At 46.6% G+C, this 71,016-nt stretch overlaps 1 protein-coding gene across 4 annotated transcripts; it reads left to right on the forward strand.

The window, feature by feature from the left end:
* Positions 1 to 8,825: 8,825 nt before the first annotated feature.
* Positions 8,826 to 58,696, forward strand: IL1RAP (interleukin 1 receptor accessory protein). Of its 4 annotated transcripts, none has more exons than XM_075031633.1 (11): positions 8,826 to 9,119; positions 26,129 to 26,196; positions 38,287 to 38,572; positions 39,328 to 39,520; positions 41,345 to 41,510; positions 42,456 to 42,527; positions 43,676 to 43,805; positions 44,774 to 44,922; positions 47,072 to 47,221; positions 48,179 to 48,322; positions 51,069 to 54,793. In XM_075031633.1, the coding sequence occupies exons 2-11, from the start codon at positions 26,130 to 26,132 to the stop codon at positions 51,512 to 51,514; spliced, it is 1,803 nt and encodes a 600-aa protein (XP_074887734.1). In that variant the 5' UTR covers positions 8,826 to 9,119; position 26,129; the 3' UTR covers positions 51,515 to 54,793. The 4 variants fall into 4 exon arrangements, with proteins under 4 accessions (XP_074887734.1, XP_074887735.1, XP_074887732.1 ...); XM_075031634.1 differs by lacking the exons at positions 8,826 to 9,119; positions 51,069 to 54,793 and adding exons at positions 9,231 to 9,403; positions 57,782 to 58,696; XM_075031631.1 differs by lacking the exon at positions 8,826 to 9,119 and adding an exon at positions 9,231 to 9,403.
* The last annotated feature ends 12,320 nt before the right edge of the window (positions 58,697 to 71,016 follow it).

Raw genomic sequence — 71,016 nt, forward strand, 5'->3', positions numbered from 1 at the left:
ACAGGTTCCCATCTGTAGACTAAGTGATGAAGTCCTAATGAGCAGAGAGTCTAATTATGATCATTCTGTAATTGAAATAATGGTGTGCCTCAGAATAAGGCTATTATGTTGCCAGATAATGGACTAATAAGCTCCAAAGAAGCACTAACAAAAGTCTGTAAAAGACTCTTGCAGTTCTTCCGAGGACATGCCTACTTGCGAACACCTCCATGTAGTAGATTCAAACATGTATAATGTAATATATAGTGTGACATGTCCAAAGATGTATATCAAGGTGTTGGTAATGGCTGAAGGTCAAAGGCATGCCAAAAGCAATGGAATTAATTATTAATGCAAGGTAGAAGAAAATAAGCCAGAGAAGGCTGCATGAAGTGATGTAAGAGACAGATTAAAAGTATAAAAAGGGAAGTCAGTGGGAGTCAACGCTGGGAAAACAATCAACATCTGCCACAATATTGGTCCCATCGGCTGAAACCGACTCCCTCCACACTCTGATTGATGAAATACACTTGGATCCGATATTTTTTCTTGCCTAAATGATCAGCTTTAATCACGAGCTCCACACATTGCCGCTTTCTTCATCGTTCAGCTGGTCAGGAAAGAAAAGATAATTACAGAATGTTTGTTTAGCAATTGTCTGGTTCTATTTTGGAGTTTGCTTCTGGTGCTAACAAATGCGACTCCATTATGTCATTTATCATGTGAACAGTCAGGTTGAGGAACATTTTAAATCAGGAACTATTTTGGTTTGCATGAGAAATAACCCCACAGAACAACTGACAGCATGTGTGAGCAGAAAAATTCCATGCCTGAAAATGATGGGTTAGGTGATTTCACTGGATAAAAAGCTTGAGGAAATCTCTTTTCACCAGCAGAGCAGAGCGTTCACTGGGAAGGGAAGAGTTGCAGCCCCATCATTCTCCTCACAAGGAAGTCCATATTACAAGTTATTTAACTGGCTTGCTAGGAGACATTTGTTTTCTGTTACCTTTTCTACTATCACCCATTGCAAGGGAGAACTTTTATTTAGAACTTGAATGTGTTAAAAATTATACTCTAAACCTGACTTAAGTACAGATGGCATAGATTGTAGTTATATCTCAGGTGGGGCAGGAGCAGGAAAGTGGAGCTAAAGGGAGGCACCAGCCAGATGTTATGCACAGATTCATCTGGAAAGTGATGGGGAGCCACAGCTCTTGCCCAAAGAGCTCCCTCCCCATAAACCCACGTTTGCATCAGAAACATGAAATTCCCCATGTTATACTGTAGCACCAGGTACACGACTTTTTCCTGCCTTAATATGGCCCAACACAATGCACTTGTCCATCAGGGGGGGATCTCACACGTATCCCCCATTCTATGGACAGGCGTCATTCTTGGCGAACCTGAAAGTGGTGATTTGGGCTCAGCTGAGATAAAGGTGGCTGGGAGCACACAACCATGTGAGAACAAACTAGAAATTTCCTCTGAGGGTATTTTCAACCTCAAAATAATTTGCTAACTGATTGCACAACTGTGGGTTGAGAAACCTGTTTGAAGTGACTGGTTCTGGAGACTGGAAGAAAAAACATCCATTTAATAGGGTGCCCTCCCAGTAATAGTGGAACAGAAGTTGTTTGACAATGCTTTGGGTAATATCTTGAAGACTGTAGGTGACTAATAATAGCAGTGCCTTTTTTCCAGAAATATGAAAGTCATAAAAATGATGGTTTAGAGGGACCAAAACTATTTATAAACTGAAGAAGAATTCAGTGAAGAGTTTTGACTAAAAAGGAGCGGAGGGGAGAATTTTAATGTGCTTGAAATAGAAGTAAAATCTTTTAAAAAAATGCAAATTTAAAGTATTTTAAACGGTTTTAAAAAAAGTTGAGTGGCTCAAACATGAAATGACACCTTTTGTTTCAGGTCAGATGAAGATTTGATGTTTACCAGAATGAGCAAACTTGCTTTGAAACATCCTCTAACTTCAGCCTTCTGAGAATGGGCAGAGGACTTCAGTTCAGTCAGGATCTTTCATCCATGCTATACAGAGAGAAATAATAATACAGAGAAATTTAACCAAAAAAACCCCAAGTTCCCAGGAGCATTGACTTCCATCATAGGGTTCATCGCTCATTTCCTTTTGGCCAATGACTCTCTTCAGAAGTTTCTCTGGCATATTATGAAGACTAAGTGTTAAACCTGGGAGGTCGTTTAACTTGCAGCCTGTCGAGCACATCTTTACATTGCTGGTTAAGGACTTGTGAACTTCATTGTCAGATGCTGCTTTGCGACTTTGCATCTCCCAGTTGATGGCTCTCTGCCATGAGCCGAGCAACTGCTGGGGTTCGAGGGTGCCTCTCGCCCCTGTGAAATTCAAGTTCATTCTTTTTCTGCTCCCCTCACTTTCTCCCTGCAAATTTATGACTTGCTAACAAATGCGTTGCTCTTGATTCCCTCCTCTTCAGTGATCTTTAAGATCTCTCATTTCATAAGGAAGAGGCAGGTGGGTGATCTGCTTCCAAAAAAAAAGAGTTTCCATAAGTGTGGCTTGTGTCTTAAGGCTGCCTATACATCTATCCAATTTCCGTTGACTTAACTCAGTCTTTTTTTGTCAAATTACATAGCAGTAATTAACTGCCCTAACCAAAGTGTTTTCCTCAAGGTGCCCACATTCCTGTGAGCTGTAGGTTGTTGTACCCACACATGCAGGCAGCATCCTTTCATCGTTCTTCATACAAACTGAATACTTCCTCTGCTGATCTTTACAGCTGTTCTCCGAATACCATCTGCAATTAATGAAATATTCCTGTGGCTCATCCATTCCTTCAAAAACCTTTGTCCAAGCTTGTTATGCCTTAGGAGGCTAATGACATTTATTGCACCTTTGCAAATTTTGGCTCAATCCCTCTTCCTGCCACAGGAAAGAAAATAGTCTTAAGGGCTTCTGATTTTCCCTTGAAGATAGATGTGGAAACCCAGGACTAGAAGTTACCAGGAGCATCCCTGAGTCCTGCCCTCTGCTTTCACAGAGCTCATGATGACATTTACAATCATACTGATTTCCATTTAAAAATCGATTGATCTGTTAGGCTATTTTACCCTTCCTGCATCTGCCAGGAGGCTGCTCCAGAAACTTTCCTCCCTGGTGCTTCAGGAGGTAATGATAAAGGGGTGGGTAGGGTGGGCCTTTAGCAGAAGCCACCCACGTCCAAGCAGCACCATCGTTGTGACACAGTGACAGCAAGGCCAGCTCATCCCCCTGCTCCTGCCACCGGAGCTGGTCCACTGCAGCTGCACGGGCTGCATTGCGCTGATCTGGCACCTGGGAAATCAATAGCAGTTGGGGTGGGAGGAATTACAGCACAGTTGCTAGTAACTGTGCAAATGCAAATGCATTACTCCAAAGTCTTCTCTAATGTAAATCCAGTGAGGTCAATGGAGTTAGAGCAAAACTGGCCATTCTGCTTCGTCTGTTATGTTCATTTTTATAATGATGGATAGCAGCTATCAAGAGAAAGGAACTTTCAAATGCCTGGAAATACACTAACCTGGGAAATGAGCCGCAAGGATGCCAGGAATCACTCTTTGTGCAGACGAGTTTTCTGCCTAACCACAGCCCTCAACATTGCCAAAAACCTCCACCAGCGTGAACTGGTACCGCTCCATCAGCGCAGCGCTGATTAACAGGAGCAGAGGGCCCTGCCCTTTGGTTAAAACACGACAGCCTTTTATGGAGGAATTCCCGATTTTGGCATGTAACAGCATCTCCCTACATCAAGGCCTTGCTAACCTGCAGCTGCCCTCTCCGGGGATTGTGTAAGGTTTTCTGCAGTTTCTTGAGTTTGCTCCTAAAATCTTCTGTTGCTTGTGTAACCTTTCTAAGAGTTACACAAAAGGATTGTTTTCCTTAAGAAATCCTTAACTTATGCACAGATAAACTGAGAGTCTAAAGGTTAATGTTGCTTCATCACTGCTGAAGTGAAATCAAAGATTTAAAAGGCCATTCTGCAGAATGATCTTGCATTTTTAGGGGAAAAAGTAAACTGTTATTGATTATAATAATAAGCTTGTGGAATGTGTTAATGGAATTTTTTTCATTCACCAGACACGATGCTCTCTTTTTTTCCATAACTGTTGCAATTAATCATCAGAGAGTTACTCAGAAAAGCTGGGTTTTGTTCAGAAAAAAAACCTATTGAAAAACTATTAAAGAATCAAAACATCTGTATAAACTTATGTCAAGATAGGAAGAGCTTTTACAATTAGGTAGGATACAAACATGACGTATGAAGGCTTTTCCTGCTTTCTTAAGATGTTTTAATTGGCTCCATTTAACCAGGAAAGACAGTGTGTTACTTCAGTGCCTTTTCCCTTTTGCAATGGTGTCAGAACCATCAGCCAGAGAAGCAAGGTGTCTAAAAACAACTCCAAATACTGCTCCGTGTAGAAATACCCAACAGTTTATACAAACTCAGTACGTTTGAATGTGTTGTGCAGAAGGATGTCCAGGCATCCTAAACACAAACTGTGTCCAACGTGTGTGTACTTGTGGGTCAGATACCTGCCAAAAGTTGAAGCCTTTAGCAGGATGAGAAGATATTCCTCTCCATCACTGATCTGAAATAGTTTTAGCTTGTATGAAACACAGAATCATAGGACTGGAAAATATCTCCGGCCTTAGGCTGTATCAAAACATTTGTGACAGAGATTTGAATGGACTTAGGTGCAAGTCATGTAAGGTCAAGTTTCCATTTGAGAACCATTTGCATTAGCAGTCCTACCGCCATGGTAATACAGAGGAAGAGACACTAACAATATTTAGCACATGAACATGGACAACAGCTATTTGCTACATCCTCAGGAATAAACGATGACCTCATAACGAAGCTGTGCTTCCAATCTCTCCTCCTTGTGCAGGGTTTTTATAGAGGTTCACACAACATGCCTCACCGGGGAGTGAGATGATTTGAGATCTAGTTTGGATATAGTCAATATGGCAAAGAATACACGATCTGTGTTAGTCAAGCTCACCTGACGCAGATAGAATTGCAGCTCCTCATGCATCTTAGTGAATGAGCAGTGCATACCTGTCTGAAAGCCATATGTGCCTGCACAGCCAGGCACAGGTTCCTCACTGGAAAATGGTCTCAGCAGAAAATATTCAGCCTTTACCCCCGTGTGTGGGTAACCTCAGCTTCTTGACAGAAGCAGATGGGAGGTTCATGTGCTGCTATGTTAGAAATGTCTGTCATTCTCCCGTTTCTTCTATGATGTCCTTTATCTTAGGTTATCAGGCGTGCTCTTCTCAATGCCAGTTAAAACGTAGGTGTAAAACACAGAAGGCACGTTCATTTATAACTACACAGACTATAATTATATGTAGTCTAGGGCTTGTTTCCTGAACTAGGAAAGAGGAAAAATGGGTTAGGTGGGTGTGAGTAAAGTAACAAGCAGGAACATGTCTTTTAGAGGTTATGAAACTACCTTGATCTCCCAGTATCAGAAATGCTGGCTAAGAACAAACAAATCAGAAAACTGCGTGCAGGCTGAGAGTTGGGACAAATACAAGAGAATTGGGAACTGACAAGGGAATAGTAACAAGTTTCTGATCCAGCCTGGGAACTTAGCATTGCAAGCAAAAATGGAGGGGAAGTATGAGGTCAGCACTACAGCTTATTTGCGGAAAGATAAATGCAATCTTGGGATTACCAGGTGAGGTATTTCAGTGAGAAATGGGGACTTTAATGTCATTGTATGAAGCATCAGTGAGACCTCCTCCCATTTAATAGTATAACTACTTTTGGTCATCCATATGCACTTTAAGATTAATTGAAATCAGAGCAGATGGAAGGAAGAGGTCTGAGGTGAATTGAGAGTCATTTAGGAAAGAAGATTGAAAAGCCAGTCCTGTGTAGCTCGGGGGAGGAAAGGAGACAAGAACCATCTCCATAAAATACTTAAGTAAGGAGTGATGAGCAGCTACTGAAATGAGAGCCAATGCTGGTGCCAGAATATGTGGGAATAAACTGGTGATGGAAATGACATGAAGGTTCCTGACCATCAGGGACATGGACAGTCTGGGAGAATCTCCCAGCAGCATTAACGAGCAGAAAACACAAACTTGTTTTAAGTTGGAGCATGGTCCTTTCATGAAAAGGACCATAAACAACATTGTGCCTGGCATGGCGGAGAACTGGGCTGTATGATCCAGGCTCCTCCTGTGCTTTTAGCTCTAAATTGCCTAACGGAAATAGAACAGCAGCAAATCAAGGCCTTTGGCCACTTGTTACTGGAGATTTGTGGAATATTTTTGCAGCAGTCGCAATGCCAGCAGCTCCAGTGTCCTGGCTAAACACCAACACATTCCTCTGCTATTTAATTTCCCTCCATGGTTTCACTTAGTAATGCTGCTCTTTGGTCCCTGCCCCAAAATTGTGGCACAATGCTGCTTTTTTGTGCTTAAAAAATGTTTTCTATTTACTGAATTGCTCTTCAAACTGTAGTATAATTCACTCTAGGGTGTAACTGTGTTGCATTTTAACCTGCACAGAAATAGCATGTGCAAGTGTGGAGAGAGGATGGGAGAAAAAATAGCAATACAAAAATAATCCTTATGACAGCACTGAGCCCAAGTGAGCAATATTACCCTTATTTTACAGTAGGGAATTGCTGATTCTTTTCATCTATAAGCAAAAAGAGTTTGAATCCTTTCCCATGAAAACACAATAAGCAGGTGTGGTTTGGGGCTTTGCTATCAGCTGTAGCTTTAAAACAACCTCTGGAAACATGGTCTTGAACCTTAATTCATGAGCCTTTCAATGAAATCTGAAGTCTAATTCTGGCTTTCTGTCAAAATCAGAGAAAATTAATGACAGTGGCCTAAAGACCCTAATTTGCACTGGCAGGCTAGGATTTTGGAACGGTATGAATATGCCAGGGTGTACATGTCGATGACTGTTAACCTGCATTACCAGTATTGCAACAGTGCCTGGATCCTCCCAAACAAGAATAATGACACGTCCTATCCCAGATCTGTATCTATGGATGGCAGATATTACGTAGAACAAGGTATTATTATTATTATTATTATTATTATTATTTAATTCTTGTAACAATCGCCGGAGAAGCTACGCTACTCCCACAGCTGCATTAAATATCACAACTAAAATATGCAATCCTTTTGTTATTTCATCTTCTATGAGAAAAGTGGACTGTCGTGTTTCAACAGAAGATTTTAAGCACGTATTTCTCTGTAAGTATGTTGGAAAATACAGCTCACCAAATGTGCCTTGCCATTCCATTTTTGCCTATATTCAGTAATGCAGCCGAGTGTACGGATACCTAAAGTAGCTGCAGACAAGCTATCTTGGATCCTGGAGCTGTGCAGGTAGCATGGAGCAAAACACAGACTAATCTGCCCTAAGAGTGGGGTAAATTAGTGTACACAGAGCTCTGCCTTAACAAGTTACTTTAATACTTGGATGGATTTGGGTTAGAGATGGCTTGAGTAGAGCTGACTCTAAGCACAAGCCAAGTAGGCAGATTTTCAAGGGCATTCACTGCCAGGAGAAGAAAGCTGCTGAGATAAGAAACTTTCTGCCTAATTTTGCTGTGCCAGAGCACTGGGAAGGGAAGGGGAGAGAGGTGCAGGAGGAAGAGCTATTCCTGCCGGAGCAGCGCCGGCCTCCCATATCAGCTCCTTCACACCCCGCGGCACAGCCAGGCCACAGCCGCTCCTCCTTGGGGTGGGGGGGAACTTCAGGTGTGCCCTTGATGAGCTGGGGTGGGCTGCCAGGACACGGACCTCCTTTTGCAGCGGCAGATGTGCGTGCAGCGGTACCTCACACAGCCTCGCGGAGAAGATTGGGGAGATAGATATGTGCTAGTGGTGGCTGTGAGAGGTTGCACCAGATGCAAGCGGCCCTGCTCTCCAGGACAGGTTTGTTGCAGAGGAGCTTCACAGGGTGCAGCGAAATTTGGTCTCCTAGATATCCTAGAGCCACCTCCTGGGGATAACGACCGGAATCTTGATCTCGGTCCAAGTGTTGTAGCCAATAGCGCGAAGAAGCGCTGCAGCACTTTCGACCGACGGGATTTTCCTTAGCACTAAAGGCTTTGTGTCCAGACATATCGCTTTGCTGTCGGGCTGCCAAGCGGTGGCAAAAGCACGACTAAGGCCAGGTCGCTCACGGCCAGGATGGAAGAGCCTCCTGGCCAACCTGAGAGGAGAGAGCGCGTTCCTCCCTGAGCGGGACAAGGCCAGTCCTGCACTAGGGGCTGCACCGATCATCACCGGCCACGTTCCCCAGGTGAAGGAGCCAGCCCAAATTTCTGCAGATTTTTCTTCCGCTCCTCAGCCTCCCTACCATTTCCCTTGGAGTCCGTTTCGGGCGTCCGCTCCTCACCCACCAACAAATTCGGGCTGCATCCGTGGCAGCGATACAGCAAAAAGGTGCCACTTCTCTGGGACGAGGTGGCATCGTAGCGCCCGGGGTGCCACGGCTCTCGCCAACAAGCCCTTCCTTCCCCACGGAGGGGAGGAGGGCAAACTTTGCCTCCCTGGGGGGGACAAGCGGCCCGCAGAGAGCGCAGGGGGCCGCAGCGCCATTAGGGCTGTGCACGCCAGCCCGCTTTACCGAACCGAGGCAGCGGGCTGGCTCCAAAAGTCTCTCGGCCGCCCTCAGGACGGGGCCCCTGACTTGAGGCAGCTTCAAAGCCGGCACGACAGCTCGGGCCAGGAGAGGGAGCCGTGGCCCGCGGCCGGCCGCCTAACCCGCCTCCTCACAGCAGGACCCCGCCAACTGCGAGAGGGACCCGGCGGCGGCAGCCTGCCGCCTCACAAACCCGCCTCACAAACCCGCCTCACAAACCCGCCTCACAAACCCGCCTCACAAACCCGCCTCACAAACCCGCCCCGCGCTCCCTCCCTCGCCGCGATTCCTCCCACCCCGGTGTGACACCACCACCACCCCCCCACACAACACACAGCCCTCCCCGGGGGCGTTAGGAGCGCGGCCGGCGGGGAAAGGGGCGGAGCGGGGACGAAGAGGAGGAGGAAGAGGAAGAAGAAGAGGTGGAGGAGGAGGAGGAGAGCGCGGGACACGGCTGCGCGCCCCCCCCCCCCCCCGCGTTCTCAGGTGAGCCGCGGGGGGGTGGTACACGCGTGTTTCTGTAGGCGTGGGCGGCGGGCGGGAGGCGCGGCCCCGGGGCCCGGGGGGATCCGGCCCGCCCCGGTCCTGAACTTCCCCGCACTCGGAGGGAAAGTTTCTGGAGAAGGCGGCGGTTTCCAGCCCCGGCGGTGCGCGGGGTGAGGCGGCAGCAGCAGCCCCCGCTCGTCGGGGAAAAAGGAGAAAGAAAGAAGAACCGCTCGGGAAAGCCCGAGGAGCCTTGGCGGCCCCCGGCCCGGCGACGCCTCTGCCCGGTGAGAGCGAAGGTGCGCGGCCGCGTCCAGCCCCGCCGGGCCGGGGTTAGCGGGAGCGGAGGGACGGAGGAGGCGAGCGGGCGCTGCGGAGCCTGTGCCGCTGCCGGAGCCGGGGGACACCCCGGCGCTGTCCCTCGGTAAAGGACGCAGGCGGGGGGAAGGCAAGCCCGAGGCGAGGTGCAGGACCGCAGCCGGGTGGCTCCGCCGCTTCTGCAGCCGCGCTGGCCGTGCCGCCGGTACCCGAAAGGCAGAGGGGTTTGCTTAAATTCCCTCCTTTGGGCCGGGGAAATTTGGATGTTCCTAGCTAGAGCGCTGCGTGCACTGGCAAATGCAACTTTAATTTTCATCCGCATTGCAAATGGGTTGAGCCTCTGATACCTGTTCTGTTCTGCTGTCAAACATCTTTGAAATGGAAGGGGGGGAGAGGAGGGGGTCAGACTTAAGCTGCAGCAGAAAAATGAAGTGGAAGAGACGTGTCCAAGAAAACAGCCTGAAAGTGATCAGATGCTGGCAGCAAGGTGCCTTTTGCTGTGTGTTTGTTGGGGACAGCTGCCCCCTTATCTGAAGCATTTTGGGGGGGTATCTGGATGGCAACTAGATGGTGGGAATGCTTTCCTGAAAAGGAAGCCATCGAGGCTCCAGTGCTTCAGGTGGCCCTTTTCTGTGCCAGTGTCACTTCCCTTCATTACAGTGGCAGTGCTTGTTCCTCAGCCTGGGCTGGCTTCTCGGAGTGTGGCTGTATGGTGCTTGGCACAACGGGATCCTGATCTCAGGGCCTTAGGATGTTACTGTAAACTGGATTATAAATACACTGTCACACACACACACACACTCCTTCTTTCCATCCTAGCCTCTGCTTTGTGAATAGCTGGTGGTAACGCTTGGATAAAATTCTGTTTTTCTTTATAGATCTTCTTTTCTTATAAAGTGATGGCTTTTGTTCCATGCAGTTAGTTTTGTTATCCTAGGAAAGGCTTTTTATTTCTGGATTTGGGAGATGGCAGCAAGCTCCTTATCTTTTTTTGAAAAATTATTTGCTATATAATTAAAAAGTACTATTTTCCTGACACTCCATTTTTAACTGTGGCCCCTCGTGGGTAAGCAGAACTGTCACTGAACTTATACCTCCATACACAGAAGGATTGTGGGGTGTTATTTATTAACTGTGCTGTGGAGAGTCCCTATCTCTATAACTTAGAGGGTCATTTATAACAGGTTGCTTTTGGCAGCTCTGGAAGATTTACTTGCTTTCTTATGTTCCTTGCAGGAAAAGCCTCTCCTGTTTGCATGGAGAGCATCGCTCCAGCCCGAGGGCTTTCTGGTGGGAGGGCTCGTTGCTGGGAAGGGTCCTGCTTTCTGCTCCCATTGCCTGCCTGGCTGTGGTGAGCAGGGAAGGACAGGTGGAGAGGATTAAGCTCTTGAAGTAGGTGCAGGGTTGTTCTTGTCAGCGGGAACACCTTCTCTGTAGGAGCAGTTAAGGATGTAGAATAACATGGAATGTGGAGAGTAAGGCTGTAAGGGCGTGGGGCGGTAGAAGTGTGCAGGGTGCTGAAATGTTCAGGTAACATTAAGCTGGGAAGGTGGGAGATGCTGCATGGAGGTGAAGCAGAGAGCTGTGGGGCGAGGGGTTAAGTTTCTAACACAGTACCTCTGTGCAAGGCAGAGGACGGGTTTGCACGCATGCAACCCTGTGACTTTCTTTCCATGTCTCTGGATGTAGCTTGAGTTCAAAGTGTCTATGTATTACATAGGAAGAGCTGTGCTTGCTCAAGTCTGCCCACGCATGATCCCTCCAGAGTCTGTGAAGGAAAGCTTGTGTCTGAACACCTCAGGGCTCTCTCCTTCCAGACCTCTGGAAGGGGCTCTGCTCAGGTATCCTGCATCTGAGCATTAGCTAGTGTGTGGTGGGGATGAGTACAGCACCGGTCCGGGCTTGAGCAGGCTCATACCCTGGGTCAGGTAGTGCTACCCCAAAGTGCCTCGCAGGAACACACGGGTAAGAGAGACTTTGGAGGGTTGGGAGAGCGGTGTGGCAGGAGGTTGGGTAGTGCCTGGATACGTGGAGGGATGGGGAATGCCTCCTTGATGGCCTTGGTGCTTTAATTTTATGCTCTGAAGTATGCATATAGGAAGGAGGAGGCAGAGAGAGCTTGTTCCAGCTTTATTCCTTCAATACCTGCATGTGCCAGATGCCAGCACCAGGGAAGAAGCATTTCATTCCTTCAGAACAAGAGGCCAGATCTGTTCTTTTATTCCTTCTCACTTATGTCAGGATTTTTATGTTGGTTATTTTGGCAGGCATATGATTCATATTCCTTTCCCCATCTGTCCTGGGTCTTCCAGTGTTGTCAAATGTCCTCCCGTTTCAGCAAGACTCTGACTTGCAAAAAATTGCCACAAACGTAACCCTTGGCTTGCAGCTGGCGGTGTGGGAGAGGAGGTGTCCCAGCTTGGTTCTCAGAGCATGGGTTGCCTTAGCAAGGTGGACAGTTTGGAAGATTATAATCAGCATGTGAATGCGTTCAGGTATCTGTGAGCATCCATGCTGTCCGGTCTTTCTTTTCATCATACTGTAATGGGGAATGCTTCAGGAGTAAAAATAGATATATGGAAAAGCCTATATAAGCTGAAATCTGTGAACAGCTCCACATTATCTGGGAACTGAAACACTTTTCTACAGTGGAGCTCACAGTTCAGACCTTGCCTGCTCTCCTCCTTCCTCCCCTGCCTTTCTCTTGACACAGCTCATGGATTTCTCTGCTCCCATAAGCAGAGCCAAGAGCCGTCTCCTCTGTGCTGCCAGGCTGATGCAGCCCAGCTGGTAGCATCTCCATACCTGGTGGGTGAGAGCTGGTGCTCCTTCGGCTGCGCGAGGTGGGCCAGATGCAGAGGCAGAAGGAAGGCAAAGCTGGCTGTCATGTTTGCCACGCTTGAGCTGACCCCCTCTCTTGCACCAGCTCTGCAGCCTGGGTGCAGCTCAGGGGCTCACGTGCAGGCAGGTTTCTTTCCCTCCAAGGTTTGTAACTGCTTTGTTCTGCTCTGCCATCAGCAAAATGTATGGCTGAGATTTGGTCACTGCTAAACTGGAACAAAACAGCTGCTTCTTTTGGGAGGTATTTTAGGATTTCTCCTCCCCACCCCAATGTTTTTGCAAAGCAGAAGGCTAATCTCGCGTTTCTCAGCCACAGTGTTTTTACGTGTAGGGCTTTGGCATGCAACGGAGCCACATGTATGCTCGGAGAGACTGCAAAAAGGAAACTGATTTGGGGAAATTAGTTCAAATGGTGCCTCTGCTTTTGGGAATTTAGATCTTAGCCAGCACACTTGCTACCTTCGACCTCGGAGGTCTCAGCGAGACATATGCACAGATCATGATATTCATAATTTCAGAGTCTTATTTGACAGAAAATAGAATATGGGAGCATGAATGTACAAGCATACATATTTTGTTATAGGGTTCCTTAAAAATAGTTTCTGGTAAAAGAGGATTTCTACTATGAGCAAAGAATCGTATCTTTAGTCAGTCCTTTGTTAATTTAGCTACTCTCAGTTTCATCAAATGGGGGCTATATCCCCAGGAATTCCTCTGACACAGGTTTCCCCTGAGTTGGCATGATTATCCAATTACAATTTTAAGAAAATTACAGCAAGGATAACTGGCTAAAGATAGACGTCTCTGAGAGTGTTAGGGAAAGAGAAGGAAAGAGTGTGAGAGAGTGAGAGCTTCACTTTGTCGTCTGAGTAAAATGAGGAGAATTATACCAGTCCTTAACTTTTTCAGTGAGTGGAGTCAAGGTCCCTGGCGTTGGGTCTGGACCTTCTTGCTTTCCTTCTTACTCTTCTAATTCTCTCTCTTTTGTTATGTGGCAACTCCATATTTATATGAAAAAGTTATGCTGATTCTTATGGAGTCTTTTCAGATTTACATGTGTTAACAAAAAGGGACCGTTAATTTAAAAGCTCTGTTTGGGGCAGAGAATAAGAGATTGCCATGAATCCTGGGCTGAATCGGGAGCGGTAGGTGGCTCCTCCTGGGAACACCGGGGAGGTGCCAGAGAGCCATTACCTTGGCAATCCCGCCCAGAGCCGGGTCATCAAGAGCTACCAGCTCTTCCCAGCTCTCTGTAGGTGTCCGCAGAAGAAGACCGTATTATCATGCCTGGAAGGAGAACTGGATGGTCATGCGCTCCCATCCCATGTCCATCATGGGTATTGGGATCCCTGAGCTGGCACAGGGGAGTGCCCAGTTGATTCAGAAGCATTTGAGACCGCCATCAAGGTGGTTTAGTCTTCTTTATTGCTAACAGCTCTCTTAGGCATGGCTGGGCAAGCTTTACTGTTTAATCCTTACAGCTTTGGATCTGGCCTTCAGCGTCAGCCAGCGTGGCCGTGGTCAGTGGGTTGTCTGGGCACAAGCTGGGAGCTCTGCTTTGCAGCCTGGAAGTACCACGGCAGAAGGCTGCTTCTGGGCTTCACAGGGAGCTCCTCCAACAGGTTTGTTGGGCAACGGGAGGGCAAAGATACAACATGAATCATGCGCTCACACAAATACTTAAGGAGCCTCTTCAGTTTTGCTAAGCTGAGGTGTTATCAGAATTAGAAGAGGACTTTAAAAAAAGGAAAAAAACAAAAAGAGAAAGTAAGTTTTAATGCCTCTCTGTCTCTTTAACTAGAAAAGCTGCTGTGTGTTGTGGTGTTTTGGGGTTTGTTGGTATTTTTTTTTCTCTCCTGGTTGTGCTTAATCCTTTGCATGACTGAAAGAAAGTGTAATGAAATATCTTGACTCTCTTAGGCCTGATCCTGTCCACTCATAGGCATGTGATGTTTTCAGATGTTCAGAGGATGATTCTTATATATTCGATCAACTTGTGTGTAAAAGCTTGCAAAACTGTGACCTAAATGTTTATCCTTAGTGCTGACAGGATGCTGTGGAGCTGTTTAACGATATATTTATAACAATTATGCTGCTTGGCGAGAAAGACATGACGTTTTCTTCTCAGAGGGATTATTTGCTTTTTTTTTTGCCTTTTGCTGCCTGTGATTTGTGGTTATAGTCGCCTTTCTTTATCATCTTACCTTTTGTCCTAGATGTAAATAAAGAGCTAATTACAGCTAATCTCAGTGCAAGGGAATGAAATTTTTAAAGAGTGAAAAATAACTCCCATCTGTTAGATTTGCAGTAGTGTTTTGGGGTTTGCCTTCTACTCGGAAGGAAGCCAAAACTTATCTTGCTCAATTTAAAGTTTTCCTTGCAATATTTAAACTGGATTTTTAATCATTTAAAAAACAAACAGAAGTGGAAATAGCTTTTCGAATTATGTTTGGCCATGCTCTTAACATGCTGGTTGCTAAAATGTGAACAGCTCTGTCATGTTCCTACTGAAATGAGTTGAAATCCCACTACCAGATTCTATAGGAACAGGTTTGAAACCTTATTCTGGAAAAGCATCTATTTTTCATAGTAGTGTATTGCATTTCTGTGTTTCCTGCCTTCTGGGACTCCATGTGCCCAGCCAACCAGCCCCAAAATGACTTATTCCAAGGGAACTGCTGCTTAAGTAGTTACTATTTAAGACAGGCTCAGAACCCAAGTTTTGCGTGGTGGGTATGTGGTACATTTAGCCCCATCAGCTCCAGTGACTGCTGAGCTCAGGGAATTAATCTATACTTTGCACTCATATGTTATCTTTCATCTCGGCATCTCTAAGCACTTTAGAGACATTAAGATGCACAGCTGTGGTGTGAGGTGGGGAGAGGCTGTTATAAGTGTGGCTGGGGAAACAGAGGCACAGATTTCAGAAGCCCCTACTAATGCACTCCATTCAGGGGACAGCCATCTATAAGCTCTCTGATGCCTGATTATCAGGGAGGCACTACAATTTTTCATGCACTACAGTTGGTGATTGATGCCTCTGTATGTTTCATGTAGATTAAGCAGAAACTCATACTGCTACCCTAAACTAGTAAACTGTTTTAAAGTCTTCCACCTTAGAGACTTACGGGACCATAGTAAATGGCAGTGGCAGGAGCCCAAATTTCTAGTTATTATTTTCTGAGGTTAGCCCTAGTGCAAAAAGCAAATCTCACAAGGAACCAAAAGTAAAACCACCTCACCTCTACCCCACCATAGTAACATCTAGGGCCGCCATAGTAACATCAGCAATCTGTTGATTCAAAGCTCCAGGATCTGTAGAAAATACTTATTCTGACAGTAAGAGCCGTACAAATTCACTCTAATACAAATAATTGGATTTGTTCCGTTGAGAAATAGCTACCTCCCCCTTCTTGCTTCAAGCACAGACACCTCCCAGCCCTTGTTTATAAGGAGGAATCTGGATAATGTGAGGGGGATGTATGTGTTGCTGCCCAGCGTGATAATGTTGGCAGGCTGTGAAGGGCTTGTAGGGCACCCAGCCTCTTTGAATGAGCACAGATGTGCTGCTGGATCCTAAAATGTGTTGCTCTAGCTAATTGTGCTGGTTGCAGTTGAGCCAGACAGGGCTCGTGTTGGGGTGACTGAAGGCGGTGGCAAAACTCAGGCTCCACTGGATTAACATCCCCATGGACTGGGTTGTCTTTCCCCCTCACCCATTCTCCTGTAAAAATAGCCACAGCCCCAGTGCATTTACCTTTCTCCACCTTCCTTGTTCTGTCTCGCGTTGCTATGTGGGCTTTAGGGAGACTGTTTAATTCTGGCTCCTTGGGAGGCTGCACACACACAGACACCCCTGAACCAAGGCCACGGAGAGGTGGGAATGCTTTTCTCCAGGCTTACTGTGTCCTCCTCTTCTCCACTGCACAGGGGAGCTGCATTTTTGCATTTAAGCCCTGCTGAATAGCCCTGGGTTGTGGGTACCCAGGAAGGCAATGTTTTTCCCTTTCTAAGTTTCCCCCCCACCGTGTCTGCCAGGTGCAATGTCTCTGTAATTGTTGACAAGAAGTTTCAAAGAGCAAGAGGGGAAACAACCCAACTTTCCAAAGACACTTAGTGATTGCTTCCTCTCAATGCAAAGAGGTGAGGCAGCCCAGGGCTAGGGTCAGTGCAGATTTGAGAATATGAAGGCATCCGCTTCCTGGCATTGAAAGTGGTCGGAACAGAAAATTTTGGAGACTTTTCAGATTTTTGGCCCTTTGCAGCAGGGTTTTAACACATATTGGTATTTCCTCCTGTCACTGCTCCTCGTAGCCTTTGGAAATGTCAGCAGCGCATATATTGCCTTTTGTTTGTCATTCAGCTGGAGAAATGAATTCATTGCCCTCATGAGATCAATCATATTCTCCCCAAATAATTAATATTGATGACAATCACAGCACACTGCTTGCTGCCTGCGGCTCCTTTTCAGCCTTCCCACTGTGTAGGTGCTGTGGGTCACAGAGCAGACCTTCTCGTAGGAGGCTCCTGGACTTGAAAATTCAGGGTGCCATTGTTAGAAGATTGAATTTAGAGCTGCACTGATGGGGTCAGTGCAGGCAGAGCCTGAGCAAGTTCCCTGTGAGGGTGCAACCTAATATTTGCAGAAGGAAATGTTAGAGACGTGGAGAGCAAATGTGATGCATGTGACATGGGAAGGATTGTCTTGTTCTGTTTCTCTTTTCCTCCTTTTTTCTGTCCGTACCCAGCTTTTTCTAGTCCCCTTTGCAGAGCGCAGCTGTACTGTGTTGACCAGGAAGGGGCAGGAACGTGGAAGAAAGTTGCTCTCATAGTCACCAGGAGGACCAAGTGGATGGGTTGGGAACATGGAGGCCCATGGGAGGGCTGGAAGGACCTCTGGAGAACTGCTTGTAAGTGGGGTGTTGTCCTGGGGGAGGCAGGTGACTCCCGGGCTTTCAGTGCCTTCGCTGTTGCTTTTTCTATTGCTTTAAATTTTGCTGTGGATTGATGTGTAAAGCACACGTACAGAGCAGCTTGTTTGAGCTGAAGGAGGAGGAATGAAGCATCTTCATGCCTTATTCTTGTTTGCTTTTTCTTATAAGGCTAAATGCGATTAAATTAATGTGATTAATAGAAGTGCCAAGTGTGGAAACACTGTATGGCCCAAACTTGAAAAAGAAAAACTCAGCTGGCTTGCTTTTACCCTTGAATATGTTGCTCATCCCAGGATACCCAGAGTCACTTGAGGAAATCCTTCTCTTATGCCACCACAGGGAGGGTTGGAGATCAGGTCTTCGCCACTGGCAGCAGCATGGGTAAACCTGCCAGTGGTGCTGGAGACGTTGCAGTCTGCCTGCAGCTTTTGTGGCAATGGTACAGTAAAAGAGATGCTTGGAAAGGGGAGTGAAACACAGTGATGTTGTGCTCTGGAGCACGGTGGTGCTTGGAGGCTTTTTGCTTGCTGCGTCCCTCCCTGAGGGAACAAGAAGGGGAAGATGTTGGCTGAATATGGTGCAGCCGTCCTGGGAATCTGGTCTGCAAGCACTGAGGGCTGTAAGGGGAGGAGGTGAAGTGAAAGAGCAGGTATGTAGCTGGCAGCAAGGACTTGAACTTAAGAAACTCTTGGAGAGTTTTTTTGAGACTGAGAGCCTATTACAGCTAGTGCTCAGCAGGGCTGGGTGCAGCTCCTGTTGTGACAGTGAGGGTGTGCAGTGGGGCTGCAGAGCACTGGCTGTGCCAGGCTGGGCTTGCGAGGAAAACACCTCTCCTGGGAAAGCTGCTCTGGGGTTCAAGAGTGCCAGGCCAGTTCTGTGAAAGGCACTAAACCCAGCTGATAAGCTTGGTCGAGTCTGCATCGTATTCTCTGGCCTTAGAGACTTGGGCTGAGCTAGCTTGGAGTTGCTGCTGTGCAATCTGTTGCACAATGTGGATGTGCTGCTATATCCACAAGGATGTTGGAATGACCTCTTAGAGAGGGCAGTGGAGTTGCTTACATCTAAAAGCCATTAAAAAGGTCAGGAGGCAGAATGTATAAATTAAATGCTTGTTCTCAGATGTCTCCAGGTGCTCCATGACAGCTAATCAGAACTATTCCAGCAAGGGAGGAATCTCACTCTGGATTCCTGAAGTGTCCTCAGGTCTCTGAGCCATGTTGGTTGCGGATTTCTTTTTTTCTGTGCAGAGATTAGTTTGTCAGTTTATTTTCCAGTAGCGCAATACGTGGGTATTTCTCAGAGCTCTCCTTTCACTGTAACATCGTTGTCCAAAATAGAAGCATTGTGTCTGGCTTCATGGAAGGTCTCAGCTCTCTTTGAAGCTCTGTTGGAAGCTTTTCATTCCCTGGCTATTCAGACTTAAAAAATAGACTATCTTGGCTGGATACCTTTTGCTTGAGCACAGAAGTGCTCTTGTAGATTGGTGTTTGAACTGCTCGGTGGCCAGAGCGTGTGCATTGGTAATCCGTGCTGTTTGATTTCATAGCTGTGGCTCAACCTGCCCCTCTTCAGCCCACTCCACAGATCTCTCGGTGATAGTCCCAGCTGTTTATTTGTATTGTCCAGGTGTGCATACATTTTGGAGAGGTGACAGATATTGAGCTAGTTTATTTTAAATGTATGAAATTCAGTGTGCTCTGCCTGCTAAACAGCTGCCAGTGTATAATCAGCGGCACCCAGGGCTCCAGCAGAGCAGTGTGCAAGATCTGTAGCATTTCTGCTTTGCCAAGCCCTGAGAGGACCCCAGGCGAACTGAAAAGGAAAGGAGGGGATACTGACTTTCTTCAGATGTATTTTCAAGCCCCTCACACTTCTCTCCACATGTCTGGATTGCACTTTTTTCCTTTTCTCTCGAGAGGAGGAAAAACAGCTTCTTCCTCTGAATTCTCATTATTAGCGTTAAATCTGTTGAGCCAAAAGGATGCCAGGAGATGGTATCTAAATGCCAATAGCGGATCACAAATTCCCTGCCTGGCAATCGCCTCGATGTCCCAAACATTGGCACCGGCAGAGGCAAATCTTGCACTACCAAGGAGGCTCCCAGAAATGACTCGCTGTTAATGAACGTCTCCCTGCTTTTCCCCGAGCCTCTGAGCCCAAGGTGGGGCTGCTGCCCGCTCTGCCTGCTGGAGCTCTTGGTGCTCTTTGAAGGTCAGCCTTGCTCCGGCAGTTTGCGCTGCTGTCTTGAAGAAGTAGCTTGGGATCACCTCCTGGGGTGATCCCAGAGTGACATGGTGTGGAATTTGTTCATCCCCATGTGGGGGATTTAGTAAAAAGTAATTACTAAAAAGCCAGCAGACTGCAGCCCTTGGCCTGGATATGCAGCGCGGGAGGCCAGGGAAGGGCAGCGGTGGGTGACGGGCAGACGGAGCCACCTCGGATGCCTGGTGTCATGTCCTCAGCTGGCAAAGAGCTGGCTGAGCCACTGACCGAGGAGACTGTTTCAGGATTTTCTTAGGGTTTTTTTGTTTGTTTTTTCCTCTTTCTTCTGGGTACTTGTAGACCTGGGTGTAAAGCTGTGTGTGAGCACTGTAGCTACCCAGTGCCGGGAGCCGGTGCTTCCAGGTCCTGTGTGATGGTGGCCAGCTCTAGCCAAGGAAGACAGAAGATGCTTTGTGCTAGCGACAGGGGAGACCTCTCACCAGGGCAGCTTTCTGTATGACTCCCATCATTCCTCCCCCCTCCCCCCCGCAAGAGCAAGTGTTTAATATTTGCTGCGATTCTGGCTAGTGACAAAGTTTCAGTCTGCTCAAATCTAAATGTTTCCTTTGGTTCTGATGATATAAATTGCTTTTATAATAGAAACATTTCAGAACAAAATCCTTTCAGCCCTCTCTGTGGTCAGGCATGCGATAGCCTGGTAAGTGCAGCTACCCTGGCCAAAGTGGGCCTTCAGCATCGATTTTGTAAGCCCCTGCCTTGGATGTGTCACCATTAGATGTGCTGACTGGGTCACACGTACGGCTCCCGTGATATCCCTGATTGCGGGCCAGGCTTCAGCCCTGGCTGTCTCCTGCTGAAATATGCCTGGCTGTTAGGGAGCTGCTGCCAAGACAAATTGGGCTCCCTGCCTTTAGGAGAGATGCGAATGTTTTTCCGCGGATAGCGCTGGGGGCCCTTTGTTGGTCAGCGTGCCTGCGTTTGAAGTGGTGAGCGTGGTGTAGCGTGCGTGAGAGCAGGAGAAGCGTTCTGAGCTGCTTATGGAGTTCATCATCAGACTGCTGCTGGTTTTCTCCCCATTCTGTTCCTGGAAGCTGTCTGGGAAGGAAAATTTTAATGAACATGCTGATTCCTCCTGGGGAGAAAAGGCTGGACTTCCGAAACCCGTCGCCTGTCTTTCTACCCACGACTCCAGAGATTTCAGTGTGACATTACATTGCTCGGCAGGGCTTTCCGCGGGACTGGGCAGCTCGCTCCAGGAGTGGCTCCGCTTTGGGCACGGGTACGAGCAGAAATGCTGACGCCGTAGCAAAGGGTGGTGCCGCGCGGTGCCCAAATGGCCTCCGGACGAGAGGCAGGGTCAGAGAGATGTTGTGCAAAGCCCAGCTAAGTGGCACCAAGATGGTTTATGCTACAGTAATTCCCCCCTTTGTCTGACTTACTCCTGCACATACTGAAAAGCGAAAGTGTTTCCTGGAGCGCTGAAGGGCCTTTTCCCACTTTCCATTAGTGTTTTTGCTATTGCTTTTCTGCAGCGGCTTTTGCAGGCTGCCCTTTGTCTGCCTTTTGGATTCTTTGAATTTGCTTGGACTGTACATCTATTTTCTACATAAGAAAACCTGGCAAACTCATTAAGCAGCCTTCTCCAGTGCTGCTGCACGATGATGCAGGGATGCAGGACTCATGGGCCCACAGTGATGTGGGAGCAGAGGACCTGTACCCCTCTCCTGAGTGCCAGCCTCACTCTGCAGCCTGTCAGCCCTCAGCCCCAAGTCCACATGGCATTAGAAGCAAAGCATTTCCTAAGGTAGCCCACCCTGGTTTTTGCTAGCCTTCCTGTGTTTGCATCCCTTTTCCTGGGGCCAGTCCTGCACTCTTGAATGCTTTTGACTCAAAGGGGCTTGGGACAGAATTACAGAAAGGAAATAATATGTAAAACCTGCTGTGGCCGGTCTTATTTTTTTTCCTCTTTCTGAAACTGCTTTATTTTAAATGCCCTTTCAGCCAGAGCACTTAGTGGCAAGGTTTTGAAGGGCGCTTTTGTTCTGCGTGCCGTAGTGTGACTTCTCAGCGAAAAGCAAAAAACCTGTCAGCTCTCCCTAGGTGCCTGTGGTTAGGAGGGACAAAGGCAGCATTGGAAAATGCAGCATTGTTCTGTAGAATTGGTACAGTGTCTTTGAGAACAGGTGTACAGTAGTTACTTTGAGATCAGCTTTCTTCGTTAATTATTTGACATCTGTCTTGGGTTTTACAATAATTTGGAAAGCGCACAGCCTTTGCGGTGTCCATGCTGCTAAAGGCAGGAGGGAATGATTCCTTGCCTAGGTTTGTTTGGGAAGGGTGTTTTATTAAAAGGTATTTTATATGAAAATATTCAATTTTTTTCTGACATAAAGGCCACTTCTTGCCAGTATCAAATGAAAAAACAAACCTTTCCACCACCTCCGCTTTTAAGGACTGGAGACACTTCCACGACTGTGTTTCCCCACACCCTGCTTTTCTTTGCTCCCCAGTAGACAGAATAGGGAAGTTTGAAGAAGAAAATGCTCAGGAACGAAAAGGAAACAATTTCTGATTTGAAACAAAATGAACGTTTCAAGTTCCTTAAAAAAATTCCAGCAACAGCAGTGATGGATCATTTTCCCCAACCGCTCTATGAATTATTATTATTAGAATGTTAATTTATGGAGACATTAAGAACACCTCAGCGTATATTGGTCTCGTGAGAAGTTCCTGGAGCGCTGAGGATGTATCAGAGCTCTACAGCCTTCTTCTGGCTGCTCTGATTGCCTGCTTTCTAGCTGTGGTGTGATTTCTGAACTGGTATGCTCTTCTGCTCACTGATTTTTTTTCCTGGCTCCCTTTAATTTGCTTGTGTACTAGAGGCGAGGTCTGTGTCCCTTTTGGGTGGACATGGTTAGGTGAACCCCTCTGCTGCAGACTGGTGTTTGCACTCTCTGGCCTCTGGCTCCTTTGGTTGCAGCCAGAGATGCTGGTGTTTCAGTGCAGCGATACCAAATTGTGCAACGGGTTAATCAGACACCACTGGAATTGCATCATATGCAGGCAAAATGGCAACATGCTTTCTGATGTCACGAAGCAAAGAAGCAGGTTGCTGGAAAAGGCTAAGAAAACTCTTGGTTCCTGGCAAGACGGGAGTGGGTTGTAGTCCTGTGGTGTCAGATTCTTACGGCATTGCAAAACCCACCCTCTCTGCAACTGAATGGATGCAATGCTTTTTTCCTGGTGTCACTGCAGAATCATGTTATCCTCCCTGGGGACAAACGATGACACTGTGTGACCACAGGACTGCTGAGGGAAGACCTTTCTCTTTGGGGTATATCACAGATTTCAGGCTTTTTAATGCAAAGCATCACAATGCTAGCAGCACTAATATACAAGAATTGGCCCCTGCACTGTGTTAGTAGTACAAACCATCAGGTCCTGTGGCATTAATATTTTTTTTTTAATAATTATGTGCCACAGGAACAGACCTGGACTGCAGAAGCCATCCTGCCCTACAGTCCCCTATGTCTTCTTCATTGTGTGCGTGAGCTCTCCGTTTCTTTACCAAAGGGGGAGAATCCTCTTGTTTCATCTCAGCTAGCAAATGCTGGCATAGTCGGGGCATCCGGGAGGTTGCAACAGCTCCCCTTGGCCAGTCCTTGACTCTGTGCCTTCCACGGCCACTTGTATTTTGTATAGTGTGAGAGCAGCCAGGGCTGTGGTCAACTGAGTCCCATTCCCGTAATGGAGAAATTGCTGTAATCTGACAGGCTCCGTGTCCATCTGTCTCCACTGATAAGATCTCTGGAGAGCCTGGAATGAACCAGAAGTAAATCACACTGTGTAGAGCTTCTGATTTTAGAGCTGGGTAGAGCAAGGAACAAGAATTTTCCTACTAGCAGGCAAGGCATTGGAAATCTTAGATACCTTGCTCGTGGGAACAGAGACCTGGTGGCTCTTTGAGACAGTTGAAAGGAGCATGTTCCTATGAGCATAGTTAATGGATGTAAATATTAGCTTGCTGCAGAGTTCATGTATCACTGAGTGAAATGTAGTAGTTTATTTTGGCCTGGGGCCACGTAAATGGCCTTGCTCTAAACGAGAGAAACTCATCCAAAGTCAGTAGTTGTTCCTGCTTGCTTCAGGGCTGAATTCAGTCTGATTTGTGCAAAATGCAGGAGAGAATCACTGGAAAATAAGTGTGTGTTAGGACACGCTGTGCATTTATCTAATGACAAATGGAGAGGGAACCATGAGGGATCTTTATTATGAGAATGATCCCCCCCCACCCGCCGTTTACAGTTTCTCTCTTCTACCATCGGAATTCCCAAAAGTTCCTAAATTCCTACCTATCATGGTTTAACCCCAGCTGGCAGCTAAGCCCCACACAGCCACTTGCTCACTCCACCCTGATGGGATGAGGGAGAAAATTGGAAGAGTAAAAGTGAGAAAACTCGTGGGCTGAGATAAAGACAGTTTAATAGGTAAAGCAAAAGCCGCACATGTAAACAAAGCAAACCAAGGAATTCATTCCCCACTTCCCATGGGCAGGCGGGTGTTCAGCCGTCTCCAGGACAGCAGGGCTCCATCACCTGTAACGGTTACTTGGGAAGACAAACACCATTGCTCCAAATGTCCCCCCTTCCTCCTTCTTCCCCCAGCTTTATATGCTGAGCATGACGTTGTATGCTCTGGACTGCCGCTTGGGTCAGTGGGGGTCCGCTGTCCTGGCTGTGTCCCCTCCCAACTCCTTGTGCCCCCCCAGCCTGCTCGCTGGTGGGGTGGGGGGAGAAGCAGAAAAGGCCTCAGCTCTGTGTGAGCACTGCTCAGCAATAAAAAAAAACATCCCTGTGTTATCAACAGTGTTATCAGCACAGATCCAAAATATAGCCTCATACTAGCTACTATGAAGAAAATTAACTCTACCGCAGCCAAAACAAGCATGCTGCCAAAAGTGCAGCATGTTGGTTCTCTCTGTCCTATCTGATGGCATAAAGATGTTTTATCTTTCTTCAGCATTTCCAGAGGGCAGAAGTACTTAATTTTGTTCCCTCTCTACAGAGTTTTATTAAGTGACATTGGGAGCTGACTGTAGATGGCAATAGAGAAGGGTTTGATTAGCAGCTGGCATTTCAGCTTGAATGAAGGAGGTAGGGGATGACCAGCCCTCTCAGCTGAACCCCAGGGAAGAAAACTCACTTTCTTCCCAGCTTCTTGCCCATTTCTGAAGGCCTTATGGCTTCCGAGGCAGTCTGTAGCCTTTTGCATGGACTGTGCAGGGAAGAGCAGGCTGGCTCCGGATTTCCTTTGTCTCTTCGAGATGAGCCCGGCAGAGGGAAAGTGTTGTACAAAGGCTTTTCAGATGCACGCATTGAAAAGGAAGGATTCAATATCCGCTGCTGGATTTTGAGTAGTACAGTTCATGCATCCCATTCTTGTTACTCTGCAGTCTGTGCAGTCTCAGGTGCTCTCTGCTTATGCTTGAAGCCCTTCTGTGTAATTGTACGTTATGGACAGGATTATGAGGGACATGTTTAAGGGAGCTCTGTGGCTTCTCTCCCTACCCTTTTAGCCCACCCTGATGGAGCAGATTTCCTGTCATCTCATGAGCATGCTCCTGACAGTATCACCATGCTCATTACCGCATCTGCCCAGTGGAGCTGAGATGCTTTGATGAAGTTCAGCCTTTTAACCATCTCTTCTCCCTTTGTGATCTGACAGCACCCAGGAATAGCAAATGCAACCTTCGCCCCATTAATGAGAGCACCCAGTATATGTCAGCTTTTGTGACTACCAGCTTATAAATTGCATCCTGGAAAACCTAGAAACACAGGGAAATTTAATTCCAGTGAGGGAACAGCTCCGAGAGCTGAATGCCAGGTACTGGACCAGGCGGCAAGTGAAAGTCTGGCAGTGTACATTTATCTCAAATTACAGGAAATTGTGCTCTGTAGCAGGAACGAAGTCTGGGGTTGGTTTTTGCCTATCAGTGCTGCTTTGAAAGCATAAACCTTTGTTCAGATAATTTCTGAAAAGAGTACAAACCTGGCACTTGTTTACTCTTGTGAGGTGGCCATTCCAAGGAGGGTTTGACTGGAAAGAGCTGGTGGAGCCTTGACCTGCCTGCAGGAATGGGGTGAAGCACAGGACTCTGGCAGCCGGCCTCTTTGCAGGTCACCAGCAGCACACCTTGCAAATTCGGACTGCACCGGCGTGGTTGTCATGCCGAACTGTCAGATGCACGTTCAGTGCAAATGTGCTTCAGTTGCTGCTTGCCATCACGAATGCTCTCTGCACTCATCCTTAGAAATGAGCGAATGAGGCACTGGCAAAGGACCTTGGTGTTTTGGGAGTCAAAGCATGGGATTTCTAGTCTGCAAGCATCTACCTCGCTCCTTGTGCTCACGGATATAGACTATTCCAGTGACTTAAGTCAATGAGCTGGGCTGTCCTTTTCTGAGCCATCACCTCCCAGGCATGGAGAGCTCACGCAGCTGCCTGCAGGCAGAACAACGCTGCCATACAGATGCTGTTCTTAAGGAATCTTAATGAAATAAAAAAAGAACAAACGAGAATTAAAGGATCACTGGTGGGTGGAGGAATAAACACATACACTCAGAGTTACAAAATTGTCTGCAGTGATGAAAATAGCGTAAAATAACCAGAACCTCTGTGTGTGCTTTGTCTCAGCAGGATGAAGATGGTCGGTGAGCTGCTGGTTATGCTCTGGCTGGGCATGGTCACCCTCGGCAGCGGCTCGGGTAAGGATGTGGCATGTGATGGGTCTGCCCACTTACCGCGGGAAAAGCTGATCTGGGGCTGGAGAAAGAAAACTGGCCGCAGTGATTTTTAAGCATTTAGAGTATTCCTGGATGAAATGGTCGTGTGCAAAATACTTCAGCAAAACGCATGAACACTATGTTGGTTCTGTGTGGGTATTGTGTAATGCTCACGTATAGAGGCTACAAGCACAGTGTAAATGGGTGCCTTAGCAAATAGCAATAAGCACCACCTCAACCTAAAAGTGCTTTGCAAATTCAGCCAGTTTTGTTATTCCCCTTCTGCGAGAGGCAAAACCAGGGCTTGGCACACGGTGCTGACTTGTCACTGAGTTGTAAGCAGGACCTGGGCTTGAACCCGAGCTCTGCTGTTCCTGGCTGGATCCAGAGGGGATTTAGGGGATTTAGATTCCGACTCTCGGATTCTGACTCATCCCTCAGCGATGCAAGGGGAGAGGGGAACTTCTTGAGTAAGAGGAGCTCTCTCTCATACCCGTCTCACTGAGTCACTTTCCTGGCAGGAAATATGTTGTCATGCTCACAGCTCCTCTGGCACACGTTCAGCCCAGCTCTTGTGAAGAGGCAGATTGTGTGCGTCTCAGCTCCGGACTTCCTATTTGGGGGTGGAAGGAGACAGCATGATTTGCAGGAGGCGAGTGGAAAGGGGGAGGAAGGAAAGAACAGGCACTGGCTTTATAGGGGGAAATGTTCAGAAATAAGGGCTGTGCAGGGGATTGACTAGTACCCCAATGAGCCCTTGCCCCTCTGCAGCGCTGGCAAACAAGCAGTTATAATACCGTGAGGAGATAAACAGCCCTTGTATCATTATCTTTTGGACCATGCTGAATTATCGGGGCCAGATTCACAATACGCACTTAAGGTTCATCTCGGTGCAGGGCTCATTGCTGAGGCTGAAGGGCTTTTCTCCTCGGGTTGCCTGAGGGCTGCAGGCATTCACAGTAGGCTGTAGTCTTCCGTAGGGGATGTCTCAGCCTGGCTAACAGGGGTCTGGTGGAAGTGGTGAGCAATGGGGAAACAACAAAGGAGAAAGAATATATGGCCCAGGTCCCCTTGGCTAAGCCCTAGGTAGTAGAAGTGCCTGGGGAAGGAGGGACCCAGCAATGCAGACCGCCGCTGCTTGCTGGGAAAATCCCCGCTTTGCGTGTTCTTCTGGACGTGCTGTTCTGCTCTCCACCAACGCAATATCCTCCTCCTGCTGAGGCAGCATTACAACACCCCACGTGCAGTCATCTTGGGCTTTTTCAGAAATGGGAGGTAGGTGCAATTGAATCAGGATTGCCCAGGAAATGTTAGAGCAGCTCTAGAAGCTGAGACTGTCAGCTGGGAGCAGTCAAATGAGCACCCTGGCGTTTGGGTCACACAGGCTTGTGCCAATTGATCTGGCAGAACCCTCTGTGCATTTCTGTGAGGTATTTAGTGCTCTTTAAATATTCCTCGTTTAGCAGAGGTTTTCTGTACAGGATGGTTAGAGCCCTTGTAAAGTGCTGCAAGAACATAAGTGTCAAAGGGTGATACATGGGACACGTGATCGGTTAAAATAGATTTCTTCTGCAAATCCACTGTAGTGTATGCAATTAATTTTCTGCAGGTCCATGGGTGACAGACCCACTTTTCAGTTCAGAGCTCCCTTTTTGTTCCATGGACATCATAAACCACTTTGGCCTGTCAAAACGTCTTTTGTTATTCATGATGGGCTTGGATGGCTGTTTGTACTTGGATGGAGGGGCAGCCGTCTGTGCAGCCCTCTGTTACACTGCGGGGTTTCCTGGGACTGGCACCAAAAGGGAACTGGAGCTCATTTCACCCTTGCAAAGTCATAAATACAGAGCAGTGTGGGAGACTGGACATGCTCTGATAATGTTACAGCATTTGGGCTTGCTTTTTCTTCTTGGAGCGGGGAGCGTAGGTGGGGGGAGCGGAGCAGAGGTTATCCGGAGCGAATGCAGAAGGGCTGTGCACAGTCCGCAGCTGCCCCAGTGGTGTCCTAACATCAAGCGAGGCCATGGGGATGGGTAGCTCTCACTAAGCAACCTGGCTCGTGGGATATTTAAGATGCGTAACTTGGTCGGGATTTATCATTTCAGCTGGATCTTTTTCTGTGCTTTGCTATAATAGTCATGTAATGCTGTATTGTCGGGACCAGCTCTCTCTCCAGCCCAGGCTGGCAGGGGGCTGGGGAAGGCTGGAGGCAGGGGCAGGAGTCCTGTTGTGGTTTACTGCCACTTTTCTTGCCTGCTTCTGCAGTCCTTCCCAGGGAAGCAGTGTGATCAGCAACATTGACTGGGGACTGCCCAAGCCAGGGGTACCGGCTCTGCTGAGTCCTGAGCTCTTTGAGCTTACAGAGGGGATGAGGAGCCAACACTTACTAAATTTCAGCTATAAAACCCCAGCACTGCTTCGGCTATAATGCAGACAGCCTTTCTATCCAGTTCAGCCAGTATGGCTGACAGTCTCCCTGGCAGTGTGTCAGAAAGCTTCAGCATTGTACTTCACCCTAACTCTTACTGGAGAGACAAATCTGCAAACTATTTCCCCCCCCCAATTTTGCCAACAGCACTGTGGCTCTAAACATCTGTTCTTTGGGCTGTGCTGTTTCTGCTGTGTATGGAGGCTGGTACTGCAATAAAATCATTTGCTGAAAGGGAGCCGCAAGCTGGAAGAGGAAAGAAATGTGATCTGAGTAGTGTAGAGTAAAAGACTTGGAGTCTGAGACTGAATTTGTGCCTGAGTCTGCTACTCACTCATGCCGTATGCGTGGGCAAATCTCTTCTGGTCTTGAGAATATAAGTAATCTGCAGTGCCTGGGTTTGAATTCCTTACTCGTGACCTTTGGGATGTTGTTTGCAATGGTACTTGGCGTCTTCTGCTTTCCTTGCCTCAGCTAAGCCATCCTTAAGATGGAAATAAGGCTTAGATCTCTGTGCTTGTGTTGTAGGATGCTTAATGAACACAGATGTTCTGATATCCAGAGAAGGGTAGCAAAAACCAATGAACCCAGTTTTGGTCTTAAGATGATTTCTTTGGCACTACTGAAGTCATGTAAATATACCCTGGCTTAAAAGAGATGAAAAACCAGTTAGACAAAGAACATAACAGTAAGTATGAATACAGAGTATTGTTATCTTGTTTCTAAACAAAGCTGGCCAATGTTAGATACTGACTTATTTAGAAGATGTAGCTGTAGTTGTGCTCCTTGTTCTGTTTTTCTCTCTGCTAACCAGGCTGCGCTCTCATTCTCCAAGAGCCCTCAGCTTTCACAGGGTGAGGGCTCGGGAGAGGATCACGGTTAGGAGTATTGTCCTGGGGAGCTAGAAAAGCAGAAGAATATTGCTGCCAGGAGAGGAGGAGCAGCATCATACTGATTACCTAAAGGACCCACCTAGTGTGAACAGGTAACTGCTGTGCATAAATAGTCCTTCGGTGGAAGGAAACGTTGTGTTTGCATAGGAAACTCCTCTGACAGCTCCCTCGGGGACTATCAGCCAGGCTGTGTGGTAGGGTGAGCCCAGGACTGGGGCCAGCTTCTGCCCAGAGTGACACCCCAGCACGGCAGGCAGTGGCTGTAAGGCAGCCAGGAGCCTCTGTCGTGGGAGTTTTATTTCAGGCTTTGCTGTTATTTACTGGATTGTGAGCGAGTCTCTTGCTCTCCCCCATACCGGAGGCTCTCAGGCACTGGTTTTGTTCTCTCTGAAGTCGGCTCCAAAGGGCCAGATGTCACCAGTGCTTCTGGATTCAGGTGTTGGCCGGAGCAGTGAAGTTCTGACCGCAGGGAGGCAGAATGAGGTCTGGCTCCGGAGGTCAGAGCTGCCGCCTGCGCCATCTCTCCAGAACGCCGATCTGCGCCGTGCGTCTCTCTCGCGCTTAGCAGGGAGGCAGAGCAGTTACTTATGGCCAGGAGAAATTTGCAGATTAATAAATTACTGTCTGTAAAACACTTTGAAGATGGAAAGCCCTGAGCAGCTCCTCAGGATTATTACTATATAGCTCTTATTCTACTGATGGGGTTCCAGTGGCCTTATTTTCCTTATGATTTGTGACAGCCCCAGAAGCTGAGAAGCTTATTTTAGTGTGTAAAGTCAAAAGAAAAATAGATTAAACTGCATTATTGTTTTCTAAAGAGACTAAATCCCTCCCCCATCATTTTCTCCTGGGATTTCCTGACTTCCTCCTACTCTTCCAATCTCAGCTTCTTGCTGTCCTAATTTAGGACATGATTTTCTAACTATCCGTACCCATCTGTGAGTTACTGCGATTGTAGAAGTTTACGGCGCTTGGGGGCATGAAGTTATTCAACACTGAGGGTGTTGAAAGGTGCACAGCCCTGAAGTGAATGGAGATAAAACCTGCAGAGCAGAGCTGGCCTGGGTGCAGATGTGTAACCACAGCCGCCAGCCTCCCTCCGCACCAGCCAGAGTCGTGCCCGCTGAGGAGATAAGACCTCACGTCTGCTTCTTGTCAGCTGAGGAAATAGGTTGTGAGGGGTGAGTTTTGTGCAGGCATCAACATGACGTGACCCGTCCGTATTGAAGTGTAGAAACGTGTGGAGGAAGGCAGCCCATTTTGGGTGTGTTGCTGATGTGATGTTGGAGGGTCGCTTTTGCTCCTCGGTGTGTATCAAATAGGGTGTCAGGGGACATGAGGGACCTGTCTCCTACCCTCCTTATCCATCATGTCCCCCTGCTGCAGCTGCACAGTTTTGTTCTCAGTCTCATATGTTTTATTGCACACAAGTGACTTCTGCCAGGCTCGTAGGCCCTTATGGTGCATTTTATCGCCTGCTGCATTTTTTCAGTTCCCGTCCTCATCCGAGGACAAGTGCTGCAGCGTTTTTTTAATGCAGACATTCCCGTGGATATTTATGGTGGGCAGTGCAGAATTGTTGACCGAATTTTAAAGTAGGCAACAGAGACCCTGGCTAAGTGCAGTAACTAGGCTGCATGGGTTTAACTAAGCAAGCCTGTGGCAGAGCCAAGAGTTGAGCTTGGACCTCGTCAAGTCCCAGTCTGATGTCCCAGGCACACAGAAGACCCCCTGCCAGCTTGAGCACAGCTCTGTGGTGGTGCTACTCAGGTAAACCTCCTTTTCATGCTGCCTCTCCTACAGATGATTTTGCAATGGGCCGTTCTGTTTCCTCTCTCTCTCTCTCTCTTCCTCCTGTGCTGCTCTGCTTTGCTTCATGCAGCAATTTCCTCAATGAAGTGGGATGGAAAGTAGCTATTTGCTCCTTTTCTCCTTCAGGCTTTGAAGCAGTTCATACCCCTACCTTTATCGTTTTGATCTCAATTTTAAAAAAAGCCTCCAGGAAAACATGTCAAGCTTGCTAGAGAAAACTGAATACTTTTTTTTTTTTTTTTTTTTGGCCCAGTTGCTGGAGGTAACCAAAACACTCTGTGCCACATACAGTAAACACAGCTTTACGCACAGATAGAGAGTGAAGGCATAGAGCTCACTGTGGAGGAGTTTTAAAAGACGCAAACAACAACTACCCCTCGCCACATTACAGGCTGTGCTTGATTAGATAAGGAAACTAGGAGTCAGGAGCTATGGGCTCCATTACAGAATCATCATTTTTTGGATGTCATGCCTTGGCTGCTTCCTCTGAAGTCAACAGAAGTTTAGGCAGTCAGCTTGTTTTTCATGAATTTGGCAGAGGCAGACCATCACAACTGTTTAAACTAGACTTTCAGGATCTAAAGTTAAACAACCACAATGTGTAAGTGCTTTTGAAAATTATGAGCCATTCTGCAACAGAAAGTCCTTTTCCTTCTTCCTTTCTTAGCTGTCCTATCTATTTAAATTATAAAAGCAGTTGGGGAGAGAGAGAGAGAGAGACTCCGTCCTCATGCGCAGCATCCAGTGGAGCTGCTTCCATGGGGTGAATCACAGCTCACTGTCAACGCGGGATGAATATGGTGAGACTTGGGAGAAGTATAAAACCGCGTTGCCAGTGCCATTGCAGCAGATCTGCGTGGATGGGGCTGGCTGCGTGCTGTGCGTCGGAGCCGGTCACAGGGGGGTTTGTGCCAGGACCACTTCCAGTTACTGCCTCTGTTGGAGAGGCTGTGGGAGGAAGGCAGCGAGGTTATGACAGGCCCTTTTTGATGTGTTTCCACTGGAAGTCAGATTATAAAATACCTGCAGAGTTCACGAAGCTTCCAGGCTGAGCCTCCACGACAGCGTTGAGGTACAACCAGTTTTTAGGCATTCTCTGACCACTGTTGCTTCTGCGGAGATAGTGGGAGCAAATGCTGAGCTAGCTGATCTTGGCTAGGGCTAACCCAAGTTCTCTGTCATTCCCACCAATTTCAGTGTGCGTAGGTCTGTGCCTCTTCTCCCAGTTCAGAAAAGATGTTCTCATTTGTTTTGTTCCATGTTGCCCTCCCTCCGCTGTGTCGTACAGTCAGATGGGATACAGACTGCATGGGAAACGCTGCCCTGCCACGCTGCCTAATTGCTCAGCTGCTGAGTGAAGCGTGCAGCCAGGGAGCACGGGGTGGTGGTGTGCAGGATGCGTGTGTGAAAGGAAAAAATGCAGACGCAGTGGAAAAGTGGGTGCTCCTGGCGCCGGTGTAAATGGAAAGCGCACCCACGTGCGGCTGCTGGCCACAGCTGGTACCTCCTGTGCTCGCAGCGCAACTCCTCCATTCAGCCTGGCTTCCTCTGCTTCCTCCTCACTGACTGCTGTGAGCTTGAAAGAGGGTGGGGGTAAAATTTTTTTTAAGGTAGTAATGATTAATTCTCACGTAATCGCTTTGCGTGACCAGCTTTTTCTGCCTTATCGATGCCGATTCTTTCATCAAGCTAACCTCTGGCCTGGCTGCGCTCCCCAGGTGGAGGCTGACTCATATCAACTTTGCTTTGAGATATGCAGCAGGGACGGCCGAAGAAAGTAGGAAACTGTTGAGATAGTGCAGCCCCATCTGCTGCTGAAAAGGAATTAGGGAAGAGGGGTCTGCTGTGTCATTCAACCAGCAGCATTGATGGCTTCGTGTCCTGCTGCTGCCGCACAGTCCCAGTCTGCATGCAAGGCAGGTCCCCTCCCAAAATTAGAGGCGATTAAAAACGGAGCATCGATTTGGCAAATGGCAGGGTAATTTTGTGTTGGCATGATAGATGGCTTCTCATAAGGATGGCTTTTTATTATTTCTTCACAGAAATTTTAACTAGGGAAAGCCTTTGTTTGTAGCCCCAGGGGAGGGAAGGGGTAGAAGTGGTGTGGAGCTGGTAGAGTTTTGGTGGTTGAGAATTTTTTTTCAAATGGAGGTAATTAAAATGACTGCATAGAAATGCCAAACTGTGGACAAAATGGGATGGCATTTCTTGATGTGGCCTTACTCTGTTTTTCTTTTTTGATCCATGGGTTAAGCAGTTTGTCTTTTCTTGAAAAATCCAAATAATTGCACCAATTTCATCTCTGTTTTGACTGTGTGGGTGCTTCTAATGGGTGCTGCAGATGCATCTCAGGAGCATTTCAGGTGTGTGTATGCAGAGCTCTGTTTGAAAGGGTGTAAATCAGTGTAATAAGAGAAAGGTTGGGAAAGGTTTCCAGAAATGTCTGTTTTCACCTTTATGCAGCTGAGCAACATCATTATTTTTTTCTCTCCTTTCATTTTCTACTTTGCATCTGGAGAACGCACTTCTTCAGCTTTTGTTTGGCTTTTGAGAAGGAGTCTGTTTTGGGATACCTGCTGTTTAAGGGTGTTGTAACACCAGATTCAGAAACAGTACAGATCTGACTATTTCTGTAACAGAAGAGGTTTCTGTCCCTTGTAGCAGTAGTAGATACCCCTACGAACATAGATTGCAACATACAGTCCAAGCAAGGAGGACATTTGGACTTAACTTTGCCAGTTCACCCAGATCCCAGTGTGCATCAGGGAGGAGCAGTAGCCCAGCAGCCCACCCATATCTTTATCTCAAGGCACATGAAATCAAGATGGACATCCTTACCCTGACCTTTCTGCTTGCACTTTCACTTCCAATGCTGGAGGTGGGTGTTTCCTTCCACCACGCAGCCTCCCTCCAGCCTGTGTAATCCTTATCCCTTTTCCCAAGCAGGCTGCGGAAGCAGGACCATTTCTTGCTTTTTTTCTGCGTTGTCTGTCACAGGTATGTATTACGGGTCATAGACTGCCTTGCCGTGTGATTACAGAGCACCCAGCAGAAAAGAGGGGTCAGTTGAGGCATCTGCAGTACACCTCATCAGTAATAAGAAAAAGATGGCTTTTTTCAAAGTGTTTTGCAGAGGCGTTTCTAGGAGGATGCATTTGTGGGATGGTGGATTTTTAGAGATTTTATTGTATCCCTCAGTTACGTGCATAGTGCTCCATTTGCTGCAGCATGGAAGGGACCATGGAGTTGCATATAGCTCCCCCATCTCTTCAGTGGTTTCTATTTGTTAGTGAACCTCTGAAGTCACAGCATGAATGCTGAGCCCACTCAATTTAATCAGGAGCTGCTCTTAACTCAAACGGCTGTTTTGTGCAGGAAATGTTTCAAGAGAGAAGAAACTCACTTCCTAGGATTAGCCAGTGAAAACAAGTGTGAGTTGCTGCAAATGGGCATAGCACTGTAGAAGTTAGTGCTGCTTCTCACAGTTAGAACTGGGTCCTTGCGTCTTTCTGCAATGCCCCTGCAAATACCGTTACTGGAGTCAGGATATAACAATGTATGTGTGTGTGTGTGGGGGGGGGGGTGTATATTTTTTTATTATTGTTTTTTCATAGTGGGAGCTGCTTCATGCCAGTGAGGTTCAGTGTGAAGTCATGCCATTTTTTTCAGGCTGTCTCCGGTTTAGACTAGCATCCAAGTAGCTGCATGCTGATGTTAGCAGCAAATAGGCTCTGATTGTCCAATAAAGGTTAAAATAGTGGAAGTGGCACAAAATGTTGCAGGGAGCTGTTGGATGCAAATAAAATTATAGCAATAATAATGTGAGCAATCCCTCTGCTTTACACGCGTGTAGGGAGTGCAGCCAGCTGTCTGGGCTTGACCCAGCCACTGTGGCAAAGGATGTTGCTGGCACAGGGAGAAGAGCCACATCACACCCGAGGAGGGGGAAGCTCACAAAGGTGTGTGTGTGAGGGATGCCTGCAGTCCCCTCATGTGCCATGTCTGGCAGAGTCCAGCTATCTCAGGCATAAAACACCCCCAAAAATCAAAATAGCAGTATTACTGTCAGCATGGCACAGGGAGGGGGGAAGTTGTGCGAAGCACCACAACTTCTGTCCTTGGTGTTTTATGCACGAAGGAGGTCTCACTCCAGCCCATGGTCTTTCTGCCATCTCTGTTGTGTGTGATGGGTCGTGGCTTTGCTCCCTGAGCCCTTGGAGCTGTGCCGGGCTGGCTTTGCCCTGGCAGCCAGGAGGAGCCCTTGCCAGGAGGGTGGCAAGCGCAGCCTGTGATCTCAAGCTGCATGGCTGCTCCTGTGGTCTTTGGTGCAGCTGCTCATTAGCAGCATGGTTATGTGCTGCCTTTGGGGTTCAGCTCAGAGCATGCAGCACCCCAAGGCAGGATGCATGTGAAGAGCCTTAGAACTAGCTGTTTGGTATGACAGTGTTCTTGAAGTCAGGCAAATTAGCCACCTCTGAGACAAAATCTCCAGGTACAGCTCTTATAGTAAAGAACAGTAACAGTCGCCTCTTCCCCAGCCAAGATGACAAGGCCCATGCATTGCTTTTGAGTAATCTAGGAAGAAAAAAAAAAAGTTGTATTTATTTTCGATAACTCATTGAGGTAGAACAGGTAAGTAGTTTTACAATGCTGATTTATGAGCTGTTGCAAAATGCAAGAGCTATTCGTGGTAGCAAATTTCATTGATCTTGACTCCAAGAATTTCAGTACTGTAATGTTTTATGTAGTTTTCTTCCTCTTCAGTCCTGCCATTTGAAGTAATGAGGACAATTTGCCTTTATGCAGTCCCAGAGGAGACAGCAAAGTCAGGTGCCAGGAAGAAAACCTGGGTGTCCTGATTTACAGACCCAGGTCTGCTCCTTTTGGAGGGAAAGCTTTTCTTTATAAAAACAAATGGCCCCCAATCTGTGCTTTATCATGCAATTAGCAGGCAATCTCTGGCAGGCTCATTTGTCTCATTTACCATACTATGGAAACTTGCCCATGCCTAATCCAGTAGCTTTACCCCACCAGCATAAAGCAGCATACTGGTTCCAGTTGGCCTTGACCATGGTGGTGACTGGTGACTATGCACCTTCCCATGGTATAAGGCTTCCAATAGTGTTTTGGTCTTTTAAAATGAGCCTTGGTAATGGCTGTGGTAACAGCTGTAGTGGATGATGCTGTGCAGTTTTGAAATAAATAGCTACATGTTTCTTAGATGACGAGCGATGGCACTCTCCAGCCATTTGGATTTGGGGTTCCTACTAGCAAATACTTGTACCCTGGGTAGCTTCCTTGCCTCGTCCTAGCCCAGCTCCCTCTCTTCCTCCAGAAGAAGCACTCTGTCATATGGGTGTTTGGCATACCACAGGAGGAGCAGTGCAGTTTGCATTTACATTTGTGTGTAAACCTGCCAGAAGACATTTCTATTCTTACTGGCCCAGATTCCTCCTCACTGTGACTAACCATTGCTGAGCTACATGAGTTAGCATTGCTGCCTTTAAGCGCTGTGGGCCATCTTCTCAAAGGTTTATCTCTTTGCTTTTTTTAATTAAGTATGAATTTTGGGCCAAGCTACATCCCACTGTCTATTTAAGGAAGATAAAATGCCAGAAATCCTGCTTTGGGCCTGTGAAGTCAGTTCAGAAGAATTGGGCTCAAAGAGCATATTGTATTCTGTTTTTCCTCTCAGTCCGAGGTCTTCTAATATCTGCAAACCAGAGAGGCTTTGCAGTGTCGTCTGTGGTGTGCCTGTGATATGCTGAGACACTGCTCCCAGGGACTGCTGCAGGCAGCTCCCCCCTCTCCTGTTCGACTCATTTGGGGCTCTCAAACATCAGGCTGCCCTAGCTGATGCCTCCCAGCACCTACAAGAGATGCGCTGGGAAGGTGCCATGCCATGCTCTGCCTTGTCGGTGCGGGGAGACAGGAGATGCAGTGACAGCAGCTTCTCTGTGTGTCTCGGCTGGCGCCGGCAGCGCGGGTTGCTCTCAGGTTTGCCGACACCCTGGTACCCTGCTTTGCTTGCACAGAGTCCTTTTGTGACTGGGCATCCTGACGGGTAGGAGGAATGGAGTGGAGAGGAACACTTGGAAGAGAAATGGGTTTTGACTGTGCTGTTGGTCCTGAAACTAGTCACTAATGACAAGGATAAATTTAAAAAAAAAAAAAAAAAAAAAGGGCACTGCACAGCTTTTTCTCATGCTGCCCAGTTTCTATGTCAGCCTGAGTCTGCTGTGAGCCACGCTGAGCCTGTTGAACTGTGCTTGGGGATTGCACCTGGAGGCTGCCTGGGGATCCCCAAGAGAACCTGCTGCTAGTCGCTACATGTCACTTATTAGTGCTTGTACTCTCTGTGTTCTCATAGCGTGCACAGGTGTTGCATGAATGCATCACAGGAAAGACAGTCCTCGCTCCCAGAACCCACAGTTCAGCTTCTTCTGGCAGGGGCAATGGCCCTTAGCTCTAAGGGAGGGTTGATGTTTGCGTTGTTATTTTTTTTCCCCTCTTATTTCAGCACCTCTATTTCCATCTTCCCTGTCACTGTGCCTGGAAGCACACACACCTCTAGCGTTGTTTTCATCCAAATTTTATCTTCCCACACAAGATTTTAGGATTGAATTTTCTTGGAGCTCTCTGGGAAGCCTGGTGTTATGCAGGAATATCCTATCCTACCCTACTGTCCTGATGGGGGATAAATAACTTCGAAGAAATGTAGGAGGTGTACAAATGAAAGTAGAGGTTTGCAGGTTCTCTAGAAACGAACATGGTATTCTTGTTCTGCTTTATAAAAGCCCAGTTCGCTTCCACTGAAAACACTACCTTTTTGCCTCTGATTTTAATGGGGACAGGACCAAGGGCTGTGGGGAACCTGGGAAGAGCTGTTTTTCCCCTGCAGACTTGCAGACTAAAGTACCTTGTTCTTCCTGGCTGCAGAACGCTGCGATGACTGGGGTGTGGACACCATGAAGCAGATCCAGATTTATGATGGGGAACCTGCCAAGATCAAATGCCCGCTTTTCGAGACCTTCTTAAAGTACAACTACAGCACAGCCCATTCTGCTGGCTTGACCCTGATCTGGTACAGGATCGGGCAGGACCGGGATCTGGAGGAGCCCATTAATTTTCGTCTCCCAGACAGTCACATCAGTAAGGAGAAAGACACCCTTTGGTTTTGGCCTGCTCTTCTCAATGACACTGGGAATTATACATGCATGCTCAGGTAGGTTGTGCAGTGCAGCTTCTGTATGTCTTCAGTATAATCAAAGGACTCTCATGGAAGAAGGAAAATTATGCTGTTAGCACCAGATCTTTCTGTAGGGAGAAGACCATTTACATAAGCATTAATGGGAAAAGAATGTTACAATTATAAGACCGCTCAGTGCTGAGCCAATTTACATCGTAATAATTCTTGGAACCTTGCAAACATTAATGAGTGTGCCTCTCCTTGCTGGCTGCAAGTGTCCGTGAAAATATTATTGCTGAGCCCATGGCAAAATCCACAGGCACTCACCATTAAGAAGTGATCTGTATGTCTAAAGTAAAAATAGCTTCAGATGCAGGGGTAATGTTTTGACTACATGCTAATTTGGCAAAGATTCATGAGATTCAGACTTCTAGGAAATTAAAAGTCTCTCTAAGTGTGCTACAAAATGAACATAGCATCTGCTATGCACTGAGCACAAGAGCTCTTTTTGATCTTCCATTGTCTCTTGTTCATCGCATCTTTGACCCTATTATCTGCTTTACCAGCAGGGGAGTGGATGTTGCTTGTTAGTCATCTTTATAGGCTTTTCTGAGCTAGTGTGGCCATCTCTGATGGTGTTTTCTTTCCCATTTATAAATGAGTCAGCTAAGGCTGTATGTGCCTCATCAGTGCTATGATGCTTGTTATTGCAGATGTGATTCTTATTTCATTCCACTGCTATAGGAGTAAATAAGTTTCAACTAATCACCCCTATCCTCCTCTGTCATTAGAAATACAACCTACTGCAGCAAAGTTGCGTTTCCATTGGAGGTTGTTCCGAAAGACCAACACTCTTGTGTAAGCCATTCAATAAAACCCATCGAGGAGATGTTCTACTTGGAGCATTACCATGAGAAGATCATATGTCCAGATATTGATGGGTTTTACCCTGCTAGTGTAACACCAACTGTCAAGTGGTACTTGGTAAGAAGGACTTATATGGGCAGTGGGGGGAATGCAGTGTTGTATCTGAAAAAGCAATGGTTGGCATGAGAATCATGGAGCTATGTTTCAGAGTCTCACCAGTGATGAAGCTGTTAATGAAGCTTTACTAATTTTAAGAGCTTTTTTTCCATTGAATTTAAGGGTAAAACTGGTCTTGGAAGGGAATTGAGAGGTAACACTGAAACTTTTTTTGACCAGTGTGCAAGTGCAGAATACTCTAGCAGGGATTTAGGAACCTCAGTTCAGCTGCAGGCAGCGTACCTGACCTGCTACATAAACCAGTCACTATTCCTGTAAAGGAAACTGATTCATATTCCCTCTTCTGTAAAAAAAAAAAAAAAAAAACAACAAACCACCACCACCAACAAAACCCCCCAAAAAACAAACAACAAAAAAACAAACAAACCTGCTAATGAAAACAGCATTTTTCCAAAATCCTTTGAGGTCAGGAGATGAAGTTGTACATCAGGTCTTTGCAAGGATCATGGGTGCCCTGTTTGACACAGTTCAGCAAACCTCTTTTCTGAAGATGGAGACATCCCTACTCCACCCTCCATATTGCTCTGATAATTAGGCTGTCTGCAGCCATCCTCAGGCTCTTGCCTACAGAATTACTGCTCAATTTTATTAAATTTTGACCTCAGTGTTTTTCTTTAGGTGGATGCCTTTAGTCAAGAGAGAATAAGAATTCTCAGGGGATGTGCAGCCAGAGGGTTATGGCACTGAATTCTCTAACTGCTTATAAAGCACTTTTGGATTTCTAGATAGAAGGTTCTGTATGAGTGAATTTAATAATAAAGAAAGTTGGCAACAAATACATCTGCTGATTAAAAAAAAGCCCAAAACCCAACCCCAAACAAAAAAACCCACCACCACCCCAAAAGAAAAAGCCCAACTCTAAAACCCTTCAGGAAAAACTTACTTTTGTATCCAAGAGGAGCAGTTTCACTTGAGTAGCTGAAATGCTGTGCTTGTACCATTCATTGAAATTCACATCTCAACAATCAATTAGCAGAATGAAACAAAAAGCCCCATGGAAGTAATTTTTCAGGCAGCAAGTCATTCCATGCCTAATAAAAATCATTAAAAATGGTATATGACCCCTGTCTTAAACTGCCCCATTAGGATGTATCTGATTTGGAAATGTACCATTCAGAAATAATCTCTGAGAAAATGTGCACATCTTTGGGTTTTATGACAATCAAGATGTCATCTGCATAACCCTTTTCTGAAAAGGGATCTCTAGCTTGGTACTTGGCAGAGGTTTCTTGCCTTTCCTGACAGAAAGGGAAGAGCTATTAAGGTTTCTGTACTACAGATTCTCGTTTGCCAGTTGCCAATTTTGGGACCTCATCCTCAGCTGAAGTCAGTCAGGGTAGCTTAATTAGTCCCGAAAGAGTTAGACACGCTGACATCAAGGGGGACGTGTCCTTTAGTCTTAGTATCCATTTGTGAATACATCAGCATTTTCTTCCTGTCTCTCTACTTTCACTCTTCACTCTGCTGAGGTGCTCACCTTGACTGCAAGTGTAGTTCTGGATCAGAGATGTCTCTCTTATAAACTTGTCTGTATTTAAAGTGGGATAAAACTATGAGATCCATCTGCTTCATCACCTCATTTTCAAGGTGAACATACCAGTTTGTATTCCAACATGCTTAAAGTTCATGGTATATAGGTCCAACGTACATCACGATCCCAAGTATCATATTCATAGTATAAAAAACGGATCTTTGTAGTAGCATTTAAACCAGTATCTTTACTTTTGAATCCCCAAACTCAAGTGTTTTTCTGCCTAACTCCAGAACTGCAACTTGGTGGATGGCTTCTATGAGCGACACCCCCAAGGGTCCAGGCTTGTCATTGGCATTGTCCGCAGCGCGTACAAAGGGAATTACACTTGTATTGTGACATTCAAGGACCACGGAAGAACCTACAATCTCACCAGAACCATAATGATGAAGGTGGTGGGTAAGAATGACTTTAAAATGTGTAAAATGCAGGTGGATGACTGCGTAAGTGGTGAAAACGGCTGGAAGAGTCTGTCACAGGATCCATTTGTGGTTGTGTTCAAACTGCATTACCCAACTGACCTGGTATATTTTTGCTTGCTGGGGTCAGCCTTGCGTGACTGCCCAGGCACTGGAGGTCCTACCCACCACCATGTCAAATGCCCCAAACAACACAGAGGGGGACCAGGCTTAGGCTGGTGAGGTACAGCCCATCAGATAGCCAGGGGTACCCTCTGCTGGCATGTGAATGCATAACCCTGGCACTCTTCCTCATTTTTGTCTCCAGTCCCCTTTGCTCATCGTTATTTGTGGGATTGTCCCATTATAGCCAGTTTACCTTGGTCTTCTTGCAATCTCAAAGCCTTGAGACTGTTAATCAGCCAGGCAGGGCTCCAGTTACCCAACCCAGTGCTTGGACAGGTCGTCCCAGGCACAAGGGCTTAGTCTGCCTGCCAGACAGAGCTTAAAAACCTGGTGAACACTAGAGCACATGCTGAGTTCCATGGCAACTGCTGCTTTAAGAGCTGAATTAAATACTTGCGACAGGAAATGATGTTTGTATTTTGTTTTTTAGAAGCAGCAATAAAAAGAAACTGGTACAGGTTGTGCCTTGTGGGAGATGCTGAGTGGGAGATGAGAGGGGTATGGAGCTCTTCTGATGTGAGAAGCCCAAAAACTTGTATCTAGACTTACCTGAACTTTGGAGAAGCCTCAAAATCTGGGTCTGGCCCTGAGTTTGGGGACTAGGATTAGATTTCTCTTCGCATGGAACTCTGCAGCAGGATTGTATCACATGTTAGATAGGGGCACGTGCAGTGGGGTGTGGGGGCATCATGAGTGAGGCTGTAAGGACCCCAGGTTCTCATGAAGTCCCTGTGGGGGGGCTCTCTGTTCTCTCCTGCAGGATCTCCGAACAAGGCCTTGCCACCACAATTCACCTCTCCAAATGAGAAAGTTGTCTACGAAGTGGAAGCAGGTAAATTGCAATGCTCACTGCCTGCTGTCGCTGCCCTGGCAGCCTGCCTGCCAGGATGGGGAGACCCAGCCAGGTGTGGAAGCTCTCCCCTTCCACTGCGTCCCTGGTGCTTTCCCTTGCAGAGCACACGAGCTGCCACAAGTTGCCTGGCAGAGAGTGTGGACTGCCAGTTCTCGACGCCAGAATAGGAGAGCATGGCTTTAAAAGTTTATTTTTCCAAGCACAAATAAAGGTAGATATTCAGGCATGGAGATGCAGGACTGCAGCTGCAGAAGCAGATGAAATGGGGACTCTCAGCTGCTTAGAGAAATTCCTGTAGGATCTGGTCTCAGCCCTGTCCCTGTCGTTTGTTCCAACCCTCCCTCATTCAGTCCCTCAGTGGTTTCAGCCTTCTGGCCACTTCTTGCTCATCTCTCCCTTCTTGGCTGATTACTTTCTAATGAATGACAGCTCTCCTTTTGCTGGCCTCACAGCATTGTGTAAAGGGGTACCATACCCCTTCCCCCACCCCATCTGTTTAGACTGATAGCTCTTTGGAGCAATTCCCTATCTTGAATGGATCGTGTCCCATTACATTGCTGTAATAAATGTGGTGCTAATGATGATGATGAGCAGCAGAGTCTTCACTTTAAAGCACAGCATTTTTGGCTCAGAAGGTCAGACTTCTTCCATAGTCACTCTAAGATAAAATCACTTATGGGCTGATCACAAAGATATTCACACTCCCAAGCCTGATCTTGAGGGGAAGTTAAATGCCTGAACAAGTGTTCCCACACCAAAATGCTTTTGTGGAGCTGGATCCTTCGCTTTATGGCATCTGTCCCTTGTGCAGTGGGGATGATTAACACTGCCTGGCTTTCCAAGGAAGTGGTTGGCATGGAGCATCTCCCTTTGGGTGGGTCACTTGGTGCAGTCAAGGAATTTGTAACACATTTGAGAAGGCAGTATACTTCTTCCTATTTATTTGTCTGTCATAAATCAACATGTTCAGGGTGTTAAACTGTGACCAGATGCCTGAAGGTGGATGCTGGCCTCATTCCCTCCTGAAAGGAGGCAGAGCTTAGGCTGGTAGGATCGCTGGAAAGCACAAAAGTCAAGGTGATGCTGTTCCTGCTTTGCAATACCTCACCGTGGTCCTTTCTTTCCAGGAGATGACCTTGTTCTGTCCTGTGAAGTCTTCTTCACTTTCCTGAAGGACTCCCGGACTGAGGTGTGGTGGACCATAGATGGGAAAAACACAGATGACATCACAGACCCCAAGATAAAAGTCACACAAAGGTAACATAATAATGTGAACTTTCATTTGTATCTAACCCTCTCTTGGGTCCTGCAGAGAGGTCTAGGTACAGATGTGCAATAGTCCCATTTTCCCTTGCAAGGGAGTATGAAGTCCTCTGCTTCCCTGTTAATCAGAAACCCCTGTGTCTGCACCATGTCATGATGAGCACCAGGACCTCCAGTGAGGATGCCTCCAGACCTGGACAGTATCCTGTCTTGCAGAAAGATTTGAGGGAGCTTTGTTTACCAGTTCACATTATCACTTCTTCAGGTCCTGGTAGTGGTGCCAACAGCTGGTGCTGTTGTGGGACTCCTAAAACAGGGGCAGACAGAATTTTCTTTACAGGAATGTTCCCAAATAGCATAAGTGACAAAAATGTTTCAAAAAACAGAGGATGAAAACAAAAATGTAGTATTATACTTAGTATTGATTAGGAGGAATAGAGATTCAGTTACATGAAGAACCCAAATGAGGTTCAAAGTCCCATTTGCTGGGTGCTGAATTACATGTGGAAAGCAGTTGCTGCCCCAACTGGTTCACAAACCTATGTAGAAAAAGGAAAGGCAAAAGGAAATACTATTATCCCCATTTTGCGCATGATCAATTCAGGTAGAGAGAGACAAAAGTGACTCATCCAGGATTGCACAGACAATGCGATGTGGGCTCTGAATCCTGACTTCATGAGGTCTTGTTGCTTTGTAGGCAAGAACTTCCTTTATCTCTAAAATGCAATGTGACACAGCTGCAACTAGAAAATTATGAGTGGCAAAATAAATATTAAGGAAAATAAGATAAAGAAACAGCTGCAGCTGTATTAAAATCTGAATTGTGTATCGATTTATAAATATCAGTTTAGGTCTTTTGGCTTTTTTAAAGAAAGAGTTGGGTTATATCAGGGAAAAGAGTATTTGCCACTAAGAACTTGCTGCAGTTTCACATATGTAATGCTCTAGTTTTTCTCTTACAGTGAAATTACTAGAGATTTTGAAGACAAAACTATCATAAGGACTCTAACAGTTGCAAAAGCCACACCAGAGGACTTGAAACGGAATTATACTTGCTATGCCAGAAACGCCAAAGGCAAGGACCATCGCCAGGCCATAGTGCACATGAAAGGTAAAATACTTGCAGAGCATGGGTGTGAAATGAGGCATGCTCAGAGAGGCCTGTCGGTTCTTCCTGGAGCCTTGCCCTGCAAAACAGTAGGGGAACAAATAATTCCATCAGGCCTTTTTCCCCAACACATGCTGTTCTGTATGCACTGCTGTATTATTGCTGTCATACTGCACCACTTCTTGGAGGCACGGAGCAAAGGACAGATGCCACATATACCCTACCATGGTCAAGTGCATGGGGAGAGAGAGGGATAGATAGACCTGTTGTTCTCATCCCATCTATGTACCACAATTGAAGTAGACCTGAGGGGACAGGCTGCTTGGAATGATTTTGTGTTACTTGCTTGTGTGAGGGTTTTGCATGATGCAACGGCTACCACTTGGCATCCTCCAGAAGGCAGACTGCACTCGTTGACATTGCTCAGGGACTGAGACAGTCTAACCACGACACTCTGTGGTTTTACTCCTTGCTGTGATGATGCTTCAGTCTAGATACAGCCAGCTCAGCATGGATGGTATGGACTGATCCACCTCTGTTCAATGTGGGTTTTTTCCTATATCCTTCTTTCATCAAAGACTTTGTTTCTGTTTCCCAGACCCACCTGTCAGTAATAAGAACTGAGCCCTCACTAGAGGTATGTGAGGTTTCCTGATTAAGGTGGATATTTCCACCTCCTTATTAACCTCATCTAGAGCTTTAATACCTGCTTACTGTAGGTTGGAAGGAACAATAGACCAAACACACAACTCACACTGGCAAATGGTTTTAGCCTGTTCATCCTACATACATAATTCTGCTGGGATGATAATGTGTGTACATGTAGCAGAAGTGAATCTAAAATCTTCGGATTCTTTCTCTATACAGCAGAGCCTAAATGCTGTTTTCTAGTGGACTGATCCACACTACCCTCCCTCTTCCTCCCCCGTCTGCTCCTAAGCAGTTGAGTGGGTTTGCTCTGAGCAGACCTGGTTACTCGGCACCCCTCCTTTTTGCTCTGTTCCACAGAAAAATCCAAGAATCATTCCTGACTGCTGCTGGCAGAGAAACCTTAAGCTAAGCTCACTGCAGACCATCCCACTGCACATAGGAACATCAAGCATGCCAGAACCTAGCCCCTCAGCACTTGTCTTCCATTTTTTAGCAAGTAGCTATATGTGTTGGCTCCAGCTCTTTCATTACATTATGTTATATATGTTTCCTGCTTTTTCTGGATGATTTCCCTCTCCTTCTCATGTACTTCTGTTGCTCATCACCTAATGAAAGTCGTTAAATTCCTTCCATTTTCTTTTTTTGTAATTCAGTTTCTAAGAAAACTTATTAAATCTTGAAATTTTGTCACGTCTCCACTCACTGCTGTTCTTTTATTGTGCAGTTTGCCAGTGTGCATGTCAGCTGCCACCTGAATTGCCATAAAAATGGAGTTGCCCAGGGTTACAGTTAGTGGAGTTATTTTCTGTCCTTAATACAAAGAAGCATCAGTGGCATGACAGACACCGTATGAGGTGGAGGGGGGCCTGTGATATTCTGGCTTGATGTCCACAGGTTGTTCTATTTGTTTGCAAGCATTTCAACTTTTCTGTAATGAACTCTGATTCTTCTTTCTTGGTAGAAAACAATCAGGCCATGGCTAGTTATGTACTTGCTGTCAGTCTTGGGACAAGCCACAAGAACTGTGCATGTTTGATGGGGAGGGAAAGTGGTGGCCATTGCCTTTATTTGCTGCAGGTGAGCTTTGGCTGGCTCTCCTAGAAGTAGAGTGCTGTTGTGTTGCCCCAAGAGTTTGCATATAGTGCTGAGAAGGTCATGTTCACAAGCTGGCTTTGGACTGTGCAGGTGGTTTCCGTCAACAGGTCATTCTACCATCTGCCTGCTCCTAGGGTCTTGCTCAGAGCCCGAAGTCCAGCCTGTGCTTTAACTTGCTCTGCCAGCCCAACCAGACCTAGTAGCCCAGAACGGGGACTCCAGGGTGGCCAGCCATCATGTGTCCTGCCAGAAAAACCTTGGCTTGGCCACCTTACTCTGAAGGGCCAGCTTGGCTCTTGGCTGTTCCTTTGTGGTATTTGGCTGCATGTGACACAGGCTTGTTGCTGCTCAGCTGAAGGCCCAACCTGTTCTGTAAACCATACCCCTTCTTTATTTTTGAACCCAGTTGTAGCACCGAAGTACACCGTGGAGCTGGCCTGTGGACTGGGAGCAACCATCCTGCTCATTGTGGTGCTGATAGTCATCTATCACGTTTATTGGTTTGAAATGGTCCTCTTCTATCGGGCTCATTTTGGAACAGATGAAACCATTCTAGGTAAGGAGCTAAAGGGCTTACATTTATTTCATCCTGCTACAGGCCAGACCCTTCATTTTCATAGAGGAATCTTCATATAGGCTATTTTTAACCTTCTTCACAGCATAATGACATTTTGACCTTCCATTTCTATACCTGCATTCAGTTGTGTGGGTCATTTTAGAGCAAGAGGAGTCAGGTTTGGGTCAGGGGAAAGGAGAGAGAAGTCCTCTGTATTGTCTACAGAGGTGAAGCATGGACATGTCAGAATCCCTGGGGCACTGCCCTGCTGATGCCTAGCTGTTTCATCCGATCTAGATGGTCAAGATAAGTCATCAAATTTCAGTAAGTCCCTAGTGTCTCTGGTGACTTCATGTAAGGATTCACAAATCCACGGTGATTTGCTTTAAAATGTGGGAAGGCATCCAAAAGGATGGGTCTGGAAATCACCCTTCTGTCCTCAGTTCTTCCACAGCTTCCCTGTGTTGCTGGGAGTTCATTTCTTGGGACTCTGAGCTGAGATTTCTTCCTCCGTAGGATGAGGAGGGTGTTCGAGCCCTCGCAGCTTGTGGTGTGAACCTGCCAAGGGGGTGCGGCAGCTCTCGGAGGGTGTAGGCAGGGTGCAAGTCTCTGTCTGGTGGGACTGCTCATGTGGATAGACAGCAATGAGAGGAAGCAATGTCAGAGGTGTCAAAAGACAAAAGGACCGTGGACAGAATGGGTTGGTTATCTTGCTGCGGTCTCATGCCTTCAGTGACCCAGCAGTCTCCAAGTACCCTGCACATTCAGGCTGGGTAGTCAAAGAGGCAGGGCTGCTGTCTTGTAACTGTGGAAATCAATGTATCTTAACCTGTGGTGCCTGGGCTCAAAGTGAACCTTCATATTGGCTTTTCCCATGAAGTAAGTCAAAGGCTCAGCATGTGCAGTATCACAAGTGTCACTTCTGCTGTTTGTGTTTCTCTGTGCTTCCAACCTCAGACGGGAAGGAGTATGATGTGTATGTGTCCTACGCACGCAACGCAGAGGAGGAGGAATTTGTGCTGCTGACGCTGCGGGGAGTCTTGGAGAATGAGTTTGGGTACAAGCTGTGTATCTTTGACAGAGACAGCCTCCCTGGAGGAAGTGAGTATTTCACAGGGGGCTGTGCTCCATGTGCATCCTTTCTTTATTGTTCTTTGAGGTATTGATAATTGATAGGAACTGGCTTATCCAGATTAACTTTATCCTTTGGGGTTTTTTCCCCATCTCCATTAACGATCTCTTGTTGGTATTTTCTAATGTTTTTGCTTCACGCGACAATGTTGCAGATGCTCCAGGCCACCAAAAAGGCTGCAGTGGGCAAGTGGTGGTTGTTGGTCATTTCAGTCGCTCTCCCCAGGAGTGATGTACAGGAGTGATTGATCTATCAACATGAGGGAATTAGACCACTGACCTTCATGCAAACCCTCTAAGCTGCCTTAAAAAAAGGGGATAAAGTCAAGGCTAGAAAGAAAAGAGGCAGGGGGAGTATGATACTGGACCAGACTGGTAGCTCACCGAGGGTAATGGTGAGTGCCTGTAAAAACCAGGAGTGTCTGCTTCAGGGAGGTGTGGAGAGCACCACACCAACATCAGTGAGAAGATAATGTGCCCTCCCAGAAGGCCTCCCGCTCACCCTCATTAATTAGAGAGTCTGTGTCTAACATGGCATACAATTAAGTTGCTATGATTACGAGTACTTTGTTGCAGGCAGTGAGACTCATCTCTTCACTAAGATGTAGATTTGTTTTTCACTATTTCAAGCTAAATCGTACAAGGTTCTGGACACAGTGTCTGCTGAAGGGTTGTAGGGAATCACCAAGAATGGAAGCTTGTGAAACTCTCCAGATATGTGTACAGTCACACAGGTGCCACAGCAAGGGTACAAATCTAGCCAACGCTTTACATTTCTAGTGTCCTGGGGACTGAGTTGGCTGTATGATCCCTGATGCCTACTAAAAGTTCAAAGCCTGAACTTTCACCAGTGCAGACTGCCCCACTTTGAATTCTTGGGCTTTGGGTCAGGACCCCACTGATGACAGAACCTGTGCTGATAAAGTCCATTAGGGTCCCTTTTGGGTAGGACAGGGGGGACTGCTGCAGTCCCAGCCCAGCTGTCTGACAGAGGGAGCAGAATCAGTCTGGGATCTGTTATCTTTATCTCCTAGATCATTGCCAGGACACAGCACCTCTAAGTTTGAGGGCAAATAAATACTTGTGCCTCAGGGTACAGGGAGACAGCTGCAATCCTGGTGCTGTTCCTTCCAGAGAGAGCCTGGATGCTGTGGGAGGGCACCTTCCAGGCTCTGTTTCCTTGACGCCAGTGCCAGGCTCAGACCAGGTTTGCTCTGAGCTGTTCTCACCGGTTGTTCCTCAAGATGTACGTCTCCTTCCTGTTCCCTCTACCACTTCTTGCCATCCTTCCCCTTTACCTTTGGAGGGTCTCATTTTCCTCCCAGCACAACTCTCCTGGATTCCCTGCCCTTCACTCTCACCCCCAGAGCGCTGCCATCCCTGCTCACGGTGGCAGTCACTACCAGCCTCAGCCCAGTGCCAGCCCCCTGGAGCACTGCTGCGGTGGCTCATCATCGCACGGCTTGTTTGCAACACTACTGGGGCTTCCTCGTTGCTTCTTAGCTAGGATTTGACTAATCTCCTTCTTGGGGAAGCACGGTGAGCCAGGAAATAGCTTTTGGCAGCTGGTGGCATGCCTCCAGAGTGTTCATCTGAGTCACAGGTAGAGTTATGTTGTCCTTGATGAAGAAACAGTGGGAGATGGATTATCCTGGGAGTTTGCTGACGGGGACTAATCAAATGTGCTCGACAGCTAAATGAAGTTGCTTGTCAGAGTTATTTTATACTCCATTGTATTTTCTGACCAGTCAAGAGCGTTCCCTTGTCAATGAAGTGTGGGAGATCCTGCAGCAGAGAGTGCAAGCACCAGGATTCACACTTACAAGGAGTTTTCACATTAATTACAGAAAGGTGCCTAAGGACAGTCTACCTGCAGATGTTAGAAAATCAAAAAGGATCCACAGTTACCATGACATGTCTCCAGCATAAAGGGTATCACTTTTGGGACACTTCATTAAAAGTCCTCAGAGCAGTTTACTTGTCACTTCTAGAAACACTCAAATCTGCTTTCATCGATGACAGCAACAGGAACAGCTGGATGAGTAACAGGAGTTAGGGTGGTAGTAGTTCCAAAGCAAATTAACCCATGAGGACATTCAGGGAGGGTGTAGATACTTACTGTGTGTATTTGGTGTGGGGAAACTGAGGCAAGAGGAGTGAAGGGTTTACCCAGAGTCACTCTGGACATCTGCCAGAGGAGGACATAAGCATAGGCATTCAGGCTTCCTGGCGCCTCTTCAGGCTGGGTTTTTTCCTTGAGGTCATATGTTGTCCAGCTCCAATTTTCCTGTTTTGCTCCAGAGAGCCCCTTTTTCCACTCTCACTAGAAGAAAGCTAAATCTGAGCCTACCAGAGCAGCCCTCTTGGCCATACAGCATCCTTATAGCATTGGGCAGTGTCACTGCCACGTAGTACAGTGCCTTTCAGATGTAGCTACAGCAGGTATCTCCGTGTAGCATGTGGAGGAGGAAACACATCTATAGGCAGCCTAGGGCTGGAAGTAGAAGATGTCACTGTATGGGGTAGTGGGTACCAGCCATGGTGTAGGAGGCCCTACCTGGAATCGCTTGCAGGGTTGGGAAGCACCAGTTATAGTTTCTAAAAAGGGTCTCCAAGGGATTTTATTGTCCCCTTCAAGAGACACCTGGTGTCACACTAGCAGCTCAACAGCATGTTCTCCGCCATCACTAACCACCTCAATGTTTCTTTCTCCCAGTTGTCACAGACGAAACCCTCAGCTTCATCCAGAAAAGCCGACGTCTGGTTGTTGTCCTGAGCCCCAACTACGTCTTGCAGGGGACACAAGCCCTGCTGGAGCTCAAGGCTGGTCTAGAGAATATGGCCTCCAAGGGCAACATCAAAGTCATTCTAGTGCAGTACAAAGCCATCAAGAAGAGCAAAGTGAAGGAGCTGAAGCAGGCCAAGGCGGCCTTGACTGTCATTAAATGGAAAGGAGAGAAATCCAAGTTCCCAAAGGGCAGGTTCTGGAAGCAGCTGCAGGTGGAAATGCCAGTGAAAAAAATTAGCAGGAGTTTGAGCCTTGAAGGGCTCATGCGTATCCCTGAAAAGTGTTTGACACCATCGGAAAACAAAACAAAACAAACCCCCAAAATCCACAAGTTAGGCCAGGGAGTGGGAAGGAACTCAGGGTTTTTGCCATGAAGGACTGTGTCCCAAGCATTGTAGAGGACAGTCATGTCTCCCTGTAGCTTTTCTACTGCCCTGGCAGTAGAGAGACCAAAGATGCATACACCTCCTCTCTGCAAATGCATGTCCTTGTCATCAACCACACAATCCCTAGGCTCAGCATCTAAATTTGGGCTATCCTGGTGTGATGTAGCCAACACCTTGTGATAGCATGGTATTTGCATAGGCCAGTACTCCTAGCTCCAGTTCCTATGGGACTTTTGTTAGCATCCAGGACAGAGCTCCTTTCCTCTCCTAAGCAGCTTCACTCCTTCCTGGTCGTTGGTCCTTGTTGCAGAGGCTGGGGAACAGTTTGAAAGGTGGCTCCAGTATAGAGCCTTTCATGCATGTCCCAGCTATATTGTGCTGATCATTGTGGGGGGAGCATAAACTCTTGAGGCTCCTCATCTTTGCTCCCCATGGTTCTGTAGGAGCAGGGGCATTCAGACAGTTTGGCAATGTGAAATGGCTGTTACAAAAGCATTTTAAAAAAAGCTCCGCTAGGTGATATTTGTATTGTAGCATTTCTACTAATAAGTGGTCAGTCTCTGGGACTCTGCAGTCTCTTGAGTACCCCAGATCCTTCAGGGCTGTAATGCTTGTAATCCAGGGGAAATCTCTCATCAGTACAGGCCGTGGAGCATGTCTGAGAGATGCCTTTTTGTAAACTCAGGGACTTCACAAGCACTGCAAGGAACCCCAATTTACTACTGAACCCGCCTACTGTCTTTGTGCTGCTGGCTGGGGGAAAGCATCATGCAAGGTGCTGCCAAGGCCTCTGGGATGACACTGGATATATATCCAACTCCCCAGGAGACCCTACAAACTTATTTGAACTTATTAAAAACTACTAGCTCTGTCCAGCTGGGTAAGACTATGAGGAAAAGCTGAGAAAGTTGGGGTTGTTCAGCCTGGAGAAGAGAAGGCTCTGGGGAGACCTTATTGTGGCCCTTCAATACTTAAAGGGGGCTTATAAGAAAGATGGGGACAGACTCTTTAGTAGGGTCTGTTGTGATAGGACAAGGGATAATGGTTTTAAACTAAAAAAGGGTAGATTCAGACTAGATTTAAGGAAGAAATTTTTTATGATGAGGGTGGTGAAACACTGGAACAGGTTGCCCAGAGAAGTGGTAGGTGCCCCATCCCTGGACATATTCAAGGTGAGGTTGGACGGGACTCTGAGCAACCTGATCTAGTTGAAGATGTCCCTGCTCATTGCAGGGGGTTGGACTAGATGACCTTTAAAGGTCCCTTTCAACCCAAACTATTCTAAGAAGACTCAGTGTTCTCTGCCTGGCTATGAACATCACCACCATTCATAATTCAGGGCTCAGGTTTAAACTAGCCTTGGCGTTACAAAGCAAGTCTCCACCCGTCTTGTTTCCAGCCCAGAGCTGCAGAACAGAGGATGTATCTCAGCTTCTGCAAGCTTTGCACAAATGGAAATACAAAAAACCATTGAGTACCAGTCCTTGCTTCAGTGGGAGGCAGCAGGCGTAGGAGAGGACCTGGTGAGTTAACCCCCAGCAGACAGGCTTTTCAGACCAAGGAGGGGAGTGTCCCTTCCCTTGTAGGACAGACCAAAGCACAGTGGGACTCTGGCATTGACTGGTACTGTTGTTCACAACGTTTTCACATGAAACTACAAGCTCTGGGGGTGTCTCCATACTCCTGTAGCTTCCAATGCAAGGGCCTGCCCACTTAATTGTGGAATTCAGTATTACGCACACGAAGTGCATGCTTATTTTTTGTTGATAATGGTTGCTCCTGAGTCACCTCTGACTCATGCTTTTGCTCTGTTGGTGTCCAGCAGGTGAAGCATATCTATTCATAATGGCATTACAAAAGCACTACAATTTGGAGTCTATGCACTATTCACCCAGCTGAGCAGGGAGGTTTGAGGGCCTCCCAGTAAACAGCCCAGTCTTAAAGGTGTGGGGCTGAATCCTGGCATCAGTGAAGCCCCTTGCTCTTAGCATCTTATGATTAATGATGTTATTCCAGGGCAGCGGGGAGCCACAGCCACCCATACTGTTGGGCAGGTACTGTACAAGTGTGGAACAAATAGAGCTTTTTTCTCACCTTCCTCTTCACCCCCCCTGCCCCAAGTAAGCTTTGCTTTAAGCAGGTAAAATTGCAGTCAGCTTCACTGAGGGCAGTGGAGCTCCTCATCTGCGCAGAGGTGCTTAAAAGCTTTGCTGTTACAAGCTTTTCTACCGTGGCTGTCAGTGGAGGGACAGAGCTCCTTCTTCCCACACTCCAGAAAGCTTCATTTATATGAAATAGCACCCAAACCCATGCTCAGCTTTGTGAAGCCATTGCAACCACATCATTTTGCCCAGCTTCACCTTTTTGTTTGTGTTTTCAGCGTCTCTGTAATCAGCTGCCAGATCTGCAGGCAGAGGAAAGGCCCTGAGGCCAAATCAGAACTGTGTTAGATTCCAATTTGATTTTTAAGAAATAGTCTCAAAAATACACATAAATTCAATTAACATCCCAGACCTCACCACATCACATCTCATTTTTGGCTGAGATACCAAGAGAACTTCTGCTGATGTTTTAGTAAGACTGATTATTTTAGGAAGTTAAATTCACCTCATTTATCTTGCCAATTTTATTCAAAGAGTTTTCCAAATAAATAGTAGACCAGGACTTTCTCTGGCATACATTGCAGCGGCCCTTGGTGCCATTGCAACCTCAGAACAGGATTACTGAGAGACATCAGCAGAGCACCCACAAGGCAAAAGGTGCGATGGTCTGAAAGGGGCCCGAGAAGTCCAGAGGGAGCAGTGTGGGAGGAATAGCACTGGACCAGCTCCCCTTCTGTGGGAGCTTTACCACTGGCACTGCTGGGAGCTGTCAGGTGAGGGGCAAAGCCCAGTCCCAGCTGTAATGCAGATCTGCGAAGCACCTCACATATGCCTGCCTTTTCATCCTATGCCACGTGTGGTTTCCATTGTGGGATTCTGTCACAGCATCTGTCCAGTTCAGTTGATTCATTTGAGTTTCTGTGCTCTAACCTAATGTTTATCAATATGCAGCTCATACAAAGTTCCTTGTTGTTATTTCATGAGGAAATAGCGTGGCACAAATTGAAAAAAAAATCTTCCCTCCCCCATGCCATTTGATGTTGTACAGCTGTTCCAGAGTTTTCCCTTCTCTTTTCTGTATGTTTTTGCCTTTATGTTATTTGGTCTGTGAAGTGTCAGTATTTTATTTTGCTTTTCAATAAAACATTTTCACTTTTGCATTTCAGTCCTTGTGCATTTCTCATAAGTATCATTTTCCTCCCCATTATGTCTGCAAAAAGCTGTTAAAGAAAGATGACTGTGTGTAGTCTAAGCATCGAGATCATTTGGGGACATCTCCTTAGAGGGGGACATTTTCCTGGCTGTTTCATGGTGTGCCTGCAGAGATCCTGAGGCACCACCACTGCTACCAGGGCCATGCAAGCAGAAACACAACAACACGCAGCACTCAAACATCACCCAGCAGTGGGTACGCACATGCAGAAAGTCTCTGACCCAAAGAGTGCTCAGTCAGCAATCACAAGATAGAAAAATGGGAAGGAAATGCCCTCCTTGTGCTTGAGAGACCAAGCCAGAATGTTGAACAGAAATCTTGGAAATCTGCCCTAACCACAGAAATGAAACTCACTCTTAGGCTGTTTTGACCATCACCTTCCAGGTAGTTGGGTAGAAAAGGTTCATTTAGCTTCCTATTTTCCCATTGAACACACTTTCTTGGCTTTTTCCCTTGTTTGTATGCTAGCAGGTAAGTTGAGAAAGAGCTTAGTACTTCCAGACCACTAACAAAATGAAGACTTGTGACAATCTAGGGATTTGCGGTCTATGGGGTATGGGATCTATGACCCCCCAGATTTTATTAGACTGGGACAAATGTATGGCTCTTATAATCCTCTGTTATATCTCTGGGTTGCGTTAGGGTAGACGCGAGTAAACCAACAAAAATATGTGGTGTCCTTTGTAATCATGTAGTAAAGATAGATTTTTTTAGTATAAAGCAGATACATCCAAGACTATCAAATTCCCAGCTCTGTCAGTACCAAAGCCCCCGCAGCGTTACTGCTGTCTGCCCCATTCTGTGCTGTTGGTGTCACTGGGAGGGACCATTCTGCCTGCACACCGTGAAGTGGCCACTCAGAATTTTTCGTGAGCTGGGATTACATTGTAAACTGAACATCCCAAGGTATCCTGGTCAGCCAAGTCTAAATGCATCCCATTCTCAGAAATAAAATCTATCTTTAGGAATTTGAGCATTTTCCCTGCCAAAAAAATGCCAAGTCTCAAAAAGTGTTGCAAATTCAAAATTGATAAAAGAAAACCATCACTGTCGGCTCAATGAAAACATTTCATTTCAGCAGTGTTGGAATCATTCACATTAATTGAACCTGTGCTTTTTGAGCGGGCAGGTAGAATAGGTGACCTCCCAGGGGCTGCTCCTGCCTACATTTTGCTGTGATTCTATGATTCCAGTTTCAAAAAGAAAGACCTTTCAAACCAGCAGAGGAGCTTTTTCTTTCACAAAATGTCGAAGCTCGGATGATTTCAAAATAGATCTCAATCAGTTATAGAAAGGTTTGAATGAGGTCTGGACTCAGTAAATTGGGAGATTGCTGACAATTCTTTGTGCCTTTGAAATAGGATGGTAAGAACATTTCATGGCATTAAGTGAAAATTCTGACAGAACTGACTTTATAATCTACTTTTGGTTTCAATGAATCAGTGTTTTCCTGTGTGTGTCGGGGGGGGGGGAATCCCCCCCAACCTTGTATACAAGGAAAAAATACTTCAAATAGTTTGATTTATATTCCAGTATTATGTTAAAGAAACAAACAGTGCCTTACTTTCTCCATTAGGATATTATTGTTCAATCCTTTCTCCTATCCCAAGTTCTTGGTCCCCAAATAATCTAGTCACAATGAGTTTTACAGCTAGTCATGTATCTTTGAAAAAATAAGAAAAAATATTGCTCTGTACAATATTAAAATAAGATGCATCCAGGTGCAACATGGTGCACCTTCTGCTGTGAGATAAGGAAAGAGAGAGCCAAGTGCTGGAAGAATAAGAGGCATTGCCATTGCAGGGAAGGAGCAGTGTTTTTATGTATATAAGAGACCAGTGTTCCACTGGCAGGAAGAGAGGGGAGTCTCCAGACTGAGGAATCAAGGCTTTAGCAGTGTGAAAGGCAATGGAAGCAGCAGGTAGCTCTTCTCCCCAGAACAGCTCTTTGGAAGACATTCCTATAGGGAGGTTTTTGTCTCTCCGTGTGCAAGAGCTCTTACTCCAATGATCCCTGTCCTGCTTGAACTCCACCTTGTCCTTAGGTCCCCACCCATCCCAGGCACCAGTACTCAGTAAGTGGCTGGGGAGGGGGTTAAGTTTTTTCAGTTCTGTTAATCAGCTTGGGTTAATTTGCTAAGTGCCACAGCCCTATTAATTCCTGCCCTTTCCACTGCTCAGTCATTAGCCATGATACCTTCAATATGCTTACTGCATCCCAAGCCATAGATACAAGTCCAAGGACATCCTTCAGGTTTGCTGCTTTTCAACATTCATAACAAAAGAGATGCTGCCCTTGCCTGGCACCGTTCCAGCTAAGCATCTTGCTGAGCTTTACAAACTGCAGTTAATCCCAAGAAATGCTTTGAAGGACAGTATTTTCACCTCCCCCCCCCCCCCATCAAGCTAGGGGATCTGCTGGAGAGGTTTAAGGCTGACATTTTTGCTTTCTAAGTTTGGAGCTTCCATTTCTAGATGAGAGAGCATGAGAGGGAGGGAGGTGGGTCTTAGCCTTGTCACTGTGAGCTGTGGCACGATGACGTGATTGCTTCACTTTGTTCCCCCCATGCAAAGGGCTGCCAGAGCTGTGGGCAGGTGGTTCCCGAACAAGACCTGCCCTTTATCAAATGCCTGCACTTCCCTGGGCAGCAGTGCTGCCATGCAGGGCAGAAGTCAGAGTACGGCCCTGGCTTATCCTGGCTTCTCATTTACCACTTCAGCCTTCTCAAAAGCCCACTGCAAAGCAAAAATGCTGCTGTTGCTCATGCAGTCCTTGCCAGCAGGAGCGTGGGCAAGTCGAAAGTCACTGGGCTTGTGCCAGGTTTCCCTTTGTGGGAAGGGGAGATCTGTGCAGGTATGCCACCGAACAGCTTCCTTCAGCTTTTCTCTCCCTGCTCCCTCCCCCTTGTGCACCCCAATTCCTCTGCCCTTGCACTCCTAGATACCACCGAAGCTGTGTTCGACTTCATCCAGAGGAGCCGCAGGATGATCGTGGTCCTGAGTCCCGATTACTTGACAGAGAAGAGTATCAGCCTCCTGGAGTTCAAGCTGGGCATCATGTGCCAGAACGCCATCGCCACCAAGCTTATCGTGGTAGAGTACAGGCCACTGCAGTGCACCCACCCCAGCATCCTCCAGCTGAAGGAATCCGTCTCCTTCGTCACCTGGAAGGGGGAGAAGTCCAAGCGCTCCGGCTCCCAGTTCTGGAAGGCGTTGCGGCTCGCCCTGCCGCTGCGCAGCCTGAGCGCCGGCACTGGCTGGAACGAGAGCTGCTCTTCCCAGTCGGACATCAGCCTGGACCCCGTCCAGAGGAGAAGGAGCCAGCTGAAAGGGCAGCTGGGCCCACGGGGCACCGCAGCAGGGACTCTCGTTCCCGGAGGGACAGCCCCAGCCCCCGAGTCAAAGGCCAAACACCGAGCCAAGCACTTCTTGACGTGCCAGTGTTGCGGGACCTATTGCAATGGCAGCAGCAGACTCAAGCGCAAGCATCGGGCCGTGGCTGAGCCCAGGTGGGACGCTCATCTCTGCAAGCCGGGCTCGGGCAGGCCTGTGGCACAGGGGGTTCAGGGCAGAAGTCGAGCTGAGCCCCCGCCGGCACAGGCTCCCGCTCTCGCCCTCTGCCATTACAGCGACCTGTCGAACAACAACGACTTCTACGTACTCTAGCCAAGAGGCTGAGGGCACCGCAGGTGCTGGGCCGGCAAAAGAAACTCACCGCGGCCTCAGCTAAGATATTTTTTATGATATCGCAGGCTGACGCGGTGTCGTTCGCTCTCAGTCCCATGCCAGCACGGAGGACTGCAGCGATATCACCGGTGCTGGTGATCTGAGCCAGGGACCTGCAGCCACACACAGAGCAGCGGCTCGGCTCAGGGCTGCCCGCCTGGGTCCTTCTCCTTAAGTTAAACTGCAAAGTGGAGCTGAAAATGTGTTTCTCTAGCATTGCTTTTCCCCAGCTGTGGTCATTTTTGCTGCAGGGCTGCTGCTGGGGTTGGGTGCGGGAGGGCAGGTCCCCAGGCGGGGGTCGGGAGGGAGGGAGGGGGGAGAAGCAGTAACCTCTTTGCAAAGGGTAAAACTTTGCTAATGAGGGGAATGGGAGCTCCCGTCAGCGCAGGAGTGCGCCGTGCAGTACGGTGCGTTATCCACTGTGGTTTAAAAGAACTTGGTCAAAAGTTTTAAGACAAGTCCCTTCTCTCTAAATAAAACTGATTTCTTTAACCTGCTGCTGTTACAAGTGCCGTGGGAACTGGTAAACGCTGGAGCCTTGTTCACCAGGCGGTGCCTGGGGAGGTGGTTTGCACCAGCTGTCCGAGGTCCCCTCCTGTTCCCAGTGCTTCCAGTGGGCTCCTGGGGTCGGTCCCTCTCCTGGGGATGAGGGAGATGAGATTCATCTTTCGTATGATGAATTTGTTCTGTCAGTTGCCTGGCCTTTCGTGCAGCAAGAAAGAAAACCATTACAAATCTAGGGAAATATGATTTTAAAAATTCTCTGAGTAGTCAGTGAGCTCAGGGATAGGAGCAAGACCTAAAACATTCACAGAAAACCTCAGGCGCTGAAGCTGAGGGGTCAAAACTCAACCACACTTCATTAAATAACTGAAAGAGCCTTTGAACAGTCTCCTGGGGCTGCTGTTTCAGCAGCCCGTTGAGCTGGCTGTCAGCAGCGCTTCCCACTCTTCACCCACAATGAAAACTTCATTTGCTTCATTCTGCTTTGTATAACAACTTCTCTCCCCACCGAGGAAGGGTGCTAGTCCTGGGAGCTGGCTGCTCACCTTCAGCTGATGCTCAGATATGCTAGACTGGGTAATACACTGCATTTGTTTTCTTTCCCTGTGACAAAAAAAAAGGCCACCTTCACCACTCTGGTCAGTCTAGTTGTTGCCTCAGGTTGGCAAGTAATTATTTTTCTTCTGCCTTGGAAATATGAACTGAGCCCTTGGGGTACAGGGTCTGCGGCCCCCAGGACAGAACCTTATCTGATGTTCTCAGGTATAGCCCTAGTGAAATTGCTGGAGCTGTGAGGAAGGAAGGGTACACGTCTGATCCATTTTAATAGTGCTGAAGCCCAGTTATAATTCACTCATTGCTTTCCTTCCCTCAGCAGCCACTCTTCCCCAGTATTGCCCCGACTTTTTCTACCCTTTCCTTCCGAGATCGAGCACAGCTGATGGCTCTCCTGTTACAAGTCTCTGTGAGCTGAATCCTAACAGCCCTGCTGCAACAGACCGAGAAAATAGAAACCAAAAAACCTGGTGCTGAGTCAATCTAAATAAAATAAGGGCAAAAAAACCCCTACTAGCTCATAGGAATTAGAAATTCAGACTAGAGAACTTTCCAGGCGTGGATTTCTCTGTAATTTTAAGCAGACACATTGTAAATCGCTCAGAAAAGTTCTGTCCATACGTGACCATTCTTGGTGATCAAAGAGGAGGAGCAGGAATGAGATATTTGGAAAGAAAGCTGATAAATTGCAGAATGCTTTGTGAGAAGTAATCAAAATACCGTTAAATGGTTAAATGGTTCCAGTTGCTTACAACTAGATGGGGGATGGTACTGTCAATGAGTCTGGTAGAGCTGAAAGCACAAGCTACAAAATACAAATAATTTGCAATCAATCAACCTCCAGAGTCAGCATATTTGTTATTTGTTGGCATTTAAACAGCTTTTATTTACAGACTTTGCCCTTATTTGACTGTGGTGTTGTCTCAGTCAACTACAGCAATCCAAAGACGTAGGAAACAACAGCTGGAACTTCTAACAGATGATCAGAATGGCCAAATCCAGCCTTTTGGGGCAAACTGTCATCTTTTCATGAAACAACAAATGCAAACTGGTAAGGACCATTGCTTCTCCTGTTGCTTCAACAGAGCTAGTGCAATTGTACCACCCCTTTTCCTACCCACCAAACGGACCCAGGGTTTTGATTGCTCTCGTAACAGATACTGAGACACGGTGGATTTCAGGGTGCATGGAGACTCCACCCCCAGGGCCAAGGTCCCAGAGCCCAAAGGCACACCGTGCTGGATAGGATGTCTCACCAAGGACACAGGGACCAAACCCTAGAACTAATTTCCATTGTATTTGTCTCTCATCCTAAACATGTTGCTTAGAAATACCCTCAAGTGCCAGCATGAGGTCCTGCTTTATGACCAGAACAAACTCTTCACAGAGTTGAATTCTGCTCTCTGAAAATTAGTTAAAATCTGTTCATGTCCCATCTGACATGACTGGTACAGATGCACTGTAGTCACTGCTCTCTTCTCTGGTACACATGTATTTGTCAGTTGTACACAAAAATGCAATCATCTCCAAAGTTAACAGCACAATACTATAATCCCCTTCACCCCACCCAGTCGTTTCAAAAGAATTGTTTAGAAGGGAGCAGAGTTAGTGTATATGGAGAATTTCTACCATATCCTAATACAAAAACATTCATACAACGTTGTATGTCTTACCTATGGCGTGCAACGGTACAAGGCTACCAGGTCATAATGTGCAGAGCCATTTGTACAATATTTCCTCTGTTACCTAGAGGTTTTTAATCTGTGGAAGGCTGGTGGTGTCATGAAGATGCTGAACAGAGCTAGCTAGGCAGTTAGGGAACACAGGCAAGCCGCGTAATCCATCTCAACATCAACCTGTCTTAGTGACTGCAAAGCTCTGGTACCCAGGAGGTCTCTCCCTAGCAAGTTCCACTGGACATGCCAATAACGGGCTGCCCCTCACATCTGAAATGTTGGATGAATCACTAACCTGCAAGAACTTAAACAAATTCTCTTCCTAACTTTAACAAGATTTTTATTCTCATCTATTACACTAGACGCTGATCTCAGAGCATCTGATCCAAGTGTATTTATAGCAGACATTTTCCCAAACAATGACAAGATTGTGAAGGAACCAACAGATGCCAGAAATAGGGAAAAAATGCTTCAAACCTTTAATCTTTGCTCCACATTTATATTTTTTTCTCCCATGGTTGATTCATCACAAATATCTGTGAAGGGCAGCACCACATCCAGGATGGTGTCTGCCCAGTGTGACATACCCAGCTAAGAGTATAAGCCAGAGGCACATCACACAGGCGAGGAGAGACGGTATGAGGGTACGCAAGAGGGTGCACCCATAGTATGGAGCTGCAGCCTGGGTGACATAGGTGCTTGCTGCTCACCACCCAGGGACTTGGCTTCACCTGGCACCCAGGAAAATGGGGTGGAAATGCATGAGTTAAAACGCTGTGGCAGGAGTAGGGAGAAACACTAATGAATGACCCCATAGCTGCCTGCCCAAATCCACGTGGAAGAGGCCAGGTTTGACTCTTGTTCACATGGGTGTTCATGCTACGTATCATTCCTGGTCAAGCTGGGGAGAGGCTGCAGCTCTAAAAAGACATAATAAATGCACCACTAGGCCCCTTTTGCAAATATGTTAATGAGACACATAAACATTGCAGAATGGTTTGTAGAAGAATGTGACTTTAATTCTTCATAATACCAGACACGGTAATGGCCAGACATCAGGGGACACAACATTTACACTGATATGTAATCAGGATAATGATTTGTACTTTACTAAAACATATCTGCCACAAAGTCATTTGGCTTGAAAACATCGAAGAGTTTTCCAACTCATCGGTATTTGTTCAAGTGAATAATCACCCTCACCCTTAACATCATGCCTGATTGGGTTTTTTGCCTGGTCTTTGCTTCCAGCCAGGGTTCTTGTTCTACCTTCCTCTGCTGCAGCAAAGAGACTTCTCAGGGATTTTTCTGTCCATGGGGGTATTTGCACACTGTTGCCAAATCATCTGGCAATCCGTTGCCCCTGAAAGGTTTGTTCTCAAGTTTTCCAAAAGGTTTTCTTCCTTTTCTTTGCTGTTTAATCATTTTCAGACCGCAAGAAGCAGAGACATCTCTCCTGTTGCCTGGGCTGCACAAGGAGGTGAAGTCTCTGACCCCTGGTAATTCATTGCTTCCCACTGACTCTTTCCTTCATGCCACCACATCTCAGTGGGAAACCAGACTTCATTGCTTGTCCGCTCCAACACCTTTTCCAAGGAGGTGTTATGGCTGAGGTGCCCCCCCGGCACTCCACCGACATGATCTTAGATGAATTTTTTTGTTACACTGCACTGTATCTGCTTGGGGCCAGTTCATCAGGCACGCCAGATCACATCGCATGCTCGGTGAAGCGGGAAATAGCGATGACAGACAATCTTTGTGCCATCTGCCATGGTTATTAGCAAATGATGTTTTATTTATCTCCAGATCAGCCATGAAGACACTGACTCCCATTAGAAACATGTTCAATGACAAGTTCTCATCTTTTGAGATCTATAGGTTAATGGATGAAGAAGCAAAAACCTGCTGTTAATGTGCACAGGGCGTTGCTTATGAAACATTACCCATATCTATGTACCCACAGTTACCAGCCAAGCTGGAAATACTTTTGATGGAAAAAGGTCATTTGGGAATATCTGCTCCCATTGAGCCATGTTCACTGGCTACTAGTTAATTACACTGACACCTTGAAATTCCATATCTAGGCAATTCCATATTGACCAGGCTGGGAATGAGCCTGCAGTGACCCATACAGATTCACAAAGAACTTGAGTTTCCTGTTCACAGGAAATCCTATTGTTTTGTTGTGGGTTTTTTTTCCTCTCCTGTCATCAAACAGAACACAAATAGCACAAGATGATATCAAAATTTTCCATTAAATTTTCTTAGCAATCTATATCCACAGCACATGGAAAATATTTGATTCCCATTTTAAGTGCTATTGTCTTTAACATAAACATGTTTTGAAAAGTTTTTTAAACAAAGCTCAAAATGTCTTATACCAAGATTGTCAAAAACATGTTGGTATTTCTTTTCTGTTTTGCTTACAGCATGCTTTGTTAAGACTTTCAACTTAAATGAAAACAGCATTTTCCTTTGAAAAACAGCTTCCATTATAAACACATCATCAGATCTGCATTGGTTATCAAACTTTCCCTTTCCAGCATAGTGGCCCAGCATTATCAGTTTTCAGTATTTGCAGTTCTCCAGTCTTCTAAGATTTATTAAAGAATTAGGTCAGTGGTGCCATGAGTTCCTCAACCAACCCTCTAGCAATTGAAATGCCTCCAACTGTATTCTTACAGCTAGCTGGAAAAAATCAACATTTGCATATCATATTGTATCAGCTCCTCAAATCTCACTCATGTTTGTGTATCAGGTCCAAGAACTTGGCTGTTGAGAATGCCTTACTACCTCTTTCCTCCTATATATTGCCAACACAAATGGAGATGTCTCTGAAGACAGTAATCTGTGCCTTCTGCTTTGCTCACACTCTTTCAATGCACACTGTTGCCAGTGAAAGAAAATTCTGCTCCATTCATGCTTACATTTTAATTTCATGCTCCTTTCTGGAGGCAGACAAGAGTAACATCTATCATTTTGTTTCACATCTCTGCTTCAAAAGCATCTGCTCCACTTGTGGTGACGCATGAGAGAGCAGCTGCTTGCTCCCATTCAGTATCATCCTCACTGGCACATGTTCATTTACCTGCATTTAACATCCTCATGGAGTCAGACAGCATTTCAAACTCACTCACTATACCCTTCAGATTTGCACACATGAAAAAAAACCCAAACAACAAATATCTGGCTATAATATCCACATCTATTTTAGCTGGTTTCATCCACTCCAGCCACATAATCCTGCCAGGGTCCTGGTTCACCCAAACAAGAGTAAATGCTCAGGTGGTCTGCTTTTGCCCAGCATTTGGCACAAAGCTGGACTTGAATGGAGAAAAGTGATGACATTTGGTCTATACCAACACCTAGTTACTACCCAGCTCCTTAAATAACAATCAGACCCCATATAGGGCGGCTCTGTTAGGGCTGGGTGCTAGTTTTCTGCTTGCTTGGCTTTGTGCTCCCTTCTCCCTTGAGGTCTTCAAGGATACAGTTTAATGAATGCCAATGGTGTCAGCAGAATCCACTCGTATCACTCTAATTTTAAGTATTAATTATTGCTTCTTTTGGTGTGTATGGAAATAGACCCAAGTAACGGGACTAAGTTACCCTTTTCCCTGGGGACACCTTGCACCTCTGTTTTGCTTTGTTCTTTTCAGTGAGCCAGATCTCTCTCACACACCCCCTCTCGCTCCTGCCAAGCTCCTACACACAGACATTGGGAAGATGCCCAGAGCTCACTCCAAACCTAAGGCTTTGCTCAGTCCAGATCAACTGCCTGCAGCTACTCTTACATGAATTTTAGGCCAAGGGAGGACCCAAGGTCACCACCTTGTAAACTAGATCAAGATGATTTAGCTTCCTATCCTCATTTCTAATTTATCTACCCTTCTTTCTTGCCTGTCTGTATCTGAAGTTTCCTGATAACCACTGTCATGCACACAAGCAACATCCAAATATTCCCAGGTGCTCTGCACACCAGCCTGATTATTAGAGGGAGACAGACTTAGCAGGTGGTTGGGACTCACCATCTGGCTGTTCTCCAGCCTACCTGCTTGCTTGCTTGCTTTCTCTCACTTATTCCTCACTGAAATATAGCAGCTTGCCTCCTGCCCTTGTACCCCCCCTGCTGTAACAGTATCTGGACAATTCAGTCTCTAGCGTATTCTTTCTCCCCATCCTCCATGGGTAAGGAAGTGTGTGCCAGGTGCTACACAGATGTCAGGAGACACCTTCTGCTCTAAAGAAGCTCTAATCTTATTTTGTGTGATCCCAGCTGCCATACATAGCCTGACAGTAAACTTCCTGAAGGTACACTAAGTATCCCCAGTTTGGCCCTGCACACAGGGAAGAGGTCAACACAACAGATGCTTTTGAGCAGTGACTTCATCAGCAAGCGTGGTCCAAATCTGCGTGCAGACGCCTGTCTGCCAGTTACCAGCGTAATGCCGGAGCATCCAGATCCGAGCAGCCTGCAGGGTGTCACCTCCTGCCACCGGCTGCTTCAGTTTGGTAGGTAGCTTATATTTAGTCTCTAGTAGGTCACGTTATGAAAGGAGATGGAACAAGGATAGATGTGGCAGAGAAAATAGATCACACTGTTCCAATTAAAAAATGTATTCATCCTGGCATTTTCAGTTGTACTTTTATTTATAATAGAGCTAATTTGGGGGGGGGGGGAGGAAATACAGCACTCAGCAGGCAAATAGCAGCTCTCCATTATAGTACTACAAAGTGAAACCGTGCCCACTCATTTCACAGACCAAAGGTAACCCTTATTATTTTCTGTTTAGCCAATGCTTTTACAGAAACACTAGAAGAAGAAGAGCAACTTGCCCAAAAGAAAGCTCTAGGGCTATTGTTGAGTAAGCTGCCTGGCTGACACCTTAGCAGCATTCCCCATTAACTGCTGTCATCTTTATCACTCGATTGGAATAACTACTGCATTATTTGATTTTCATTGATTTCCTCTCGGGTTGGCATTTGGCCTTTCTTTTTAAAAAACATATGCTGTAACCTCCCTCCTCTTATAACTAGGGATAGTCAGAAGCTCTTGCTATCTCTCATCCCTGGCTGCTAAAAGCAGAGCAGACAGGATTAATAGTAGACTAGTTACATTAATATTTTCCTTCATTTTGAAAGATAGAAAGCACCGAATAATTAAGTAACATTGTTAGCAGGTGGCAGGGAGAATCCTTGCAACAAGTCCCACCTGCAGCTACTCCTTTACTGCCTCAAGCAACTCCTTTAAGTGTCACCCTGTTAACTAATCAGCCAATGCTTATTAATTACATCAGCTGTACCTAAAGAATATAGCTAGGCAAGCAAGCCCTCACAGAAATGACTGAAAAGCAGGGTTGGGTTGAGGTGTATCACCATACGCCTGCTTTGGAAGCAGGTAGAAGAAGTGAAGGTTACCAGAAATCATTTTTCCTATGGATCACTGTGGTAAAGTATGATTTATTATCTCCTTTAAGAAAAAATACTGAGAGGTGGATATCTGAGTACTTCCAGATACCTTACTCTAGATAATTGCTGCTGGTTACATAGAGACTTCATTGCAGAGCTGAGAGAGAAATTTTGCATCCGTTAGCTTAGTTTGTTCAGTTTAAATACAGCTTCTGCATGGTCCCTATGGAAAAACTGAAGGCAAATGTGCTGGTACTTCCCTGCCACTTTCAAGACGAGCTCCTTTGAGTTTTGGGGGGCCAGATTCCCAGTACTTGCAGAGTTGACTAGACAAGATTGCTCTCCTCTGTGTATTCTCATATCCTGTTACATGCCAAATACATGTTTTAACTAGTGAACTTAATAGTCTTTAGTGTTCTCCCTCCATGTTTTTGTGAAGCTCCCCTAGACTAGCTGTTGCAACGCACAGGCTATTCTGGACAATCCCAGTCTGGATCAACCCAAGCCATGCTTTTTTTTCTCTTGAATTTTTTTTTTTGACTATTTACTGCTCTTTCTCTGCTGGCCCATTTGATTTTGAAGAGATGCATTTGGAATCTTGCAAAAGCCTGACACTGTGTTCATGACTTGCCCTGCACAGAAGTAGTCAGATAATCAGTAATGATAACTACATGTGAAATCCATAACCAGTTTGTACCTTTCCCACTGTGCCATCAGCTGTAGCTAGTACAGGCTGATTAACACACTGGGAGTATATCACACCTTTCTGAAGTGCCTGTGGTTTGGGGGTGGGGTGGAAATGTGAGTAGGTTATTTTGGCCTGCTTTGCATTTTCAGAGGTGTTTGGGCTCCCAATATATGGCTTCATATATGAAGGTGAAGGGTTCATTTTTTTTTTCCTTGTAGCTGGAGCCTTGTAGCAGCTGTGCTTCCCTGTTAACCCTTGCTATGCTCCTAGGGCTGGACAATAATCTACAGAGATTAGTGGCATTTTCTATAGGTGGAGTCAGACAGCGCCTTTCAGGTGCAGCCTTGAAAGGCAAGTTATCCCGTAGGAAATGCAACCAGCAGTTGGCACTTCCCTCTGCATTAAGCACCCACCAGAAAGGTCAGTAGGTGGCTGGCAGGGGGCCCTTCGGATAGGATGGCAGCACGGGGCTTGGCCACGGATTGTCCTGCTAAGAGCACTTCTGCTGGCATCCACCTCTCGTGGACGCTGGGTTCATTCACATTTCTACCACAGGACAACACACCTTGCCATTCCAATAAGGCAACTCTTTTGAGATGTCTTGCTTGCTCTGGACACTCTTCCATGGAGGCGTCAGCTCCTATTGCGTTAACGCGCGTATCAGGAGTGCTGTGATATTTGCTCTATGCTCAGGATGGGAGCTCTTCTAGCTTCCCCCACCTACTTCACACGCAGATACACACACTTCAAGCTGTCCAGTGTATCTCAAGAGAGCAGAAAGTATTTGCTAAAAATATTTATGCAGAAGTTATTTATGGCCTAGCCCACATCAACCCTGTGGCAGCCGTTACACAACGCTGCACAAAGAAGCCCTTATCTGGAGGAGCATACAGCCAGTTTTACAGCCCACAAGTTACCAAGAGGCGATCCTACTGACTTTTCAATCAAACCCTAGGAATTTGAGGCCTGGACATTCAATTTAGATGTCAAATCTTGTCAAGCAGGCTCTGCCAAGCTGCTTTCTCATGCCTCCTGATTCGAAGGGGGTTCTGGTAGAGAGGATCAGAAAATTCTGTACCACTCCAAGGCACGGTACCTTTCTCCCAAAAAGCTGGGGGTAGGCAAAGCATGTCTCCTTAGCTGGAATTTAGTTCAAGATTAGAATTATTTTCTCACTCTATATGCTATAGAAAGCATTGGAATAGCCTGTGGATGGGGAAGGACGCTTACCCCTCGGCTGACACTGGGCACGTACCCACAGGGCTGGGCACAGAAATCAGATCTGGTTCACAAACACACTTTACTGCTAGAGTGCATATCTAGTCTAGGTGGCTTTTGGCTCAAACTCTAATAAAGGTATGGAGAGTTTATAAAAGCCCTATTTTTTAAAGAAATTACTCAAAATTCAATGCAAGGAAGATCCAGCCTTTTGTTCTGGACTATCTCCACCTTCGTATAGCTTTTTTGATTACATTTATGGTCTACAGTGGCCTCATGGGTGCTGATCTTTAAAAGTCTGTACTAAAACTTCCAGCCTCACCTATTATGGTGAGGACATGAGAAGTGAGCTTATGCAGGTAAGAAAGCAGAAGATACTCTTGATATAATGACACTGGTGGGATGCAAATGTACTAGAAGAATGACAGGAATATTAGTGCTTCCCTGCCCAGCCATTCAGTACCAGTGCCTGTGAGTTGGCAGTGGTTACAGTGTAATTTCTGTTTACTTAGGAGATGGCAGAGGGGAAAAAGCACTGAAAGTCTTACTGCTGTCAAGCTAGGATCACACACATCAGCTTCCCCCTTCTCCATCAGCTCACTCACCTTCTCAAGGAATTCAGATTGGTTTGACACACTTGTTTTCATCAAATCCCTGGTGGCATGTCCTTATCACTTCATTATCCATTTGGTACTAATGATGGGATGCTCAGTAACCACTTGCATATCCTGGCTCCTGGAAAGGCTAATGCTCAGAGTCCCTCTCTGCCCTCTTTTTAAGATAAGTATTGCACTTTCCCTTTTCTACTCCTCTGGGACCTCTGCTGTCATTTTTGCCTCCTCAAATGCAGTCACCAATGGTTCAGAGGTTTAGTTCAGCTAATTCTTTAAGCACTTTAGGCAGAATTTCAGCAGCCCTTGCCAGCTTGAATATATGGGGTTTTCTTTAAGTCTGGATATTTCTTTAAAAGATTCTTCCACTATGCTCCTTTAGAGTAACCTATTCCCTTAATACAATTAACTATCTTAATTGCTTGGTTAGAATTTACTTGTTTGTGAAAAATAGAAAAAGCTTTCTCTTGCACCTCCACCTCACTTCTTGTGGATGGCCAGGCCAAAGCACTGCCTTCTCAGGACTCTTCACAGAAAAAGGGACACAAATAAACGTTCAGTGATGGAGAATCAGGTGGGATGTAGATGTGGATAACAACTGTCTGCTCTTGGGAAAACCTTAATGGGACTGCAGGATTTTGTCAACAGCACTTGCTTGCAGGTGGACAACTCTGAAGGGAGATTGTGCCCTCTTATGCATTTGCTAATTTTAGTGCTGTTAAATTTGCCTTGGGTAGATTTCAGCAGTGTTCACTGAACCTGTCTCTGTGTTGTCTGGGTTGCCCAGATTGAGGAGTATGCCATCCTTGGAGCTCCCATCAAGGAGCCGTAGGAGCTTCATCCTGCCTCAGCTGTGTCCAAGCCTACCTTGCAGTTTGGCAGAGCTGGAACTGCCCAGCAATACCCATATTTTTGCCACTGAAGACCCATCTCTACATGAAATGGGCATGAAACCAGCTCATTTAGATACATATATGGGAAGTCAGAGGAGAACTGCTTCTGATTAATGCTTTCTATTGCTTCCTAGCATTCCTGAGTTGTTCTGTGGGATGGCTATCAGCTGCCACTGTTCAGAAAAGAACTAGAAATTTCTCTTCCAGATGCTTTTCTACCTCTTGCAGCTCTCAAGGAGAGCTAAGGAACAAGATCCATGAAAATCAAGTCATTCAGTTCTAGTTTTCCAGGTCTGAATCAGTTATGAGCTATTAAGATCAGTAGCAAACTAATGTACAATAACACACTAATGTGTAAGAGGCTACCAAACATCTGCTGCTGTGGTTTTCCTTCCTGTGAAGCACTTGGTTATTATCAGAAGCAAGATCTTGAACACTTAGTTATGGAACAGTCACTCCTATGTCCCTAAAGGGTCAAAAAAAGGGAAGAAAGTTTTAAAAGCCTCAAAATCATTGTTTTAGCCAATCAGGATTTTCAGGCTGATCTGATTTTGACAGGACCGTCTGCGTTAGTTTATAGTCCTCGGGGTGGTGAGGCTGAGAGTGGATAGGCATCTGCATGCACTGTGCTTCACAGTGAATGCAGGTAAACGGAGTTTACCCATATAAGAGCAGCCCGTGTCTTACAGACACTTTCTGGGTGCATCATCTACCCGGTTTTAATCTCATTTAGCCCGAGCAGGGCGGTGCTCACCCCCAGCCTCCTCCGACTCGCCTTGCCTGATGCCATCTAGTGGCTACCGAGGGCCAGGAGCTCTTGGCCAAGAGCACCGAACTTCTACAATAACCCATTTCTGGGGAAGTGAGCGCTGCAATTAACAATTCTTCCTGGAGTC

Source organism: Buteo buteo, chromosome 7 (genome assembly GCF_964188355.1).
Source record: "Buteo buteo chromosome 7, bButBut1.hap1.1, whole genome shotgun sequence".
Taxonomy (NCBI): Eukaryota; Metazoa; Chordata; class Aves; order Accipitriformes; family Accipitridae; genus Buteo; species Buteo buteo.

What these genes read in the sequence shown, in the direction of transcription:
- IL1RAP (XM_075031634.1), top strand. Translation starts at nt 26,130, where the DNA reads ATGAAGATGGTCGGTGAGCTGCTGGTTATGCTCTGGCTGGGCATGGTC. An exon ending in GGCCATAGTGCACATGAAAG is followed by an intron (nt 44,923 to 47,071) that starts GTAAAATACTTG and finishes TTTTGAACCCAG; the next exon opens with TTGTAGCACCGAAGTACACC. An exon ending in AACAGATGAAACCATTCTAG is followed by an intron (nt 47,222 to 48,178) that starts GTAAGGAGCTAA and finishes TTCCAACCTCAG; the next exon opens with ACGGGAAGGAGTATGATGTG.